The sequence below is a fragment of the Hevea brasiliensis genome, chromosome 5, assembly GCF_030052815.1.
Source record: "Hevea brasiliensis isolate MT/VB/25A 57/8 chromosome 5, ASM3005281v1, whole genome shotgun sequence".
Taxonomy (NCBI): domain Eukaryota; kingdom Viridiplantae; phylum Streptophyta; class Magnoliopsida; order Malpighiales; family Euphorbiaceae; genus Hevea; species Hevea brasiliensis.
The window spans coordinates 7,946,308-8,018,396 of NC_079497.1; the positions used below are offsets into that span (position 1 = coordinate 7,946,308).

The 72,089-nt window shown below is 34.7% G+C and overlaps 4 protein-coding genes and 1 pseudogene across 4 annotated transcripts; 2 read left to right on the forward strand and 3 right to left on the reverse strand.

Annotated features, from left to right (window-relative positions):
* Positions 1-14,768: 14,768 nt before the first annotated feature.
* On the forward strand, positions 14,769-19,514 carry LOC110667472 (kinesin-like protein KIN-1; annotated as a pseudogene).
* A 3,256-nt stretch (positions 19,515-22,770) lies between these two features.
* Positions 22,771-24,847, reverse strand: LOC110667482 (UPF0603 protein At1g54780, chloroplastic). The gene is made up of 3 exons (XM_021828338.2): positions 24,270-24,847; positions 23,926-24,118; positions 22,771-23,168 (listed from the first exon to the last, which is right to left on the reverse strand). The coding sequence occupies exons 1-3, from the start codon at positions 24,714-24,716 to the stop codon at positions 22,921-22,923; spliced, it is 888 nt and encodes a 295-aa protein (XP_021684030.2). The 5' UTR covers positions 24,717-24,847; the 3' UTR covers positions 22,771-22,920.
* Positions 24,848-28,898: 4,051 nt separating this feature from the next.
* LOC110667492 (transcription factor bHLH94) lies at positions 28,899-30,520 on the reverse strand. The gene is made up of 3 exons (XM_021828360.2): positions 29,878-30,520; positions 29,351-29,761; positions 28,899-29,215 (listed from the first exon to the last, which is right to left on the reverse strand). The coding sequence occupies exons 1-3, from the start codon at positions 30,379-30,381 to the stop codon at positions 29,117-29,119; spliced, it is 1,014 nt and encodes a 337-aa protein (XP_021684052.2). The 5' UTR covers positions 30,382-30,520; the 3' UTR covers positions 28,899-29,116.
* A 17,136-nt stretch (positions 30,521-47,656) lies between these two features.
* On the forward strand, positions 47,657-49,032 carry LOC110667460 (E3 ubiquitin-protein ligase ATL6-like). The gene has a single exon (XM_021828312.2). The coding sequence runs from the start codon at positions 47,694-47,696 to the stop codon at positions 48,954-48,956; it is 1,263 nt and encodes a 420-aa protein (XP_021684004.2). The 5' UTR covers positions 47,657-47,693; the 3' UTR covers positions 48,957-49,032.
* Positions 49,033-50,489: 1,457 nt separating this feature from the next.
* LOC110667466 (probable serine/threonine-protein kinase PBL7) lies at positions 50,490-53,479 on the reverse strand. Its single transcript, XM_021828321.2, has 6 exons — positions 53,068-53,479; positions 52,516-52,763; positions 51,851-52,230; positions 51,362-51,494; positions 51,077-51,166; positions 50,490-50,978 (listed from the first exon to the last, which is right to left on the reverse strand). The coding sequence occupies exons 1-6, from the start codon at positions 53,453-53,455 to the stop codon at positions 50,817-50,819; spliced, it is 1,401 nt and encodes a 466-aa protein (XP_021684013.2). The 5' UTR covers positions 53,456-53,479; the 3' UTR covers positions 50,490-50,816.
* Between the last annotated feature and the right edge of the window lie 18,610 nt (positions 53,480-72,089).

Here is a 72,089-nt window from a genome sequence, read left to right on the forward strand (position 1 = left end):
TCTTAGGAAAAAGGAATTTAAAGAAGGTGATTCAGTTTTATTGTTCAACTCAAGATTGAAATTATTCTCAAGAAAACTTAAATGAAGGTGGATTGGTCCATATAGAGTTTCTAAGGTTTTCCCTTATGGAGCAATTGAAATTTGGAGTGAAAAATCTGGGAATTTTAAGGTCAATGGGCATAGATTGAAACATTACATAACTGGAGACCCAATAAAGGGAGCAAGCTGTTACAAGCTCTCTGATCCCACACCTCCTTTTTAGTGAAATGCATGAAGAGTCCAGCTAAGGACTATAAATTAGCGCTCTTAGGAGGCACCCCAAGTTCTTTTATTTTGCTTTTGTTGATTTACTTTTATTTGCATTACTTTTGTTTTTGTCTTAAATCTCCCCAAATTCAATTTTTGACATTGTTGAATTTTGTCTTTTGTAGATGTATTTCAGTGGATGAAGGTTGTGGCACTGCTGGGGAGTTACTCTTAATATGATATTTTATCCATTAACTCTTGCTTTCTGTGCAGGACACCTTCTTGGCTTATGCATAAAATTTTTCAGCAAAAAGGGTCTGTAGCATATGGTATTTGCTTCTTTGTTGAGGTTGGGTGTGTATCTTTTATGTATTTGTACTTATCATGTTAATATGATGGTAAGTGGGTCATTTTAATAGTTGTGAACTTATTTGGGTTGTGTGATTCAATGTGCACATGCTGCATTTTCTTGGTATAACTTGGAGAGTCTATTTTTTTTTATGGATAAGTGCAACTTTGTGCAGATTTTTATTGAGCTTTAATGTGCTAGAATATTGATTTACAGGGTTTGAGTTGAAATGACATAATGCACATATGTCTCTTATGCAGGACTTACTTCTACAAGCTTGTATGGTGCAATTGTGATGGATTCTGCATATATTGATGTGTTTTTTATGATAATTTCTCATGATTTATGCTTCACAGGATTACATTTCTTCATTCTTGTGTATTTTTCAAACTTGCAAAGCATTTTTATTATAATCTGAATCTTGTTGAAATGTGCATAAGTAACTGCATAACTTATGCAGCTTTCAGGTCTCATTTTTTGCCATTTTTCATTTCTGCCGAAACCTGCATAAGCTCTTGCATAACTTATGCAATCCTGCATAACCAAATTTTTGCCATTTCATTTCTTACCGAAATCAGCATAAGGGTGTGCATAACTTATGCAATTATGCACCACCAAATTTTTGCCAATTTTCATTTTTGCCGAAACTTGCATAAGTGTGTGCATAACTTATATACTCTTATATAACTTCAAATCCTGCATTTTCATTTCTGCCGAAATCTGCATAACCAAGTGTACAACTTATGCACTTTTGCATAACCAAGTTTTCTGGGATTTCCATTTCAGCCAAAACTTGCATAAGAGAGTGCATAAGTTATGCACTTTTGCATGACCAACTTTTCAGACTCCCAATTTCTGCTGAAACTTGCATAAGAGAGTGCATAAGTCATGCACGACCAACTTTTTAGACTTCCCATTTTCTGCCAAAACTTGCATAAGAACTTGCATAACTTATGCACACCCATTCTCCCCTTATGCAGAAAATCGCAAGTCCTGTGCAAATCAAAATTTTCGGCACCCCACTTTCCATCCTCCCACTTCTCGTCGTTTCTGTTCACAACCTCCCTCCTGTTCATTTTTTTTCGGCATTAATCCTTCTCCCCATACCCCTTTTTCATCGACCGAAACCCTAACTTCCCCTTTATCTCTTTTACTTTCTTCTTTCCTCCTCCATTCCCACCATCGTCGACCACCACCATGGAAACACCTCCCCCTTCCCCTCAAGGCTCTCCTCTCCAAGTCACGCCCGTAGCAATGCAAGCCCCCAATCCCGATTCTCCTCCACAATAAATCCCTCCACCTCCTCCTACATCCACCTATAAGAGGAGAATTCGATCGAAATCAACCTAACCCATGACCTCTGCACCACCTCTCACAAAACGAAAAGACCCACCTGCTACTCCACTTTCAGAACCTACACCCAAAAACCCCAAAACTTCAGCTTCCACACGACAGGGGGTTAGCGTTTCTACCTCTACCCCACAAGCCAAATCACCCTCCTCTAGCAAGAAGCAACCTTTAGCAGCGGCAACACAGGTATCCAAACTACCTTGGCCCCTTCCTAATGCCACCCATAAGGCAACTTTTAATAGGCTAAAGGATAGAAAAGTGCAACCCACTAGGTACATTTCTGCAGATGCCCTCCAATTAGTTGGTTTATTTGATAATGTTGTTGCCTACCTTGATGGTCTATGTTGGATGGAATTTGTGCATAAACAAGAATTAGTTTATCCAGCCCTTGTTTTGGAATTTATTTCTTCATTTTTTGCTATTCTGAAATTGCATGAGATAGATTACAAGCCAACTATGAAATTTAGGTGCTTAGGGCAAAATAGAGAGCTATCATTAGACCAATTTCACAGTATCTTTGGGTTTGCTATTGATGGATTGTTTAGGGTACCATATACAGGCATAGAGGTAGCAAATAAAGGTATTTGGAATGTTGTTCAGTTTTGGAGAAGTATTACAAACCAATCTCAGGTTTTTTATGCTGGCAGATCCAAGACATCCCAAATAATAGACCCAGCACTTAGATTTATCCATAGGCTTATTACTAGCACTATCTTGGGCCGAGGGACTAATTCCGGTGCTGTTGGAAAATCTGACTTGTTCATGCTATGGTGTGCTTTTCACAAAGTCAAAATATCTCCTGGTTACTTCTTCTGTGAGCATGTGTTACATATTGCTACGAAATCTGTAGGTGATATAGTCATGGGTGGGGTCATAACTGTTATAGCTAAACATTTTGGTTTTGATCTGGAAGAGCATCCTCTACCAGCACTTTCAAACACTCTATATTTTGATGCTACTCACTTATCCAAAATTGGATTTAGTTTGCCACCATCTGACACTGCACAACCAGTAGCAGATACAGGACCATCTGCATAACTAAAGGCACAATCTGTACCACCAGTCCAATAGCATTCTGCTGAACCTGTACCACCTACTTAGTCTGCACAGGATACCCCAGCAGAATCTATACAGCCAACACCATTTGCAGCTGGACCCTCTTCATCCACAGCACCTCCTCCTTTCAACACTAAAGCCTTATTCACTTATCTTGAAAGGCTTAGTGATGATGTGTATTTTGTGGATAGGAAGCTTGAATCTGGTCTAGATATCCTTAAGGATCGTCATGATCAACTCTTTGATCTTGTTATGGAAACCAAAGACAAGCAGAAAGAGTTAAAAGAGATGATGAAGCAGCTCATGGCTTTTCTGGGAATGCCACCTCCACCTCCATCACCTCCTCCAGAATCACGCCTTCAGCAGTAACCAGCTCCATCCAGTCCTCTAGCAGCACCTTTGGACAAGGGCAAAACCATAGAATTAGATTAGTTTTTATCTTGCTTTTGTTCAATTTCTAGGAGCTTTTCTTTTTAGATGTGCTAAAACAATTTTAGTCTGTCTTGAATTCTATTTTCTTGAAATACAGTTGGATGGCTATTCCATTGGTTCATCATTGCTTTTCATTGCCTTTGCTGCCATTTTGTGCATACTTGTCAATACACTGTATATATTTACATACTTCTGCTGGTGTTTGCAAATTTTTCCTTGATATATCATCATGCTGCAGCTTTTTAGTATACTGCACAGGCTGTGAAACTCCTTAAGAATTTATTCTGCATCACCTGTGCAGTCATGCCATACTACACAGCTTATGTACTCTCCTTATGCACCTGTTCTGCAAAGCATTTATTCTGCATAACTTGTGCAGCTTTCTTATGCATCACCATCATCTCTTGAATTCACATTTTAGATGCTAAAACACTACTCTATACCAGGTAACTCTTTCTTTTTGCTTTTAAATTTAAGTATTCCTGGTTATTCCTCTTTGCTTTGAGTTTTTATGCTGCACTGCTTTAGACATTGAGGACAATGTTCAATTTTGAGTTTGGGGGTGTGCATTTTGATTTTTGCTACATTTTTCACATTTTGAGTATAGGAACATCTCATCCCATTCCATTTACATATATATTATAAATATTTTACATACACATCCATACATACATATACATAACACATTTACACACACATTATACATCACTTAGAAATTGTACACATTGCACACAAATAGATTTTCTCCATTTAGTTAATGCATTGCTCATTTTTAGGAATCATGCATTATGAAATAAAATCTTTTGCCAAATCCCTTGAGTATTGAAAAGTTGCCTATGAGAGTGATTTGACTTACCTTAAGTTGGGTTTGTGGATTGAAAGTTTCTTAAGAGGTGCAAAGTTTTGAAGTGTTTATCCCTTGCGTATATCTTCTTAGCCAAAAAGCCACCCAACTAGTCCTTTAGAGATTGGAGTATTTAGAGGGAGTTATTAGATATAAGGTAGTCAAGTGATATCTCACCAATCCTAGAACAAATTTTGTAAACCTTTAAAGGCGAAATATCAGCTTGTACTTGAAAAGAGAGATAATTAGGCATTCTTTGATTTAAACTTTCTCATTTTAAACCTTTAACCTTTTTCCTAATTAAAATTAACCCTTGCAAACCCCTTTGAGCCTTTTTATTCCTAATTTTTCTTGAAACCCTTATTGCTACCTAGCTAATGAACCAAACACTCCAACCATTTTCATGAGAATAATTATTTATAATATTAGGTACACTTTATATTCAAAAAAAAAAGAGAAAAATATATAATAATGAAAGGGAGAAGAAATGCTTGTCATCTTGTAAAAGTGCTAGTATATATGCTTTTCACTATTGTCATTCAAATTGAAAGAAATCCACCCAAAGTAATTAAAGGAAATGAGTTTGGGGGTGGCATTTTTAGGGACAATCATCAAGAGAAAATACAAGATACAAGTTTAAAGTATCAAGGTGTCCCTCCATTTTATGTATTTTGTAAAATATGCTAGCACTTGAAAATTCTCATTGTGTATTTCTCTCCTATATATATATATATATAAAAAAAAAGAAAAAAATAAAAAAAGAAGTGTACCTTATGTTTTCAAGATTGAAAATATTCTCATGCTTTGAATCCTTTTTACCCTTTTTCTTCTTAGCCTCATTTTGAACCCCATAGCCCCATTACATTCCTAAAAAGACCTTTGATCTCTTGATAGTACTTGCTACATTAGTGGAGATAGGAGTAGGGAATTTGCCTATGGAATTGGAAAATTATCCATTCATTCATTCAATTCCATCATTCTATATAGAGACACTTTGACTATTGATTGTTCTAGAATTCCTTTTGAGCATGACTCTCTCTTTTGATTGGTTGGTTTGGGAATTTTGGATGATAATTGACTTGATGGCTAAGCGGTGAAAGCTTGGATAAGCATTAAATTCTTTGCATCTTGAAGGATGGGTATATGGATTGTTGGTATGGCTAAAGGTATGTTAAGTTACTTTAATAAGTGATTTTCATAGCTCTTTGGACAAGGCACCCCTAAAAATTGCATTATATTTTAAAGTTTGCTTGAGGACAAGCAAAGATTTGAGTTTGGGGGTATTTGATACATGCATTTTGCATAGTCATTTAGGTTTAATTTTATGGCCAATTTATTTGATTGTTAGTCACTTTTAGCTATTTTCATTAGTTATTTAGATAGTTTTTCATGATTACCTATTTTTGGATTAATTAGTAATTTTACTTTGTTTTGTAGGAAAAATGGTATTTTTGAGGAACTAAGAAAGAAATTATGCCAATGAGGAGTGATTCCTACAGGCAAAGATATCAAAAACAAGTTTGAAAGTTGAATTATGCAGTGGCCAAATTGCACATAACTTGTCACATAAGTTGTGCAGTTCTGCACAGGAAGAAGAAACAATTTTTCCATTCTTGTCAAAACCTGCATAAGTCACTGCATGACTTATGTAGACTTACTCCTTGCTTATGCAGCTTCACATCGAAGGCCCAAAAACCTGCCGAAAACTGCATAAGGGACTGCATAACTTATGTAGACCACTTATGCAATTTTATAGAGTTTTCATAATGAGCTTACAGAAGATTCCCACATGAAAAACACACCTCAAACACACCATTTTAGGGCTACTTGTCAAAATAAGATATAAATAAGCCCTTATCTCATTTTAGAAGAGAGGAGGAGACATAAAAGGGAGCAGCAGCAGGGGAAGAGTCAAAAATAGAGAGCAAAACGTCACCTCTCCATTTCTAGACCAGATTTGGAGTTTTCTTTCCTTTCTTGCATATTTTCTACCTTTCTTGTATTGGGTTTCTTAGTTCTTAGCTTAGATTAAAGATTTATTTCCATATTAACTCAGAATTTCTTGTAAATATTATGGATAGTGAGTAGTTTTCATTAGATTCTGGAGTTGGGATGTAATATTTGAGATATTTTATGGATTTTGATTGGGTAATTCATATTTTGTGGTTTTAATGAAGTTTTATTCATTTCTTGTGTGCTCAGTGACATGCTTGGTGTAGGATCCCATTAAGCATTATTTTTAATCCATGGTTGAAGCACCGAAAGGAGAAAACTTTGTGATAGATAATCAAGAAATTGGACTTAATTAACTTAGATCTAGAAATAGACTAAGGATTAAGAGGATTTACAGATTAATTAAGGAACTTAATGGGTCTTGATTAATTTTAACTTCACGAAAGTATGATTAGATTGATTAAGGCACTCTTTATCTCACTCGAAAGGGTATTCAAAGGATTTAAGAATTAATCTTCTTAAAACCCGTAAATTCCATAAGATTGGGTAACAAATTTAAAAATCCCAAAATAGCTTGAATATGAACTCCCGAACTCCGAAATCGCCTCTTTTATTATTGTTAATTTCTAATCGAATTTAATTACTTGTCATTTCAAATCTTGCCATATTTTAATTTGCTTATTTTAATTTGATACAAATTTAGTTAAATCATTACATTGTTGAATAGATTATTAATTTTGCACATATAGATTTCATACTTCAATATCTATCAATTTATTGCTTTAATTTTAAAAATAGTTCAAATTAATCAAATTTTTATATAAAAAATTCAATCATTAACACAACTCCTCGTGGGAACGATATCTTTTCTATATTACTTGTATGACCTGTGCACTTGCGATTGGGCCACATCAGAAATCACTTCTTACTTGTACAATTACTTTTTAGTCCCTCAAAAACACTTTTTATCTACAAAAAAAATTATAAATTAGTCCAAAAATTAATAATTATACAAAAGTAACTAAATAACTACTAAAATGAACTAAAAAATCAATAAAATGACTATAAAATTTAACATAAATAACTATATAAAACGCATATATCAGAATACGCGATGTGAAGAATTGACGATATTAACTATTTCAGGATTTTACTCTCTTTTTTCCTTGATTAAACTCTTGATTTTATGAGTTCAGTATTTCTTTTAACTTTGATGAATTAATTTTTAGTTTTTTTTTTATTTTTTGACTTGAATATTTATTGGAACCCAGCAAATTTCAATTATGGTAAAAAAAATTGAATTGAATTATTTTAATTTAGTATTTTAGTTTAAATTATGCCATTCAATTCAATTATTTTTTAAAAAAATTTAATTTTTTATTTTAACTTAAATCAAGAAATTTAGCTCACAAATCAAAAAATTAAAATTCTTATTTTTTATTTAAATCAAGAAATTTATCTCAAATTTTAATTTTTAAGCTAAATTAAATTTAAATTATAACTTTTAAATTAATTGAGATAAAAAAAAATTAAAAGTGAGCTAAATTAAACTTTTACAATAAATATAGGCATAGAATTGAATATTTTGCTAGTTTAAAAATACATCGATGATAATAAAAATAATTAAAAATTATTATTTGTTAAAATCTTTAGAACTCATTAATTTATAGTGTTTAGAAAGGGAAGGTTTTAAACCTTTAAAAATCTCAGAAATCTTGATATTTTAAATAAGTAATTGTTATTTTAAAAGTCTCTGTCTTATCTTTAAAAACTTCCCCAAATTAAGTGTTAAGCAATTCTTAATTATTGAGAGTATTTCTTGCTGCTAACACGAAAACTTACACAAATAATAATAAGTTTGATGACCCGATTAGTAAAATGATCCAAGTAATATACTTGATCGCATTCATTGAAAATATACAAGTGTACAGTACGACCCGAACTTAACCCCACCCAACTGGTTGTTATCAATTTGTCACATCGAAAGAAAAATGGTGGCACAGATGCCGTCCAAGCTCATGTCACGAAGGCATTTGTAAATTTGTCTGGACATGGGCATTATGTGTCACGGGGCCACTTCCTAGCTCGGACAGTAGTCCCGTGCGGCGCCTAGACTTCCACCCAATCTAGGCCAGCCTACTCGTTTTCAAGGGTCTTTCATGTATCTAACCCAGTAATTGAGCATTGATATTCCTTGTAGCACAATGTCGCCCTTCATTGTGTACATCCTCAAGCATCCACCGAAAGCCTAGCAACAAGCATCGTCCGACCGTATGGCTGAACCCAAAGCCGATGTAGAATATTTGTTCCCCTATACCGAGTAGCATCATTGGCCCGTATACCGAGCAGCATCGTCGGCCTTATATAAAAACCTCGGGCCTAGGAGAGACTCGCACTACAAGCCCCTCGGCCTTGTAGTGTCCATGAAGCTCCTTTTTCATGGAGACACCGAGCTCCTATCTCTCGAGAGCCCGATGCCCGCCGCCTAGTACATTAGTACGTAGGGAGCTAACTTAGAGTCATGCCCTTATGCCAGTGACCTCGGGGATGGTAGAGAGCTTGACACCAAATTCAGCAACTAGTTGGGCCCGACCGTGCTCACCAGTGGCTAACTAGTCACACCCCCCTAAAGAGCATTAGGAACATAGTGACCTCTGGCAGGAGGACACATTAGTATGTCTCAGTGGTCACACCCCCCTACACTTTTCTATATTTATAAAAGTGTCCGCCAAACTTCTCATTCTCATCAATTGTGCCCTTACACCATCTCATTGGCCTACGACTTGGCTAGGTTTGGCCAATCCTCACGGGGTAACCGGCTGTCCCCCTTATATTCTCCCCCACTTAAACAATCGATGTCCTCATCGATTTGCCCCGAACACCTCCTATTGAACAAAGCTCTCCTGAACATCAAGTGCTTCTCTGTGTTATTCACCATGTTGAACAAAGCTCTCCCAAACATCTTGTGCCTCTTCAAATTCTTCAACATGTCTGGTTCTCACATATTGATCCCACGATTCCCTTATGTATCTTCATATGAACTTGTGTGTATTTTCTTACACCTTCTTCATATCATCCTCATGTTAGGATTGTGGAATGGTTGCCCCACTCGATCAATGATTGAGTGTCATATTCTTCCTTATGACCTTCTCCCCCATGTAGATACTCGATAACCCTATCGACTACCGCTGTTGTTGCCATGGCATCGCATTCCAGCGAGTTCTCTCTTTGATGGATCTGTTCAATTCTCTGCATACTCCCCCACTTAATTCTTTAAAGCTCATTTTGTGATGGTTCCTCCCGTGCTTCATTTCTCTATATTGTGATGAACACGCCTCTGCATGAATATCCTCGGCCTTCCCTAAGTTATTCTCGTGGCTCTGCCTTATGGTCACGCCACTATAAGTACCTCGCAAAATAATTACAATACGAAACAGTAGTGTTATACATGAACTCAAGCATAAGGAAGTAACAGTATTCCATTTCGAAGCTATGCTATAATATTATAGCTGCCAATAATGAACAACATAGTCATCATGTAAATGAGTAGAGAAACTTACACATTAGCAATTTTGTGTATCACCACGTTCCTCTCTAGAACTTGCATTATGCTACGGAGACTCATTGCTCAAGTTACGCTTGCCCTTATTTCCTACTGCACACTCATTGTTCGTATACTCATCTCTTGATGCTCCCGCCTATCGATGATAAACATTTCTCAGCTACCAATCACTTATGCTCACTTCGTTCTCTTCTTGTTTGGTCTTAATTTATCTTGTGCACCACAAAGTGAGTTTTGCATTTAGGTTCTCTTGAGGTCACCACCTTTTTGCTACTTCACATCTTCCACTTGGAATGTGGTTGACATCTCGAAGGGATACCATATTGCTTATGATTGCACTCTCCACCTGCAAAATTTCCACAAGATTGCCTCGAGGGACTTCTTCTATCCCACATGCTTCTCAGTTTAGTTTCTTCGGTGAAAAACACATATACACGACTGCCACAGTCATCAAGCTCATCTCGTTATCACAATCTAAATGCTTGGCCATCACAATTGCTTAGATTTCCCACGGATGTCTATAACTCTATTTGACACCACTATCATCACAATTGTGATCCCAAGATCATTCGTTTGCCCATAACTCAATTTCACTTGATAAGTGCTCCATCATCTCTATGTATTCTCACTTCATAGGTATTCAAGGTGGCCTCAAGCTCTATTGGCACACCCAATTCATCAGGGAGTCATTACCCTCTCTCAAAAGACTATATCTAATGAGGCGTGCAGCCCTCCCACACATGGTATCGCCACTTTTATCACAATGTGGCTCTCAACAGCACCATCTTGCATTTTAACATTGTTTTGGCAAGCTTTTCTCATGTAAGCTACCACCATCAGCATTATGACCTAGTTACTAGTACTAGGCATCCGAAACTTTGAGTTTTGTATGAATGTTCGGGCTACCGTTTGCCAAAGCAACTTCATAGTGCTTGCATGCACAATTGGGCCTCTGCCCTTTCTTGTGTTACCACAAGCCAACTCGATACCTCCGAAATTGGACCTGGGGTTTTATACCCTTTCTAGGCTTATCGTAAGCCAATTCAATTTTTATGCAACATGATTTGGGATCCACCTGTCCCTTTTCTGAATTTATCTCATTGTTGATTTTACTTCAGCCGCTCTTAGCATCTATCGCCTCGTAATTAAGTGGGATTCAATAGAATCCACACATAAGCCGAACTTGCCATCAATGGCATGCAATGACCGTCCCGTCTCAAGTTGCACTCTCGCAACAGTTTCACTTTCTATGTTATCCATAGAATAGCAACATTCTTATCTCGAGGGACTCTATACATGTTTCATCCTTCATTTGAATGTTATAGCAGCCAATCGCAGTGGGCATTCTCCAAGGAGAAAATAATCGTCTCCATACCAATTAGGGTATTTCAACCTATCATTCCGAAGGTTCTCATAACCATTAAGCTATCTCGAATTTCCCATCTCTTTATCCGCACAAAATATGTTAATGTATTTTGAAGGCTTTCATAGCCAATAAGTAGCTCCCAAAATTCTGGCTCTTAACCCAATTAGGGTAAGACACCATCTCAATGAGATACGCCAACAATTTCACAACTCCTGGGGATAACACACCCCATATGTCGAAAGACTTCCACAATCTATTAATAATTCGCAATCGTCTCATTAATCCTTGGGGCTTACTCGTCCCCACACATCTCGAAGACTTTCACAGTCTTTTAAGCAATCCCAAGTATTATATCTCATCACCCGACAAGGGTCATTCACCATCTCAATGGCTTTAGGGCTACCATTTGCCCCATATTTCCTAATGTTTTCTCAATATTGATCATCTCATTTTTGTCCGACCAAAGTCTCAAATGTTGTTGCTTGCTTGGCAAATGTCATTTGCCAATTTCACACCCTATTTTGCCCACATTAGCATCCTTTGTATTGATGATCCCCAATTGGTGTACTCCACTCGCATACCACCTCTTCAGGACTCACCAACATCAAGAATACTCATTTGCCCAACATATCACTTATACGTTATGTATGCCACAATATGTTTCTGATAAGGACATCATGCCCTTTCCCCATTTTGGGGTTGTATACTCCGCTCACCCTTTCTCAAGGTGAACACACGGTTAGCTTCCATCGCTTTCCATTGTTTCTCATTATTTTTGTATCTCGTGTGCATCACATAATCGATGGTTTCTTAAGGAAGGTATGGATTATTATCCATCATGAGCACTGACCTTGCTCTGATACCAACTATCACGGGGCCACTTCCTAGCTCGGATAGTAGTCCTGTGCGGCGCCTAGACTTCCACCTAATCTAGGCCAGCCTACTCGTTTTCAAGGGTCTTTCATGTATCTAACCCAATAATTGAGCATTGATATTTCTTGTAGCACGATGTCTCCCTTCATTGTGTACATCCTCAAGCATCCACCGAAAGCCTAGCAACAAGCATCGTTTGACCGCATGGCTGAACCCAAAGCCAATGTAGAATATTTGTTCCCCTATACCGAGTAGCATCATTGGCCTGTATACCGAGCAGCATCGTCGGCCTTATATAGAAACCTCGGGCCTAGGAGAGACGTGCACTACAAGTCCCTCGGCCTTGTAGTGTCCATGAAGCTCCTTCTTCATGGAGACACCGAGCTCCTATCTCTCGAGAGCCTGATGCCCACCGCCTAGTACATGAGTACGTAAGGAGCTCACTTAGAGTCACGCCCTTACGCCAGTGACCCCGAGGATGGTGGAGAGCTTGACACCAAATTCGACAACTAGTTGGGCCCGACCGTGCTCACCAGTGGCCAACTAGTCACACCCCCCTAAAGAGCATTAGAAACATAGTGACCTCTGGCAGGAGGAGACATCAGTATGTCTCAGTGGTCACACCCCCCTACACTTTTCCATATTTATAAAGTGTCCGCCAAGCTTCTCATTCTCATCAATTGTGCCCTTACACCATCTCATTAGCCTACGACTTGGCTAGGTTTGGCCAATCCTCACGGGGTAACGGGCTGTCCCCCTTACATTATGGACCCTTCTGGTGTCGCCATGGAGGGTGATGTCCCCTCGGTGGGTCTCCCACCAATCTCTTATAATGAAGCGAAAAAATCTGGTTATGAGAGAATAACCCACTTGCAAGCCGATTTCACTACATTAACCTATGAGCCAACCAACGATGACGATTGATTCATGCTTTACCTGCCATAAATCATTCTTACATGCCCTTTTCCAATTAAAAGGTTAATGGACTTACTTGGGAGCCCCTACACTTGTCCTATTATGGGGTAGGTCCTTGTGCTTAATTGATGGCTTTGATTTCATTCCAAAATCTAAGCTTTCTTTAAAGCTTGTGACACAATGAGACACCAATCTCTGTAGTTTTCTGATATAGGCCATTTGTGGTCGATCTTTTATCTGAAAATCTTTCTATTTTCACACCATATAAGTTTTTTTATAAAAACAAACAAGCCCTAGACTTCAGTTAATGTTCCATAAGGTCTAACATAATTTGGTAGAGCAAACATATATACTTAGATTCCGATAGCGAAATGGAAAAACCTTCATCACCTCATTGTTACATTCTTTCCATAAGTGTTGTATGCATTGGATCATTTAATATTAGGTAAAGTGATAACTAGTCATGTCACACATTATTTTAAAATAATAATAATAATACTAAAAGAAAGGAAAAGATTTTGGGCTATTGGGGAATGCTCTAGAAATCTGCAAAGAAGAAAAGTACTAGGAAAAGGAATTAAAAAAAAAATGGAAAAAGGGAGATAGGAAGAGGAATCGATAATTGGAAACAGAGGAGAGGTAATTGCTGCAGCTGCCCAACCCTTCAATTTCTAGCCAAATCCCATCCTTACCAACATCTTTTCATCTCTAACAGTAGCCCAATGATGGAAGAAACCAGTCACCATTTTCTCTTCTTTGCAGAACGCAAGAGAAGAGCGAGAGAAGCCACAACTGTTCTCCAAATTCCAGTAATTTCTTGTGAGAATTTCACTCATTCTTAGTGATGTTGGTCTATTTGAGGCTGCAACAACCATTCCTAAACTCCCTTGTTGCTTCAATTAGAGTTGATTTCATCCATTCCAACCAAACAGCAAAATAGAAACAGGAAATAGAAGACCTGTTGTCGCTGTCGCTCTTGGATTTTGGCATTTTCAATGCCGTTAGAGCCAACCAGCAACATCCCTGGCCTCCTTCAATTGTTATTGAATCCTCCCATAACCCTAATCAAAGCTAGCAGTTGAATAAAAGGGTAGTTGATTGAGATTTTCTTCCTTGATTAAGTTTTTAGTCCACCCAAGACCAATAATCAAATCCACTTCATTTCCTAGTCCCGATAAGTTCTAACTTGAAATTGATTAAGATGAAATTGTGTAAGCTAAGTATGAAAGAAGGAAAAGGGAGAGGGAAAATATTGGTACATGAGTGACATAGGGTGGTAGTAAGAAGGCAGCATGTGATGGCCATCCCAAATTCTTCTATTCTTCTGTGTTCAGTATTCTTCGGCTACAATTGATATTGGGAAATCCTGCGCCAGATGTAGGTTCTAGGGACATCTTTGTCTGTTAGATCGTTCCCTTTCAATTTATCTTTATCTCCAATACCAATACCAGGTAAGTGGATAAATATTTAGTACCGATAATTTTTATTCAATATATATATTTATGTATATTATTTTTTTATGCAAAAATGAAAATGAATAATAATAATTATGTGTATATTTATTAAGTAAAATGAGATTTAGAAGCACAGTTGAATAAATCATCGATTACACTTAATATATGCACAGAATAAATATTACTTTGATAACGAGTGATATAATTTCAGCTCGGCATATATTTATACTGTTTTTTGGATAGCGCTTGATATACACATAGCTTTTGGAGCGTATATCAGGTGATCGCTCTTTGGAGGTAGCTCTGTACATGTGTATAACCGGTATTTTTATTGCTCTTAGGCCGGTAGTGTCATCATAGCGCCTAAGATGTCAACATTGCTCTTAAGCTGCCAGAGTTTGTTATATGCGATTGAGATGTCAGCATTATTTACAGAAATCATATTGCGAGTGTATGAGGATGTTACAGATTTTATGCTATTCCAAAAACTTTAATTCAACAATATTTTTACAGTATAAATTTTTATTTTAGCTTAGTACATAATTTGAATTAAATAATATTTATTCAGGTGACTTATTTAAGCATAGTAGAACTGGTACTATTAAGTACCAAAACCTTATTTGTTCCCCCTTTGTGATTCATTTATCCGCATATTGAGTTCATGCTCATAGTTTTATTTTTAACATTTCATATTCTTTTGGTGATCCCAGCTCTAGCAATACTTGTTTTCATAGCTTGTCTTCTCCTCACTTTACTAAGTCTATTGGAGGTCAAGCCAACCTACTTCATGGGTGGATTGTGAATTTTTTTTTTTTTTAGGACTACTTTGTATATTTATGTTTAGGGTGAGTCAGGATTGATTATTGGGTTGTGTATATGTGTGTGTGTGTGTATATATATATATATATATATTTTTTTTTTTTTCTTGATATTCTTTGTAGGTTGATGACCATTCTTGATAAATTTGATAATCTTGATAAACTTGATAGTTACGTTAGATACATACTGCTCACAACTATATTTCTAGTAGGTTATCTTGGGTTTAATGAGTCATGTTTTAAGTGGAAATTTTATTAGTTTCTCGAGTTTCATCTGTATCTATAGTTTAGGGATGGGTGTTACAAGTCATGTGGAATTGTGGATAGCCGGTATTTAGGTCAGACCTCCTTTTACAAGATTATGAGGACAACAAGTGAAGCAACTGCGCATTTATAATTGTGAGTTTTAATGTTGGTCTAAGACACCAAAACAAAACAATACAAACATATGGAGAGTCTTTGTTATGGAACACTCTTTAGTGAGGAAAGGTGCATGAAGTCCTGAGGAAGACGAGCTTCTGAGGAAGTGCATTCAGAAATAGGAGAAGGCAGATGGCATCTAGTTCTTTAAAGAGCAGGTAATTAAATTGTAAATGTACATGCATGTGGCCTGTGGGTGGTCGATGAAGAGAGACATAATTAATTTATTGGATTAATTTAATCGAAAATAAGAATTTCATTGAAGAAAAGGAAATACATGGAGTTAGCCCACTTTTACAAATAAGCCTAACTAAAACCATAAACAAACAAAACCAAAGCCCTAAAGCCGGTTTGACACCCAAACAGAAGACCCAGCACCAGCTCGCGAATTTGCCCTCGTCACCATCAGAGAGTTCGATCGGCTGCCAAGAAAAACTGTAAATCATACATGGAAACACCAAAGAGAAGCAAGGGCTTGCAAGACAAAGCAGCCATCCTAAATCCAGAAGAGCTTCCCATACAAACTTAGCAATTTCAGGATCACAGGCGCGCTAGGCATCGAACTATGACCGAAAAGAAGAGCTGGGAAGTACGGTGCTGGCAGAATAGGGAGAGGCATGGTAGAGCTCTAAAGTCTCATTCTCATCTAGCCCAGGAATTAGTGACTAAACTTAATCGATATTAAACGGCCCTTGAATTACCAGCCAGCAAGGATATCCTCTAAATCCACAACTATAGAACAAATAACAAACTACGCGCAGGTACCCAAGAGAGACTAAATAGCCACAAAGAGACCCATCAATAGAAGAAAACTTAATCTCCAAATTTAGAGACTAGATAAACAAACACAAGAGAAAACACAAAACTAAAGAATGTAAAATACGAGAAAAGAAGAGGTAAAAGGCTGGACCTCCCCCAAGACTTTAATTTGGTTTAGGGAATGTGAGATAATTTTGATATCTATGTTGATACTATAACGTATCTATCATAGTAAAAAATAATCATCAAAATATGAGAGTTCTTGTATTTATAAATTTTTTTTTTTATAAGCAATAATAAGTTTTATTAATTAAAATCCATGAAAAACTTAATTTGTTGTATCCAATTAATCTGGTCAGACTCTCCAATACACTCAATTTAGAACAGAACAAGCTAAGGGAAAAAACCTGGCAATCCCTAAAAGCAAATACAGGCACTGAACACATAACCAACCCAATATAACAAACAGAAAATGACCCGAAGAAAGCAAAGAAAACAAGCATGAGGCACTCAAAAAACAAAGCAAAGCAGAAACAGTATCTCAGCATCTCCAGAGAGGGAGGATCATGAGAATTTCAAAAATCAACCTATCCCCCGAAGCGCATGAGCCATAGCAGCGTGGGCAGCAGGTTACAAAAGAAATAAATTTTCAAGGATATTGGAGATATAAATTATGAAATATGGTGGCTATGATGTATTTTAGAAGTGGATGTGTTGTGCTAATATATATATATATATATATATATATATATATATAAAGTTAAAAGTTGCATTTATGAATCCTAGTTGATTGAAGAAGTGATAAATATTAAAATTTTTAATTCTATACTAATTTGGAATGTATTGTGAGAATGTATACAAAAGTTATACAAAGATTTACCACGCATCTTTAAACTTACTCAAGTTTTAGTATAATCTGACTTAAAAAACGAGTCATGACATTAGACGTATTTATTCATATTTCAAACTCATTAAATATTTGCGTGTGGGAGTGTGTCTATAACACTAATATTGAAATTTTAGATTGGAGGTTTCTTAATAAGATTTAGTTATTAAAATACTCACAAATTAATAGATAAAAAATTATATGATTTTATTCAACTTTTCATTATTACTTAAACAATTATACTAATAGTTAAGTAATTTGATAAAATTAAACTCAAATTATCAAATTGATGCTGAGAAATTAAAATATGCATTTTTTTTATCATTGAATTGTATTTAATATTATTTTTTTTAATTAAAATCAACAATTTTATTATAACAACATTTTTTTTTATCAACAATAAATTTTATTAGTAACTGATACATATACCGTCATGAAACTCATATTAGAATTTGAAATCGAAATTCTGAAAATAAGCAAAAATATTGAACAAAAATTAATTGCTAATCATTTTAGTAAATATTTATCGTTATATTTTAATAATTTAGAGTATCAAATATGTTTTCCTTTTTGTCTTTATTTAGAGTATGTAATTGTTTACTTTTTATAAGCCTTATATATATATATATATATATATATATATATATATACAATTACTTCTATATTCTTTATCTTATCCCGATCTTCTGAAAACAACTGATGCTGACAGAAACAACCTTATTCATTTGGAGATATGGTACTCTTGTTTTGATCTTTTATACGTTCCAAGAAATAGCATCTCTTGACAGTAAACTGCGGCTGCTTGTCATATTGAAACATATATATTTGTGACTTGCTCGTTAAATGCTTCTTAATGGTATGCCTTCTTTTTCCTTTTCCACATTTTTATCTCAGATCCAGCAGAAGCCTTACAAAGCTTGTCTGTAAGATGCAAATTACCAGAGAAGTTTCTCTTCATTTTCAATGAATTGATCTCCAGAACTTTGGTGCTGTTGGCTGTGTAAAAAATGAAAAAGTAATTCTTATAGACTTAGCAGGGTCCGAGAAGGTAGCGAAAACTGGAGCTGAGGGAAAGTTCTTGAAGAAGCCAAGACTATCAACAAATCTTTGTCAGCGCTAGGAAATTTAATAAATGCTTTGATGTGTGGTCCATCAATTAAAGGAAGCTACATCCCCTATCGTGATTCCAAGCTTACTCGGATTCTACAAGATGTTCTTGTTAGTTTCCCTACTCAGTCCAGTTCACCATAATGTATAACAAGTTTCTATTGACAGGCTGCATTTTCTCATCTTGCAGGAAGGGAACTCAAGGACTGCATTACTGTGTTGTTGCTCGCCAAGCCCTTCAAATGCAGAAGAAACTCTATCCGCCCTTCGCTTTGGTGCAAGGTACGCAAATCAAAATCTTCCGCTGTTTTACCATATAAGAAAGACATATTAGAGGTGATTTAAAAGGTTAAAAAAAACGGATATGATTGAGCTCATTAGGATGTCTTCTATTTTCTTTTCGCTGTCCAAAGTAGAAAGATGCTATGCTGATTCTTTTAAATGAAAGGTAATGGATTTTAACCTTTTTTTGGGCACTTCATGACATATGCATTCCATTTTTGTATTTGGCATTGTGGCAGGGCAAAGCATATAAAGACATCACCTTTTGTTAATCGCAGCCAGGATAAACTTGCCAAAAAGCATGTTGATGTTGCTGCAACCAAAGATGAATCATGTGAGAGAATTCTAAGTAGGGTGAGACTCTAAGTTGTCACAATACTGTTCAAACTACTTGTTTAGTTATTGAAGTAGATTTAATTTATGTAGTTGAGGGAGAGACTAGATGTTGAAGATGTGGAGTTACTTGAGGAGTTATTCATACTTGAGGGGATATGATTTGATCCTAATTCAGTTGAAGATTTGGAATCAGCCTATGAAGATTTTACTCTACAAACAATTTCCTCATTGCAGCAGGCTGTAGAAGAGCTTGTGCTTACCATTGAGAAGGTAGGCAAAATACGTGAAGATCCCATAGGGCCAATTTCAATCAATGACGATTTCTAGTTGTGATCGCTATTCAAATCATAAATGGCTGCCAATACCATGTCTTCTAATTAAGATGTACAATTAAGAAAATAAATGGATAAGATGAAACTAGGACATATAATCTGATATATTTTGCACTTCTGCAAAATGCCTGCTGACAGTTCTTTTGTTTCCAAAAGAGTTCCTGATTGACTCTTTCAGGAATTGTTTCACGTATGGAATTAATTAGTCTATTTGAGCAGTTTGGTTCAAGCAAGAAGAGTTCATTCTTTCGTTAATGTTGTTGCTTCATGGCAATCAAACTCCATGTCTGAATTTACTGTTAAATAGTTCGAATATTATATGTGTGTGTGTGTGTTCATATATGAAGTGTTGTGAGATATAAGTGTTGTTGGAAAATGGAGGCTCATACTCCATGTTAGAAAAAACAGAGGAGCTAAAAATGATTGTACCCAAAATGAAACAAAATGCTTCACAATAACACAACAAAGAAAGATTGAAAATAAAAAGTAAAACACATATTTCACTACTTCAAATACAGAACATTTACAAAACAAGAGATTTTTTCTTCTTCTTCTTCATTTTTTCTCTCACAACTCACTCAATCTCTAGTTCTTACTTTCTCTGCACAGTCTCACTACACAGCAAACATACACACGACAAGCTCCAGCAAACTTCCTTTTTAAAGGCAAAGGAATGCCTTCTCCAAGTCAACAAATGCCATACTTTGCACCATGCCTAGGTATGGCTTCTATCATTTCTTGTACACACATATTTTCACCTGATTTTCACCAAAAACTCATCAACTCCAACATGCGTGAAGCTTAAAAGTGAGAACAAGTCTCTTAAGGCCGGAATAGAAGTTGCTGAAAAGCTTAGTTTTATGCACAAGGAAGCTTGAGAAAATGCAAGTGTGACGAGAAAGATTTCAGATATTATAAGCTTCTTCGTCTAATTGGTCGGATCATTCCCTCTTTTTAGGATGCTGAAATGAAACTACACTACTCTACAGTAGTTGCTTAGATATTAAAGGGTATGTTGCTTGATGCTGCTGGCGCGCGCAATTGTTTGGGATTGCCATTCAAGCATAGGAAGTGGTCATTACATAGCTTACAAATTCCGCTAATATCATCATGACCACCCTGCTCTCTGTCATGATTTTTTAAAAGTTCAGTTTGTGCTTGTTAGTGAAATAAGAGAAAGTTTTGGTCAATTTTGGAGATTTAGACCATGGAATAAAGAAATCTTGCCATCTGATTTTCTTTATTTGTGATTTATGGTTAAATTTTATAACATTTCTGTTGAAATTTCTTGGGTTGATATTTGATTATTGTGGATTTGGATGTGATTCGCATGATTTCTTTTTGCCATTTCGTTATGCTTGAGTTTCATATTTGCAAGACAATGAAGAGAGAAGGAGAAAGAGGCAGAATATGTAAGAGAAAGAGAAACACGAGTGAAAGAGAAATATACATGGAGAGAGAGAAATAAAAGGAGAGAGATATGGAGATGACGGGAGAGGAGAAGGTCAAAAAGAAATTAAAATAAGGAATAATGACTTTTATGTGATTGAAATTTTTTTTTTTTTAATATAAATTGAAATTGAGATGAAACTGGAATATTATATAACTTGAGGGAGGAAATTGAAATAATATATAAGTTGAGAGATAACATGTAAAAATTATTCCTTTTCATTCGTGGTTTCTGAAGGTGGTGTCATTTTCATGGAGGCTTTTGACTTTCTGCTTTCAATGGCGCAAGCCATTTGATTGGATAATAACAAAATTAAAGATCGAAAAAGCAAAATGGATAAGCTCTGCTTTGCCTTTCTATAATTCAAAGCAAATATTCAGTATGCACATGCCGTTTCTCTCATCATTTCATGTCTTATGAGTCTTCTTGAGCTATTGCCTATTTCAGCTTTCTTCTTAAGTTGGATTCCATAAAGCCCGATTTAGACCTGCTAACAAATTCCTGACTTTAGAAAAACACTTTTCTTAAAGCCTCATCCCATTTAATCCATCTGAATTAAGCATGTGTAGAGACAATTCATAACCAAACAGAAAGAAAACTGATGTTGCTTTCTCGCTTTTCCTTTGGCTCTTTCAAACAGTTTAAAGCAAAACTTGGATTGTACACTAATGACCAACCACCATTTCTTTTTCTTTCTGGTGGTTGGTAACTAACATCCTGCAGAAAGCAACACCTTCTTTCTTGTGAATGAAACTCTGCAGCTCTGACCTGTCCTTGGCAATCCAGGGCTGTTTGCTCTTGCTTGCTTGACTCAGATCCATCAATGCTTGATGAGTTTGGATGCGTCAGTGGGCATAATCAAGCAGCTAAACCTTTTATTCTGCAGCTTCATGCTTTCTGCAAAAAACTACAAGGGCCAATATGCTGATTGGAATGTCACATTTGTTGATATCTATGCTATAATATCTAACGTTATCGCATAATTCTTGATGTGGTTAGCATGCCTCTTCTCTGTTTTGTTTCCAGTGATGGTAATCCAAATGTTTCACAATGGAGAACATTCCACTTTCACGAAAAACTTCTTCTCCAACATCAAATATCTCAAATTTTGTCAGTCATGACATTAGCCTTGTTGCATTTCTCACTTAATTAAGATTTGGTGAAAATGAATAATACGCTCATTATGTAGCTGTTTACTGATACACTATTTTCCACTTGAATATATATATAGCTGTTTACTGATACACTATTTTCCACTTGAATATATATATATAAATATATATATTCTTCAAATTGTTGGTATCTCTGTTCTCAACCAACTCATAGGCATTTGGTTTTTATGATAAGATCAGTTTATTTGCAGTTATGTCTGGCATCCTGAATCAATCAATTTAAGAAGATAAACAAGATGAAGAAAATATAAGAAATTTGACATGGGTGGCTTTTAATTTGCGGAATTTGAGCCACCCATAATGGCCTCCTGTGGCTATGGAGACCACCATTAAACTATGACAAGCGGATTAATTGTGGTCAGACGAAAGTTTTGAAGGGGACTACAGTCTCTGTTAAAGCTTGCAATGATAGTATTTAGTATGTGACTTGAGATGGAATTCATTAAACAGAGCCTGCAAATCGGTATATTTCATCATAGACACTGGAAAATATTCTGATCCATCTTTCTCAGATAAAATGCCTTTCCTTCTCAATCTTAACTTCTGAAGAGCAAATTTGCTTATTCTGCTGTAATTATTCCTTTCATTTTTTTTCTCATTTGTTTGATGGCTGAAATTAATTGCAAGGCATTAATAATATTGTGTTCTGACAAATGATGTAATTTGTGATTGGAAGTTAATTCAGAGTGTAATTGTGACGTGGCTTGCATGATTCCCATGTAAGATTTATGCTTGATGAAGCAAAAGCTCCATGTTGCAGAAATGCAACAACTGTAACCCAATTTTCATGGTTTTTATCTAATACACATTTTATCAACACAAACAGAAAATTTGATCTTATCCCCCGATTGCAAGGTTCTCATTGACCAGTTCAAGATTAACATTTGTACAAAAAGTCGCCAAGTCTGAAACTTAAAACGAAATAATTTGAGAGGCAAGTTAACAAACTAAGTATTACCTATTTCTTGGAAACATAAGCATAGTATTGTGCCATAGGAACCACAAAAGCAATCACCAAAAGACCTCCAACCACCAGAGAGAACTGCCCCCTCTTCTCTTCTGTTTCTTCCCTGGTTTTGAAGTTGGATTCTCTCTTATTGTCCTTGAACTTGGGTCCCCCAGGATCAGGAAGCCCATCAATGGCAGCTACAAGCCTCTTGGCACTGCTAAACACTGCTTCATTGTACTTCTCTTCTGTAGCCAATACTGCAATAACAAGCCACATTTAATCGGCATGAATCCCATTCTTAACTAATGCTATCACTGCTGCTCATGAATAAACAAATAATTGGACATTTCAACCATATTGATTTTTCAATTGTATCCTTATCTCGAGGAATGATGAGATTTGAACCAATGGAAGAGTTGCAGCATGAGAAAAGAAAAGCAATGTATGCATTCTCATCTATAAGAGAAATAACATCTGAACTAGTACATAATTGCAGCTTGCAAAAGGGCAATTGATGAAAATTCACTAACATACAACCCCACTGAGATAAAATTTTAATTAAGCTAAATAAGATTGAATATCGTATAGTAGTGGTGGCTGACCTGAATTATAAGTTTATAACCAAGGATGAATCTGGCACTCTATGGCTTATGTAAGATTGAGTCATGTACAACTATAGCAATCTCAAATATGGATTAGGCCTCTACGATCGAGATTGCCTAAAAATTCCTAAAAGGATGGAATGGAAGATAGCATGCAGCACACTGAAAGATATCTCATTAGGCCTAAAACCTCTGAATCAGCAGAAATTTCCAAAGCTACACACTAGATTGCGTGGAATTGGCTGTTTCCACCCCCATCTATTGAGAACTATTCAGCATCAGCATCAACATTGTTTCAGTAAACACCTATTTTGTTGAAATTGTGTGTAAGTATTATGGAACAACCAAAGACGGCTACATAGGAGAAGCACAATGTCCAACTTAAAAAATGGAAAATCAAGTGCAGAGTTACCAGGAAGGTTTTCTGAGACTGTGGAATCAAGAACACTTTCTCCCACTGCTTGGACAAATCCAGGGCCCCCTGTTACTGCTCCTTCCTTTTGGCTGGTTACAAGCACAACAATTCCCTTATTGTTGCCCTCTTCAACAGTGGGATACCATTTCTCCAGAATTTGGTCAGCATACTCAAAAGCGTCAGCTTTGCTCTGAAGACCAAAAATAATCTCTTCACTACAAATAACAAAACATTCCCAAGGCACATGAATTCATAATTTATCACAATTAGGCTATAGATCAAACCCAAAATTTGCATAGGAGAAATTTAATTACTTCCCACAAGACTATAAAAAGACTTACAGTTAGCTTTCTAACAGTGATGAAATTAATCTTGAAGTTCTTCCTAGCCTCCAAGTCTGATAATAGCTGCCTCAGATCAGATTTGGTCACTCGACTAAGCACACTAGCATCATCAACAACATAAGAGTCCTTTGGTGGGCCTTCATTGATAACATCAAATTCAGATGCTAGTGCATTGCCAGTGTACAAAAGTGGACTAAAGTTGAGTACCAAAGAGAGAGCTAGAGCTGCCAGGCCTTGTTGGGCATGAGAGACCCAGCTTGTGGGTATCAGAAAAAATGGTTTAAAACACCGTGGAGTGTGGTTCTTGAGGCTACAAGTAATGGTTTTACTGAGAGAGGGTGAGTTTGATCTAGCCTGGAGTGAAGGTAGGAAGTGGATTTTTGGAGAGGAAGGTTTCAGGTTGAGGAGAGGGGATAGAGAGTCAGAGAAAAGTAAGGCTTCCATGGGAGAGAGAGCAACAGATCAGTAAAGGTGGACAAAGGGAGAGATATTACAGTACGGTTTTCCAAATCATTTTCTGGTTTCTCTTTGGTTGAGGGTTCGGGTGGCTTGGATTTTGTTTTGCGTTGGATTGGCTGGCAAAATTTTCAAAGAGGATAACGTATCTCGGCCATTGAAAACCATGAGGACAATTAGGTCAATTCGGGATTGCCAATTTTGGGGGAAAAATAAAAATATATATATATATATTTTTTTTTTTTTTGGTAAAATAGGTTTTGCGACTTGGATTTTGGCAAATTTATACAGTAATGCACGAGATTAAATTTATGAATAAAAACCTAAATATTTTAACAAATTGAATAACCAACCTAGTAGATGGGTGGCACCCAGCCAGCAAAACCCCAACTTCCCAAAACCCACCTCTCTGACGTCTACCCTCCTCAACAATGTCTCCAAAGAGACAGTTTATCTTTAAAACCACTACACTTGGTTTTGTGTGTGCAATGTGCCCTTGCCCCTGACTTTGGTATATAACGGATTTATCACACATATACGAGATTGAATTTTCAGCACATAATGGAAGCATTCTACCCAATCAACTAAATCTTACCTGTCCGTAAGTGATGATCGTCCCATTTATTGCACCTGCTTGATACACGTAAAGCAATGCATAAGAACAGTGATTCAGGAACTCAAGGGAATGAAATTAGACAGCATCAAAATTCTAGTTATGATTCCAGTTAATAAAGATAATGAAACGTAAAGTGTAAAATAAGATCCAAAATTCTAGGCCCTTCATCATAGTGGAAAGAAAAATGTAAACAGGTTCCGAATTATTATACCTCAAACAATGGGGAGAGCTCGAAATTCATAGATATCAGCTAGCAGAGATTCCTCATTGTACACCCCACCCCATACCTCAAAAATTGTCAGGCTTAGGCTAAGTTTCTGTCCCTTGGATCACCCAGCCCGTCCTGCTCTCAAAATGGGCTGACCTTGGTATCAACACTTCTTTGAGGCTCGCTTCAAAAAAAAAAAGTACTAATATTTTTAAATTTAATTATGTTTACTCAATTGGGGTGGGCTTGGACAATTATGGGTTGAGGCCATTGGCTTAGCCTGAACAAGTGAGTGGGCGTGGTTTAAGTGAATTGAGTGCCACTGATCATCGTCTCTAAGAAAAGGTTCAATCCCCATCAAATAATATAATAACCAAAGTTCTGTACCATACATCCCTTGTAGGAGTTGCCATTGCCATTCTCCGTAGGAAACATGGGAACTTAGGAATGTGGCGAAGAATGAAGGCATTGCAAGAATGGCAAGCTAGTTTTTTTTTTTTTTTTTTTTGCTAATAAATTTAGCAGCAAATGCATTTTCATTTTCCCACTCTCGAAGCTTCAATCTTTGTTCAGCTAAACAGGTAGTCCCTTCCCGTATTTTTCCTTGGAAAACAGAACAGCCAATGCTGGTGGCATCTGGTCTGGATATTTCAGGAGCTATCTGTAATGCTTGCGGGTGCCTGCATGTGAAAGTTCAATTTTTTTAAGGATTTAGCAGACTCGGATCTTTGGGTTGGAACTTGACCAAAGGAAAGCTGCCAATCATCAACTCAGAGGAACGTTGGTGGAAGGCTTCAAGAAGTAGTGGGATTAAAAAATTGAAGGCATCATATGATGATGCATTACTCAAGAAACGGTTCTTTCTCAATATATTTGGCAGTGGCAAGAACCTTCACAGCCCTGCAACTTTGCCAAAACGATCATTTATTTGGCAAATTGCTTCAAAACCCTCATCAAACATAGTAGTTTTCCCATGAATTCTCGAAGTCAAATTCTTAAAAATTTTCCATTGATTAATTAGCATAGAAAATTGAGCACATTAATGATTTCATCTTTAGTTTTTAATATCTGCACATTCCATGATTGACAGGTGGATGGAGAGGCTTGTATATAAAATCGTTTCAAGAACTAGGTTTTTGTATACCCTGTTTATATATATTTCAAGAAGATTTGTATTCAGATTCAAAATTTTCTTCAATGAACTTGTCATTTTATTTTCTTCAGGGTAATTGTCCAGGACTTCCTTTTACATCTTTACTACTTCCCTGCATTATTATTCTATCAGATAAAAACAAGATTATCACTTGTGCTGTATATAATTTTGTAATCTTGCATCTCTTTTTATATTTTCCTTCCTTTTGGATGCATTAAGCTCATCCCTAGTAGTACTTTGAGTTACTAAAAGATTTCAGTGTTTTTCACAAGGCAAGGCAATTTTCTATTAGTAAACAGTACAAATGTGTCTGTCTGATAGAAAGAGAGAGAATTGGATTGGAATCTTTAAAGCCCATTTTTCACTAGAAAACAAATAAGATAAAAACAGATATGAACAACAGAGGGGCCTACAGTTATACAACTTAGAATCTTCTAAAAATCCTTTTAAGTATAATATTATGCATATACATGGAGGCTTAATTAATTAGACTTGTACTCTGTCTTTTGAAATGTGATATAATATAAAAACATTGCTCATCTACAATTATAGCCCCACATATAAAGTTAAACAGTAAGAAACATCCTCCCTTGTTCATTTTACATTCATTCAGTTGGCGCATGCTTGCCAAGAGATGGCCCTTTTTTTCAGCCCTGTTTGCAAAAGAGGCTTAAAGTAATAAGTTGATTTCTTTGGCAATATTTCTATTAGTGATATATATGATTGTTAATTATACTCATTGTTTTAGTATCACCATTTGAATCTGTCTTTGTCTTCATGTTAAAGTTGGACCCTGCAAGTTCAAACTGCTAACATTTAATGGTTGCTGCCCAAATAATTTGTTTTATATAAAAAGAAGGAAATATATATAAATAAAGATTGCTTAATATTAATCCAAACTGGAAAAAGTTTAAATTTACTCAATGCCTAATGCTTATTACCATGCATTAACCAAACATGAGACATAATTGTCAATTGTCCCTTTTAACAATTCTCAATCATCAACTTTATTCTCTTTTATTCTGTTCTCTTAAAGACGATAATCCCCACCACCCCCATCAACTTTTTGCCTCGGGATTCTACCATGAACTTTGTACGTCTTCATGGGCCTATAATGATCTCCAATGCACAAATGATTTTGATTTGATGCCACATATATATAAAGTTAATCTAGCTAGACATATATATAATATATATACAAAATTTAAAAAAAAAATTATCATTTTTTGGTTTCCATATGCTCTTCTGATTCAAGATATCGATACATATCTTTCAACTATGTTAAAAGAATGTAATGATTCAGAGAAAGGTTAGCTCTTCCAAAGCTGTAAGTCTACATGTATATATATAGCAGCCTTCTCTGGTACTTCACCTTCACGAAGCTTTTGATAGATTTTCCTGAAGCTTTTCTCAGATGAAAATCTTCATTCTCATAGTATGCTTCTTACTCATTAAACAATGATGATATATAGACTATGCCTGTGAATTCTAGTACTCTCTCCACCACACAGATCTATGCGTCTTTCTAGAGATGAGTCATAAACTGAATTGTACAAATTTTTATAGTGAAATTTTTTTTTAATAATCAGAATTTTTTATTAATGATAAAAACAGGAAAAACTTAGCATAAAACCCTCAACTAAAATCGCAGCTGATAGACCTTCCCGAAACAACCAACTTAAAGAGTAACCAACTCAATAACAAATTATAATATAATTTTCTTTTTTATATACTTCTTAATTAAGGAGGACGTTGGAAATATAATTGGGATTGAATATTTGATGTTCTACAATATTGCAAGACATGCACTCAACTAAATTGCTATCTCAACAGTGTGTAGTTAATACTAAATGAGAACTGAAAATAAAAATCTTTATAATCTTATATTAATTAAATTAAGGAACTAAAACCATATAGAGGGGGAACATATATTATCCAGAGGATTGACAGATTTGAAAGGTTCAATTGGCATAAAGTTTCACATCCATGGCCCATTTGAGAACATACTCCATTATAAATTGTTGATATATGTGGGTGTATATATATAGTACAAGAAGATTATAATTTAATATAAATAAAAAATATTATTGGCAAAACATGAAAGAAGGTTTGAATTGACCAAGCATTTATGTGTGGCTCATACACAAGATGCTCATCTATGGTAAACCAGAAAAAGGCAAAAGGTGAAAACAGTTGCAAGCAAAGAAACAGGAACCTCCAAATTAGAGCAGTAGCTGAACAAGCTAACACTAAGATGAAATGGAAGAGAGACATTAGTTGCAGTGAGCCTTTCAAAGGCCAGCAGCCTAAAAATCAAGAAATTAAATGCCCACATATGATCATCTACTAAGGCAAAGCCAGAAAAGAAAGATAACCAAATTACAAAATAAAAATAGAACTTAATAATTTTATCATTTCATCGTAGAACACTCTTCTTGAATCCTACCTAGCATCTCATACACTGCTGTGGCAATTTCATCCACTGAACTCAGCTTACAGTCATCTTCCACCTGCATTCAAATTCCACCATAAAAAATTCTTCCAACTATTATTTCTATTTTTTTCCCAAACCAACTATTATTACTTGGGTTCTTTTTTTTTAATTTTTATTAACTAATTTTAAAAAAATTAATTAATGAACTAACCTTCACACTTAGAGAATAAAGTACGATTTGGTGAAGTGTTGTGACATTTAGGTGAAGGATGGTCAGACGCATAGTAAGCAACCCAGAAACAACCTTCAGCAGCTGCTTTGGTCTCCTTTTCGATCTTATTTTGAGGTTTGCATGACTCTCCACCATGGTCACTTCTATATCAACTACGCTAGTAGACTGTTTCGCACTCATTGTTTCATTCATTGCTGCCACCGAGTTTTCGCACCGAGTTGAACTCGTAGAGTACTGTGGGAATGTAAAGAATTCAGAGAAAGGCAGCGAAGAGGCTTGAACACCATCAGATTTTTCACTTGTTTCTTTCTGGGCACCAAGTAATTGCAATCGCTGCTCCAGCTCCTTCACAAAATTAATGGCTCCTCCAATAATTGATGCTTGGTCACCCTAGTAAGATAATCCCAGTACAATTCAGTGACCATCCGTGTATTCGATAACAAGAAATTAAAAAGAAGAAGGAACTCTGTAAACTATAGTAGGAGATGAAAGAGAGAGAGAGATACCCTTTGAACGTAAGACTCAGGCATTAAAGATCGAAGAACGGAGAGATACTCGTTCATTTGCTTTCTTCGATTGCGCTCCACTGCAATGTGAGTCATTCTCTGATTCTCGATCTCTTCTTTGTTTTTTCTAGTCCTAGATCGACGTCTCTTGGCACGAGCAGGGATGGTTGATGAGGAGTGACCCAATAAGTGATGATCAGGCAATAAGTCAGTAGCAGCTGGAGTCGAAGTAAGTCCATTATTAGCATTGTTAGCATCTGGGGATGGGTTGATTTGAAGCATTTCACTAAAATGAGGGAACATGGGAGGTGGTGAGGAAGAGTTCCAACCCCCATGAAGGAAATTTTCATTTTGGTTGTGGAGAAAATTATCAAAAGAGCACGCTTTGGCATCTTCCTTTTCCAGGCTATGGTCATAGCTCCAATTCCCTCCTAGCAAGTTGTAGAGTTCTTTGCTATTGTGACCAAACAGGTCTTGTTGATAGACCACAGCCTCTAGTGCCATCCCTTTCTCTCTTTCTTTCTCTCTTTTTTCCCTGGTAGAAAAAAAATAAACTTTTGTTCTTTAAAATGTACAGAAACCCCAAAAAAGAGAGGTGTTTGCTTTTTGAGTGTTGTATGGATGGAGAAACTCAGCTTTTAAAGACCTTATTACTGAATCAAAATCTACAGGATATATTGCACGTGAAATAGTATTGAATTTTAATCAAAATTAGATGCCCATATCATCAAAAATATATATTAATTTCATTTTCTTTAGTACAAGAAATATATATATATATTAAGAGAGAGTATCGGCTTTTTCTCCTCTTTATGTATTCTGAATAATTATACGTTTGTGTACATATGGGGCTGTGCTCCAGCTTCGTGGACAGTAGTATTTTGTAATACTTGCACCAATGATACACTTACCTTTTTTATAAAAAGAAAAATAAACCGTATAATTGACTGAAAATGATGTTCAAAATATGAGGAAATAACTCAATTGAGACAAATTTTGATTTGAACATCATTCATGTTTCCTATGATAGAGATATAAAATCTGCTAATTTTTTCCATGTTTTCCATTAATTCTCGCTGAAATTGACATGATGGAGCATATATAGTTAGTAAATTAATTGTATTTCAAATGCTTGCTAGCTACTTCATCATCAACCACCGTCTCTTGCACAATAATAAACAAAACAAATTGTAAAGATCAGCTTGTCCAATCATTGAAAATATATTATTCATTTAATATACTCATATTCAAGTCCCTACTCTACCAACTCTCAATAAAAAATAAATAAAATAAATTAAATTTTAAACATAAAATTTAATTAATATTGAAAATTTGAGAAAGTTAATTTTATATATTAAAAAATAAAATTAGCATGTGTGAATGTAAAATTTGCGTTACTTAATATTACTTTCGTCACTTTTATTTGTTATTTAAAAATTTTATATAATAATTAAAAGAAGTAATTAAATCACTTAAATTATAATAAAATTATTCATAATTTAATTAAATTATCTTTCTTCTTGCTTAATTAAGAGAAAATAATGATAAAATAAATTATTATAATTATAATTATTTATTTAATAAAAATAAGGGTATTAATATATGTTAATCTTTTAAACTGGTAAATAATTTTAAATAAAATAATTTTTAAAAAATGAGAAATAAAGATAGATAAAGGTAATAATTAATTGAATAATTAAGAATTTTAATTTTTAGAAAGTAACTAAGAAAAGAAAAATAAAGAAGCTAGCTTTGGTGATTGGATAATAATGGGTTGGGAAGTAGGATAGGAGTCATCGAGATTTGTGAAAATAAAAGTCTGCCAGAGCAGAGATTCCAACAGTGTCATCACACAAACATAAAAGTTGTATAGCTTTGGTTTGGTGTGTCAGAGACACATGTACATTGGGAATCCATGTGGCCTTGCAATTACATACACACATCTTCTGCTTTTCTTTTTTTTTTTTTTTCTCTTTCTTTCTTGTCCAACATTTTTTATAGGGCCAATTATTATTATTGATTGACATTTACACTTTGTTTGTGAAATTAAAAAATAAATAAATAAAGAATAAAAAATAAAAAATATTTTTTTTATTATTTGTTTTACCTTTTTTTAAATAAAAAAAGAGAAAAATAAAAAAATATAATAATTTTATAATTTTATTTTATGTATTTTAAAAAAAAAATTTTAAAAAGAATAATATTATAATTTTAATGTATAATCTCATACTTTTATTATTTTCTCTTTAAATTAAAAAAAATAATAAAAAAATAAGAGTTATTTTCTCTCTTCCCTTTATTTTCTCTTAATTTCCAAATAAAAAAAAATACTTCATTTCCAATTAATACTTTTAAAACTCCAAAATTTAAAACTGTCTTTTATTATCTAAGTCTCCAATGGCTAGTTTTCAAATGGCACTATAAATAAATGGATTTTACACATTTTGAAGCATTGAAAACCATTTATTTCGTGAGAATTATTGAAGTTGTTTTGAAAGCTTTGTGCATATTTTTAGAAACCCATTTTTTCTATTTTTATTAGCCTTCTGAATATATATTTGTGAGTGGAGAGTATTCAAAGGCGTTGTAAAAATTATCAAGCACTTTAACGAAACTTGACTTAAAAGTTGGTATAAGAGCCCTTGTACTTGGTTGAAGGCACCAAGTGAATATTTTTGGCATAAATTGACTTGACTCTTACTCTTAAAAAGAGTTACTTAGTGAAGAAAAAAAACCCAAAGAGAAACTTTGAGAAGTGAATATAGACATCAAAGATTGAACGCTACAAATCTTTATATTATACTTTCTCAACCCTATTTTTTTATATTAACACTTTACTTTAATTACATTGATACATTTTATGCTAAGTTACTTGAACATTTGGTTGATTATCTTGAAGGGTTATGAGCTTAAAATAGTACTAAAATTAAATTATATTATTGTTATATGTGCTTGTACATGTTGGTGTCTGTTCATCCCTGTTTTTAAGTTACAAAATAGAGTACTTTTGCACTCATCTTTTAACTTTTTGATTCTTAGCATAATCTATATGTGTAAATTCAAGGACATATTGTTCTTACACATTGATGTGCTTATCATTTCTTTTCATTAACTTTGAGTAACAGTAAAAATAAATAATAATTATTGTCCATATCACTCTTTTTTAACATATTTTTAGAATTACAATCTTAAAAGTTAGTACCATACTAGTAATCTAAGATTCCGTTTATTTTGAAAAAATAACTTGCATATAAATAATATTTTTTATGAAATAGTTTACACATCTGGGTATAGACGAGAATACCTACCATGGAAACATCATGTATGCCAAAGATTAGCCTACAATAAATAATCCAGCAAGCTTGCCATATACAATCCAGATCCAGCATGAAAGATATGTCTGATTGAAAAAATCCAAGCCTTTGAAACTAGAGGAGGTGCCATCAGGTATTATTAGCTCTAAATTAAATGAAAGAGTGACTTTTTTTTTTTTTTTGGTATTTCTGTAATTTTTAAGAAAATAAGAGTTGTTAGAATTTTATTTTTTTATTTATTTAACTTAAATCGAAATTTAAACTTGAAATTTCACAGTTTTGAAGATAATTGCAATATTTCTAAGCTGAAATTTATTAGTTAAAATTTCTAACTTTTATAAACACTCAATTACTGAATTATTAACCTATTGATAATTAATCATGAAGTTATATTTTTCTTATCGGCATTTGAAATTATATATTTAAACAAAATATAAATAATTGTTTAACTTGATTTGGTCTAATAATTAAAATCATATTACTTATCTGTCAAAATCAGGTTCAGGTCCGCACTCCTCCAACTCCTACTAAAAATACTAATAATCAATCAATACTATTTCTATATTATGTTAACATTAGAACAAGTTAGAATACGTCAAACCCAAAACTCAAAATGGGTGGATAGTCAACTCCTCTAATTTTTAACTCAATCTAATTAAAGAAAAAAAAATCTTTAGTAATTTCCTTTGAAAAAAAAATCTCTCCAGATTGAATGTATCAATCTAAAACTAATAAATAAATTAGATTAGACCCAACTGGCTCTAGTTTGAATGTATCAAGATTATGGTTGTTTAAAAGATTCGATGATATTGAGTTTTCTCATTAATTATACAAAGAGTTCAAATCAATTTGGATTGACCCCATTTTAATTTTTTCTATTATTTTTCAATTTTGATTTTTTTCAAAGTTTATTAGAGACCTATGGCAATCTTGTCCCTCATATATATTATTAACCAATTAATCAAATCATTAACGTACTTCTTTTTATTTATTTATTATTAGTTAGCTAATGACATGTAATGCTAACGTTTTATTTATAATCTTTTTCGATTATTGAATACCTACTTTTTTTTTTTTCAAAATTACATCCATAAAATTGGAAAATTGACCAATGAGTGCCTCTTAATTGGTGTTAGAGGATAACTTGGCAGTCGCCTATTGCAGGCAAGAGACCCATACCAACCCATATCCCTTTGCTTCCCAATAATGTTCATGTTGCTTATTTTTTTATGATAGATTCGATTCATAGGAACCATACGTGAATCTGTAATATAAGGTTACAATATCGTAACATATTATCCCATATATCAAAATTTTATTCTTTTATTAATCAGCTTAAATTCAATTATGTTGGAGTCGTTTTCAGAACTGTAAATTAAAATAAAATCAAGCAAAGCAATTTGATTTTAATAGCAACATAATCTATGACCATAAACATTGATTAGGTAAATTAATCCTTTGCATTCACTATATCATCGAAGTGACCATAATTGAGACTAGGCCGATTATGGTAGGCATTAGGCCGGTAAATACTTTAGACAATTACCATATTTATTTTTTCTTAATTAGAAAAATTCCAAGGATATAGCATATGCTTAACCACTAATGGAAATTAATAAATTTCGAGTAAAATATTATAATAGATTGAAAATGATATTTTAAGTAATTTAAGTAACAGAAATATTATTGTCGATGGTTAATTTAAAACCGTACGTATGATGAACGCGCATAGATTAATTACTTATAGTTTTGAAAGTCAACTGAATTTATTTCTAGAAGGGTCTTATTTAATTTAAAGTAATGTTTAAGTAGCAAATTAACCTGTGAAGCAGGGTTTATGGTGAGGTTCAGAGAATGGAGAGAAACAATTGCCGCATCATAGAGGGAGTCGGTGTGAGTCATTAAAAGCAATGGGGGCCAATATTAACCAAAAACCAGAGAATGGAAGGCATAGCTAGGGTTTGATGTTGAAGTTAATGAGATAAAATCCTGCTAGGGTTACCAGATATTTTGTCAGTATCAATCCAAGGTGTGAAAGAAAACAAACAGATTTCAAGGATTTAGATTTTGTTGTTGCTGGTGGGAGGTGAAAGTTGCTAATCCCTTTCCTGGTCTAATTTTAGGCTTTGTCTTTTGTGTATCACAGCTAGCATAATATACTTATGTATCTTTATACACCTCCTATAATTAATTATTAATTAGTTACCTTACCTAACAATTTAAGATTAATAAAATGAGTAACATATGTAAATTTATACTACTATTTAAGTCAAGGCTTTAACCATTTCATAACATAATTATATATTACATCTTCCCATAACTATTGGATTCCAATATTCTTTGAAAGGAAGATAACACAAGTAGGATCTAATGAGAGGTGAATCTGATTGGCATTGTAATAGGAGGGTTAAAACTTTTTTTTTTAAATTAAATGATATTAAAAAAAGTAATTTAATTTTAACAATAATGTCAAACAGATCTTAATACTAGACAGTAACTAAATATTTTTGCTTATTATTTAAAAAATTGGCCTGGTGTGAGTTGATTATAAGTGAGAGAGATTTCTTCCTGATGTATATGATTAATTCATTGGCGCCTTTATATAAGGCTGTGATAAAGGAAATCAGAAGCTTAGTTGGTTGTTTAGTTCTTGAATGAATCCATTAATGGCCAATGAGCTTGATAGCATATGGTAAGAGGAAAACACATAAAAAAGTATGACAACTTTAATGAGTTAAGAAGAAACTGATAAGACAATGGATACGACTAACAAGACAAAGTGGGAATAGATGTATGATAATTGCGGAGATAAAATCAACAATTTCTCCTTCTGGCTTATCCTTAAAGCATACAGCATACAGCTAACTCAACTAATTAATACTCCCAAAAAAGGAAAAATAATAATGCAATATATAACCAAAATGAAACTCAAAATTAAAAGAAATTGTCCAATTAAAATAATATATATTTATATAAAGCTGAGTGTGTTGTGTGCCTCCATATCATTCATGGATATTATATTTCATGGAATTGTGGTGATGAGGCAGCATATCTTAGCTCAAGGTAATGGGCTAAAATCATTAATGGTTACCTTTATCTTTTTCTTTATTCTCTATAAAAATATTCTTTTGTTCTCTGGCATGTCAATTTTTCTAGTAGGCACAATGGTCGACAAAGCTGAATTTTCCAAAACCATGAAAATGCCATTTTCAAGTGCGTCTACTGTTGAAGACAAAGGCTGAATATACATAAGACACGAAAAGTTCACTACATATACCACCTGGTCTCTCAGCATCTTCCACAGTGATCATTAAGACAAGAATATAAGTATATAGGAGATGAGGCTGAGATCACAGTTATATACGATGAACATTTAGTTTGATCAGTAGAAGACTATGTCCTGCTATACCAAACAAAATTAATGATTATATGATCCACCCATATAGAGGCTCATCAAGTTTTTCTTGTGGCCTGGTTTTGTTTTTCTTTTTTGCTTATGATGATCATGCATCTTCTTGATGATCATGCATGTGAAACTAATGAACAAACAAAAGGGTTTGGAAGATTGGTAAGAATGACAAAGACCCATTACTTTTAATCCTTTGATGATCATGTGAAAGCAGCAAGCTATTAGCTCTGTGGTGGGGTCTGGATGATCTATAATATATTCCCTTCATCTCTCATTCTTCTGTGTTAAAGTTTCATGTGTTCTTTTCGAGTAGCTTGTTTTGGACCAAAAAGAAAGCAAACAACAGCAGCATTTCAAGAAACATGGTTCCATTAATTGAACCAGACCTTCATACGTCTCTATATATTAGTAGAAAGCCCACTCAAAATTCAACAAGAAAATCAACTGCAAAAGGCAAACATTTTCTTCTTTTATTTTCAAGATTTTATCCCAACAAACAAGCAAAATCATTGTCGTCTAAAAGCTCAATCAAATCCATCTATATTGCCCTACCAACCCTAGCTATATTATTCACACATTCACACACAATCACATGTATATGTATACCTTTGATTCATTATTACGAATGATGAATCTAAGAGCAAAAAGTTCATACATCCACATCTATTGAAATTCTTCTCAAGGTTTGGGTATCCCTAGTGGTGGAGATATACCCTCTTTTCTAAAGCATAATAATAATTTTCTTTGGATTGCCCAAGTGTCCAAATTAAAATGGCTCTCTTTCTCTGTCTATAGAGTTACTTTACACCAAGGAAATGTGACCACCCAATGCTACTATTGTTTGGTCGGCTTGTTTGATCCCCCCCTCAAATTTTTCTAAGGACAAAAAGGAATTTGGATAATAATTAAAGTGATTTTGGATTTATGGTTTTACCTTCCACCATTGATTAATTTACAAAATTATTCTACATTGGTTTTCTTTAAAATAAATTATTTATAAGAAAATAATTTGATCATTAAACTAATTTAATTACTTTTAAATTTATTTTCATAAAATAAATATTTTGAATTATAAAAACATTAATTACAGTTGAACAATTTAGATGAAGTGGGGCAAGAATAAATAAGAAAGTTAAGCAAATTAATATATTTTCTTTTATCGATAAATAAAATATATATACATATAAATTAATAATAAAAATAGATCGTTATGAAATTAATATGAAAATGAGACATTTGTGCATGCCACATCCCATGTTAAAATCAAATGAGTTTTGCTTTTTAGGGTGAGATACAGTCAAGTGATTTTTAATTGTGGATTATTTTAAATTATTTAAATAAAATAAAATTATGTGTTGTTTTTATTTGATTAAATTAAAATTAAAATTAAAATTGTAACGAATAAAAATGGGGCAAATGTGGAGGAAGAAATGGGACCCATCATTGAGTGATGAAGGAATAGTAGAAAAGACATAAAGAAATTTTGTCATGATGCATTTGGAGGAGCACAAAAAATGTTCCGTTAAGAGCCGTACACGTGGACGACATATGATGTGGCCTTGATGTATTGTTCATGGACTGTCAGTCTACAATTCCCTCTCTTCCAGGGCAAATCTCAAATGCTACATTCATTGTTTTCTTCAAACAACGGCGCTTCAGAAAACCGCTTCTTCCCAACAGCTTGTTTTGAGCTTTCTTAAATTAAAAAATAAATAAATAAATAAATAAAAATAAAAAAATTATCCAAATTTCGTCCGTTTTATGATGGTGATGGATGTTGACATACATGACATACTACGAGAGGACATAACATAACATGTGTAGGTCTTCTCCTAATTTTTACTCTTCTTTTCTTTCCCTTGTTTACATTTTTCCTCAATTTCACTTTATAATCTTGATTCAACTTAATTATAAACTTATTCCAGTTTTTTAATTTTAAAAATAATAAATAAATACATATAAATATAAACTCAACCTTATAATGAAAATAAATTTCATAATCGTTAAATTAAATATTTATATTAAAATTTATATAAATTAATTAAAAAATACATATAATGAATAAATTTAAATATAAATATTTAATATAATAATTATAAAATTTTTTCTAATATGGGATCAAACTTATAATAATCGCATCTTAAATAAATGGGATATATATAAAATTAAAAAATCTCAATTTTACATCTTTAAATATCATAAAAAGAAACAATAACTGCAATAATAAATAAATAATTGTGACATTCTCTCCCTACTGAAACTCTCTCAATTTACAACTAGATATAAAGGAGGGTACAGTCACTCCTTTCTTCTTGTAGATCTTTTTCTTTTCTTTTCTTTTCTTGTTTTTGTGTTTTTGTTTTTTTAGTTTTTCTTTTAATAATTCTCAAATTTGTATTCATTTAAAAAAAATTTATTCTCAAATTAAATCTATTTTTCTTTATTGATATTGAATTTATTCCTCTCAATTTTTATAATTATTCTTTTTATTATAAGGATTTAGTTTTTAATTATTACAAATAAAAATATGATTATTAATTTGATTTGGTTGAAGATTTTACTTGATTTACATATATGGATCTCCTACCAATGAAAACTTATAGTACGGTTTGTTTCTTCATTAACATATAATTACTTAAACTTATTTGTGTAGAAAATATGCATCAAGTTCCTAGAAAAATAATCCTGATTTGAAAGAGTAAAGGGGAAGTAGGGTTTAAAATTAAATATCAAATTACTTTGTTTACGAATAAAGATGAAAACTTTAATATAAAATTTTATACAAATTAAGAGATATATTAATTTATCATATTATTCGTACATATATATTCAGGTAAGAATTATTAAATTATGATTTGAGATCTGAACTTGTTGTGCCATACCCATGAGGGAAAATGTGTTGGCACAAACACTGACTAGAAATGTGAAGAGCAGAGAATAGGTTTTGTATTGATCGACGAAGCCAATTTTGCAACTTATACAAAACTATATATATACACACACACACTCAGACCTTTATTTGTTTGATTTGCTTTTTATTTTTATTTTTATTTTCTTGACGGTTGACACCTCTTATTTTGTTTCCCTTCCTTACTAGTTCCTTAAACAAGACTACATTGTCTTCTTCCAGTCAACTGACAATATTGATCATACATATTTAGGGTTACAATTATGAGATACAATCTAGCTGTGGCATGCTCTGATATTGTATGAAATTTTTTGATTCAAAGAGTGCTAAAAATTGTTGACAAGGTTCAATTGTTGAGTTTGGGATTGCTTACATCAAAATTGCTTAACGAATTGATGAGGGTCTCCAACTTGTAATATAATTGGATATAGTTTTATAAGTTTTAAATTATTCAGAAATAGAACATCTTATTCCATTTTTGGGTGGAATTAATCATGAATTGGGGACTCTAAAACAAGCTTAATATAGAAGAAGAAGAAGAAGAAGAAGAGGTGGAGATGAAAATGGTGGAATAAAAGAGTGTAGTAGTAGTAGTAGTAATGGTGGTTTGGGTAAGGAAGGGAAAAGGATAAAATTCAACAAATACTAATGATTAATCATCATGATTAGGACAGTAATGATGTTGCTTTGAACCTAAACAAAATTCCAAATATCACATTAGACCTACATAGAGAGGAAGCTAGAAAGAGCAGTGTGCTTTGATATCCAGGCTGTTAAATTCTATATATGGACCCCAATTTTGAAGTTGACATTGCAGCAAGGGAGAAATTATTCTATTTCCTCTCATAATTTCATAAAGAAAGGGAGAAACAAACTTAATTGATTTGTTAAGCTTTTTCTCTAGACCCTCCATATTTTTTTGCACTCTGATCATTTCATCATATATAATGACAAGTTTTTGGACCTGAAATTTATTGGACTTCAATTTTTAGATCAACACTTTCTCTTCTCCAATTAGATTGCTAGCATATGCCTTTTCACTTTTGGAGGCTCATGTGGGATGCTTGGATAAGTCTCTCTCTCTCTCTATATCTATATATATATATATATATATATATATATATATATATATATGCAACTAATAGCAAATGCTTGGATAAGTCTCTCTATATCTATATATATATATTTCACAAGGGAAGTACCTGAACATCCAAAACAAGGTAAAAATGTCTTGTGGAATCAACTTTAGTGCAACTGTGAGTGAGTTTGAATGGTTAAAATCTGTGATAAGTTGATAGATGCCATACATGCCCTGAAAGTGGTCCATAGGGGTGAGCACTCTACGGTTTGAATCGAATAAATCAAACCGAATCTCCTAAATTCAGTAATTTAATTCAGTTTTTAAGATAATTCATTTCGGTTCGGTTCGGTTCGGTTTTACATTCTCAAAATTTTGGTTACTTCGATTTGGTTTAATTTTGAAGAGAAAAAATCAGTTAAATCAAATCGAACTGAATTACTTCATTAATTTTTAAATTAATTTATTTTTATAGGAAATTTATGAATTATATATAATTTTATATATATAAATTATTTAATTTCATTGATTAATGGTTATTAAGTTCAAATCAAGGTCAAATCATATCAAATAACTTAAAAATTAAGTCCATATTAAAAACTCATTAAAAATCAAGACCGATCGATTCAAACCGAAATAAAATGATTCGATTCGATTAATGTATAAAATACAGTAATTCAATTAATTTAATTTTAATAGTTCGATTCGATTTGAGCCGAATGGTCAATCTTAGTGGTCCATGAGCAAGTAGAATGAATCTGACTGTTTTTGATGATACAATAAAACAAGTAATTAGATGATGAAATCTAGGATTTGAGTGGTGGTGGGATACCACACCCATTTGAGTGAGATTTTGCAGAGACCCTCAAAAGAGGAGTTGGTGCATTCCTTGCTTCCAAAAAGGAGAAAATGAAAAATGATATAATGGGCCATACTCCATGTGGTCCATGGACCCGTAATTTTCACCTATCTTTTGATGAACCACTGAGCCGTTTTGGGTGGACAATTGTAACATTTTGGTCTGTGAGAGTTGGACCAAGGTTTCACTTTTCTCTGCTATAACCGCATAGATTTTGAAGGCAAAAACATGGGACCCAAGTTGAGTTGCAAAATGGGTACCCATTTCATTATTGAATTTGGACGGTAAATTGGCTAAAAAAGATTGCAAAATTTTAATGTTTTTGGTATACAAATTGACATCCCAAGTCCTAATTTTGGACCCAAGTTGAGTTGTAAAATGGGTACCCACCATTAGTGGATTGGCTGTCAGAAAAGTTATGGCAAGCTTTGCATTATCACTAGATGTGACTTAATGATCTATTTATAACAAATAGATGGACATAGACGTATCTCCTTTATTTATTTTTTTTTTTTTTTCATTAGCAAAATTCCAATCTTGATGGTCCATTTATAAAAAAATTTTACCATTCACCAAACCCACATGAACATTTGTTTCTTTCTTTTCTTATTGTTCAATAGAAGATGTGTTAAGGCCCAGGGACATGAAGATCAAAAAAATAGCCTTATTTTTGGAAGCAGGAAGCTCATTTTAATAGGATAAATGGGCAATTATGATTATGGGCCATTGGCCCTTCAAGTTTTCCATGAAAATTTAAGCTTCAAATCTGAGAAAAATAGTCCTTCATTTAAGTTTCAAGAGATTGACTTTAAAATGCAGGTTATCATAGAAAAATTATCATTTTAATTTTTTTTTTGTTAAAAATTGAATTATTTAAACTTAAATAAAAAGCTATGAATTAATTAAGATAAACACTTAAAAATTGATTTATTTGAACATGAATAAAAAGAAAAATTCTGAATCAAAATTGAGCTTTCCTCTATAAAACAATAGATATAAAACAATAGATAGATGATTTGTTTCATGAAAAATTATACAATAAAATCGATGTAAGTATAATGATTTTATTTATTATAATTATTGATTATAGTAAATTTTATGTGAATCTATATATAATCAATAATTATAATAAAATTATTGTATTTACACCGATTTTACTAAATAAAAATTTAAGTTTCACGGTCAACTGTCAATAATTAGTGGCTAATGGTCAACTATATATATATATATATATATATATATATATAGTCAATGGTTGGAATTAATCGGCATTTGATAATTTAATCGTTGATGTAGCCAACAAACTATAAAATTAAGTTATTTTTTTTAGTAATAGAGAAATATGTATGTATAAAATTGTTATTTAATATTCTTAATTATAATTAAATATTTTCATAATTTTAATGAATAAGTATATATTCGGTCATATAAACATATGTCTATACTAAAATTATAAAATATAAATAAATATCGTATCATAGTGTTAACTTATTAATATGCATTTTTAAATTTAATAATATATGTTTATTTTAATAATTTTAATTTTTAATTATAATTTATATTTTATTATAAATTAGTTTAATTGTAATAAAAAAAGAAAAAGATGATTATTTGGATAAAATAAAATAAAAGTTGATATTTTTAGTTTTTAATAAAAAGATAATTAGCTTTTAGTGTAAAAACTTTTTATCAAAATTTTACAAGTTAATGGTTGAAAATTTAAAAATTTATTTTTACATCTATTTTACTAAAAATTTAATTTTATGATAAATTTTTATCTAAATCTAATTTATTATAAATTTAAAATATAAATATATGATATCGATCCATATATTTAATAAGTGATATATTGTGCTTAAATTAATAATAGATTGAATTTTTACGATAGATATCAACAATGAATTCTCAAAGAGTAAAAATTCAATAAGATAGTCATTAAATTATAAATCTATAGAACTAACAATTCTTTTCACTTTTTGTTTCTTTTTTTTAATAATAAATAGGAATCACATATAGATAAAATCTTTTTAATTTTATCAAATAAAAAAAATATTTTAACAATTTTATTCCAAAAATCTTGCACTTCAAAAAGCACTTGAAGTTAAAAGCTTAAAAACTTTACAATATTCTAAGAGACTATTATGAAAATAGACTCTTGCCTTAACATAGAGTTGTGTTTTTGTGGTGAGTGTAACCCCAAGTCAAGCAGTGGCCAAATTCTTGGAAGTTGAAAATCAGTTGTATTCTCAAAAGTCAATTTCTCTTGGACAACTTCACTCAAACATGGAGAACTTTGAATATTATCATGCATGATGCAATTAACAATTAATTTGCTTTCAATTTTCTATTGTTTCTTAATTAATTACTCTAGAAAGTAGCATAGGTGGCTTCCACTAATATCCCCTTAATTGGCATTGATAAGTTTGGAATATCCAAGCTATCCCAAATTAATATTTTCCCTTTATCACCTAACCAAACATATCAATCTATTTGACACCTAATGCAACATCAAAGAAACCCTTCATGAGAATTAATATGGTCCCACCTCCCTCCACTTCTTGGCCATTTCCTAGTTTTTCCACTTTTGGAATCTTATTCTTCTGCAAGACTATTCTACCATTTATCTCATAGGCTTATATTCTATTTGTAGAGAAAATAAATCCAGCTCAACTCTATATATATAGACCAAAAATTAATTCAAGAAGTTAAATTTTGCCTAAATTTTATATTTATCATAAAATTTTTATTCTAAACCAAAGTGTAACAACTATGATCATGGATTATATTAGATATTCAGAGCATAAAGTGCCAGAAAATAATTATTTTTTATGAATCTTATGAAAAAACATATTCATAGACTTGACACCACATTTAATATAAAACCACCTTAAGGCAACAGGAATCATTAATCACTGTCTCCATACTCGTCTCTTACCGAATCATAGGCTCTAAAATCACTTGCTAGATATCTGAAGCCTAAAGGGCTTAGAGAGAATATTTCTTGATGAGTTTTATAAAAGAAGACACTCATAAGTTTAACACTTCATCTAATCTAAAACTTTATTACGAGTCTATGAGTTATTTCTACTTATACGTCTCTCACTCATTTAATATTTTTTATACGTCTCTCACTCATTTAATTTTTTTTTTTCCAATGTAAGAAATCCACACACTAATGTATTTCCAATGGATCAATTCCTACTATCCTCATTTTAGTTGGTTTTGATTAATTGTTAACCATAAATTTCATGATACCATGAGAATTAACTCATAAAATTACATTAAAAAAGAAAAATAAATAAAATGTAAAGGTAAAAAATTTAAACCTTAAAAGGAAATTGTATATTTTATCTATTTAATTTGCCTGTTTTTCGGCTGGTGCGAAGTCTGTGAATTTTTAATTATTCTATGTAATAATAATAATTAATTGACAACATAAGTTAAAGCAGAAGTATACTACTGTCGTTTGTTAATGTCACATTTTGCCTACGAGGTCAATTCTGATGTAATTGAATTTTCTTTTATTTAAAATCAATTAATAAATTAAGTAATAATTAACGAATTATATAATAATAATTATTTTTAACATAAAATTCCATTATGAAGCAATAAATCTCGTAAATTGCAAGGGAAATATTCAAAATAATAATAATAATAATAATAATAATAATAATAATAATAATAATAATAATAATAATGGTTGGAATATTACTTTAATAGAATGAAATTAATTAAATATTATATTTATTATTTTATTTGTAAATTTAGAATATTATATTATAAAAAATAAATTAAATATTTTTATAGGATTACTATTTTTTTAATACAAATTAGTGATTTTAATTAAATATATAAATATTAAATAAGTTCAGACAATATTTTAATAATTATCGATATTATTTTATTAAATTAAATTAGATATAATTTTTAATTAATTTCTATATATATATATATTAAATTAGATATAGTTTTTAATTAATTTCTATATATATATATATATATATATAGGAGACATCGAGATTTATATATTTGTTTAAAATTAAAATTATTTTAACAGAGAATTAGTAATAAAAAAAATTTATTTGACAAGAATATTAATTAACTACTCTTTCACCCGTTTTGAAAATTATGATTTTGCACGAATTTAATTTAATTTCTTATTAATTTTTATGTTTAAAATTAAAAAATTTAATTTTTTTAACTTAAAAAATTCTTCTTAAATAAATAAAATTCATATATAATTGTCTAAGGATTCTTTTGAATTCTTTTATGATAAGTGATTTATTTTAAAAGAATTCTTAAAATTTAATCATTAATTAACTATTACTAAAAGCTTCTATACATATATATTCAAATAATATCATACCAATTATAAATTTTAAATTTATCTTTAAAAAATCGTAAGTTATATCTAAAATTAAAGACGTACACAAGAAATAAGATATGCATTATTTGGTTATAATCAAACTAAATTAATAAAATTTAATTATTTTAATAAAAATAAATTTAATTTAATATTTTTTAATAATTTTAAAAATTTTTTTATTTTCTATTTAATTATTTTTTACTTTCAAATGAATTAATCAAAATAAGTGATTCACATGTAAAATAAGTAAAATAAAAATATAATAAAATTTAAATAAACTTTTTACGGGAAATTAAAATCTTTGATTAAATAAACTGATTATGATTGCACTTTGGAAATAATAATAGAAACAAAATTTTTCTGACGTTAAATTTGTATTGATTTTAAGGCGCATTTGGTCACTTTATTTCTATTTATTTATTAATAAAATAAATGAAGCTCTCTATTTTAAATCTAATAGGCAAAGGCACCGGCAGATTTTTTTTTTTTTTTTTTCTCTTACATTTTTTTCAAGGGAATTTTTTCTTACATAAACTCCAATTAACATAGGGAACAAATTTTTTATTTTTTTTTTTTAATATTTTGTTAGGCTGTTTTCCAATCAATAAGTATAGTGCCACGTGGCTCACTTTATTTGACCAAAATCCTCACTTAGCGACACGAAATGCCAGAGAAAGTCACGCCTCCAAAGTCTTCTTTTGATTCCCACGGCGCTGGACTGCCCCTGCCTTTCGGCCATTTGCCCACCTCTTTCCTTCATTTATAAACCCAAACCATTCTCTCTCCTTCATATATATTTATTATTTCATTTGAAAATTTAGAATATTATATTATAAAAAATAAATTAAATATTTTTATAGGATTACTATTTTTTTAATACAAATTAGTGATTTTAATTAAATATATAAATATTAAATAAATTCAGATTATTGATATTATTTTATTAAATTAAATTAGATGTAATTTTTAATTAATTTCTATATATATATATATTAAATTAGATATAATTTTTAATTAATTTCTATATATATATATATATATATATATATAGGAGACATCGAGATTTATATATTTGTTTAAAATTAAAATTATTTTAATAGAGAATTAGTAATAAAAAAAATTTATTTGACAAGAATATGAAAAAGATGATAATTAAGTAAACATAACCATTAGAGTTTCTTCTACTTTATCAAGATTTATAAGCTTTAAAATGCAATTGTAAACATTTTTTTTTCATAAACAAGTTGGTATTTCCAAAAATAAATTAAACAATGAACCTAGAAAAAAAAAATCACTAATTTAGCACATGTGCTTATTATTATTATTATTATTATTATTATTATTATTATTATTATTATTATAAGTCAAAAATAGTTATTAAATATTGAAAATTGATAGCTACATCCATTTGAACAATTAACAGTAACTCTCGTATTTATTGAGAGTTAACAACAGCTATTAATCTTAAAAAAAAATTAATATTAATAAAATTAATATTTATTAATAAAATAAAAGAAGCTCTCTATTTTAAATCTAATAGGCAAAAGCACCGGCAGAAAATTTTTTTTTTTCTCTTACATTTTTTTCGAAGGAATTTTTTCTTACATAAACTCCAATTAACGTAGGGAACAATTTTTTTTTTTTTAATATTTTGTTAAAGCTGTTTTCCAATCAATAGTATAGTGCCACGTGGCTCACCTTATTTGACCAAAATCCTCACTTAGCGACACGAAATGCCAGAGAAAGTCACGCCTCCAAAGTCTTCTTTTGATTCCCACGGCGCTGGACTGCCCCTGCCTTTCGGCCATTTGCCCACCTCTTTCCTTCATTTATAAACCCAAGCCATTCTCTCTCCCTGCTTCACTCATTTCTTCTCAATACCATGCCCCCTCCGCCTGACGCTACCACCCACCAGACACAGAAGCCGCCACCGGAAAACCAACATAAAGGGTATTCAATTCACTCTTCAAGATCCCTTATGCTTGGTTTTTGCAGCTCCAGCATGAGTTTTTTCGCTCATAAATATGGGATTTTTTCTCTCTCCATCTTCTTCCTTCTTTCATCTTCGTTCGCCGTCGCTCAATCACCCAACGGCACGCAGGTACCTTACAGCTATGCTCGTGTTAGTCCTACGATGGCTGTAATCATCGCCATCTTAATTACCGCTCTCTTCTTCATGGCGTTTTTTACTATTTACATGCGCCACTGCTCCGACAGCCGAGGCGGAGGGAGCGTGCGGGCACTAACCAACTTGGGTCGCTCCATACGAGCCGCTGCATCGCGTGGGCTTGATCATGCCGTCATCCAGACATTCCCTACTTTGGTGTACTCTGAGGTGAAGGATCTCAAGATAGGGAAAGGAGCGCTAGAATGCGCTGTTTGCTTGTGTGAATTCGAAGATGATGAAACGCTGCGTTTAATTCCTAAATGCGATCATGTGTTTCACGCTGATTGTATCGACGTTTGGCTAGCTTCTCACACCACTTGTCCTGTTTGTCGAGCTAATTTGACACCGCAACCAGGTGAACCGTCGCTGCAACTTAACGATTCACCGCCACAGTCGGACCTCGAAGCTCAAAACCATGCTGAAGTAGTATTAGAACCAGAAGTCTGCGATCATAACGACGGAAATGTTGAAGTGACAGCGCCGGAGCCTGAGGTTATGAGCGCGAACCAAACTTTGAACAGGAACCGCACGCGTGGATCGAGATCCGGTAGGCCACGTAGGTTCCCGCGTTCACACTCCACTGGGCATTCTCTGGTCCAACCGGGCGAGAACACGGAGCGGTTCACTCTGAGGTTACCGGCTGATGTTAGGAAGCAAATAATGAACCGGGAATTGAACCGGACTATGAGCATGGTGGTGTTTTCAAGAGAACGGAGTTCAAGGAGGGGCTATAAGGGCGAAGGCGAAGGAAGCAATAGAGGGAAGTATAAACGGCTTGAGCGTTTGGACCAGGGAGCTAAGTCGGACCGGTGGGTTTTTGGTGCGGCCCCACCATTTTTAGTAAGAGCCTCATCAATTTTGACGAGAGCATCATCCACAGTAAAGTCGCCAAAAGTAGCAGCCAATGACGAAGAAGGGACTTCGGCTCAACCGGTTGGGTCGTATAATGTGGCTGAACCAAATCGACCTCCAGTTTAATAGTAAATTTTGGTTGATTTTTCCTTTTGAATATGTGAAAAACGTTAATAGTATTTAGTCTCCCTTTTTAAAATAATTGATTTATTTTTATTAGAATTAAGAAAAGGATAATAGAAGAGGTGAAGTCAAATTGAAAAATGAAATTTTAAAAATATAAATATATAAATTTTACTTATTTAATATACAAATCTGGCTATATAAATTATATTTTAAATTTATAATTAATAAGATTTAGAAAAAAAAAAGTCTTAATTATATATATATATATATATATATATATATATATATTAATGGCCTGCCAACACTGAAATTACTGGAATCAAACATTAATATTACTAAAATTTGAATATTTATATTTGGTATGCACTCTATTAAGATGGAATTTAATCACTTACACGTAATTTGATTAATTTTAATTTTAATTTTAATTTCATAACTTTAACCATTTTGAATTGTATTGTGCATATCCTAAATGCATAATATGCAATTTGCTGTAGAATCCCCAAATTTTACCATCTTAATCAGTCAACTCATTTGATGCAGTCTTCGGTATCATCTGCTGCATCCTCCATTGCGTTGAGTTCTCCATTTCTACTTCAATAGGTGACGGGGACGTGAATTGAAAAGGAAATCCAGCTCCTTTTTTTCCAGTTTTGTAAGGATTGCTTTGATTTCTTAATTTTTCTATGTAATTTTATTTGTTATTTCTATTTCAAGTCTTTTTTAATTTATTTCTATTTTAATTAGGATTTCGTTTTTAATAATTTTTCTATTTTGTTCAATATTTTATTTTTTTTTCTATTTTAGCTGGATTTTTTTATTATATTTTAATTTAATAATTAATAAATTATACAGTAATAAATAATTTTCTCCCTTAAATACATTTTATCATAAAATTAATATAATTTATAGTTAAAAAATTTACATTTTGAATTTTTTTTAAAAATAAAATAAAAAAACAAATCAATAAATTCTCTTCTCAATAAGAAAAATAAAGAAAAAAAGTTAATTTAAAAAAAATATTGAGTTCTACTATTTTATTCTTTTAAATTTTTTTTTTAGTTTAACAATAACTATAATTATAATGATATATGAATCAGAAATTCAAATTCATGTTTCATGTTTTTATAATATTAATTATCACTAAAAAATGCATATATGTTATTATTACTATTAATACATTATTAAAAAAATTAATTTATAATTAATTTTTTTAATATTATTTAAAATACAATTTTAAAAATAAATTTTTTTTTAACCTCTAAACTTTAATGACAAATGCGACTTTAATAATAAAACAATAAATTTTTATTATTTAATGTATTATAATAAATAAATATATTATTAATATTTGTTGGTTATTTTAGTTGAATTCACTAATGATTTTAATAATTATTAATAAATAATAATATTTATTTATAAGATGTCTGTACAATATATTATCTAATTATAAAACAAAATTAGATATATTTATATTATAATTATTTTTCTATTGATTAAATCACATCAACATCTATTGCCTTTATTCACGAATAGTCACATAAACACCTTTGTTTCAATTCTAAATTGTAGAAAATGAGTTCAATCAAATCATTAAGATGAACGCCATAAATCTATAATCAGACTCTCCCTCTGCATTCCAAGAAGGCCCTTTGCTCATTTTCAGAGGAAGTGAAACAATGGATGTCAGAGGTAGTGTCACCATTTGCCAATACAGGATGGCCGGTCCCAGGGAAAACAAAATATCGCATGGTGGCTCACTTTATTCTTCAAAAGCCTTCGTTTTTTTAATTTCTTCAACCTGACAATGTACGATGAAGCAGCAGAGAGTAGTACAATTTTACAATTTCTCAACTGTCCCTAGGACCTGGGACTAACTATTTGATTCTGAACTCTAGAGGAAGCAGAGGAAGATATTGAAGAGAGGTTCTTGACCAGAGGGATTAGTGACTGCACCACATCTGTCATTAAAGGCCGGTAATCTGCTTCTGGTTGCACACACATGGCTGCAATGGCTGCTACCTGTGAAGGAATCCATGTTTTTCAGGAAGTTATTTGGGATTTTTAGCTACTGAAATAATTTAATACCAGGATTGTTGATCATAGCGAACTGAGGAAACCTGAATTAAATCTTTCTTTGAGTAAAGGCCTCGCAGAGCTGGGTCAACCATTTCCACTGCCTTCTCTCTATTAGTTAACCTTGGAAGAGCCTGCATAAGTTATTCAACAGAAATTTTACTTGTACAGTTTCTCATTGTTGGTTAATTCCAGGGAATTCTACTCCAATTTAAATAACAGGACTAAAGGCTTGAAATTGATAAAATTGCGAAGTTCTTAATACCATATTCTAGTTTCTAGTTAGTACATTTCAGAAGGGGGAAGTGATGGATATTAAGTTCACTAACCCAGGAGACAAGGACATGTTCACCAGGAGGCCGCTTGGTGTCCACCGGTATCCGGCCAGTTAACAGCTGTAAAAGAACCACGCCATAGCTGTATACATCTGATTTTGTCGTAAGCTTACCTGTTGAGGCATACCTACGTTCATGACCAGAAAATGCTCTCATAAGATAAGCTCAATTTAATATCAATTACAGTTAGTGCAGGAAACTAGTAAACTAACTTTTTATTATACAAAATGTAAAGAAAATGCTACTAGTTAGCTAGGAATGTGCAGTGATAGACATTGAAACTGAAGATTGTATATCAGGCTCCCTGTCAATTATCAAATCGTCTTTGAGCTTGACTTATTGCTTCCCTTGAGAAAATGACTTGCCAACTAGTAATGGCGACTTTACCATGCCCATGTGCAATCTTCTGTGACAATTGACATTGCATTGCTATTTTGATATGCTTATTAAAATGAAATCCATGATAGATGATGGATCACTCACTCTGGAGCTAGATAACCTGTGGTTCCCAGCACCCGTGTCAACGTCTGACCATTGATCTTTTCTGAACCCATCTTGGCAAATCCAAAATCTGAAACTTTGGCATGGAAATTTTGATCAAGCAAAATGTTGCTGCACTTAAAATCACGGTGGATAACTGCTGGGAATGTATGCTCATGAAGGAACTCTAGGGCCCTAGCACAATCAAGGGCTATCTGCAATCGGGTTCCCCAATCCAATGGCTGAAATCGCTTGTGATGGAGATGGTTTTGAAGAGTACCATTAGACATGAATTCAAATATTAGGAGCCTATGGTGCTGGTCAGCACAGTAGCCAAGTAGTTCCACCAAGTAAGGGGAGTGCAACCTGCTTAGAAGGTCTACCTGCAAGTATGGAGAAAGAAAATGACACTTTGAGCCATACCCATGTGCAGGATTGAATAGCATTCAATAAGTTATCTCCATGAACAGAATATTCAAAAATTCCAATTTGCCAACCTAAAATTGTTGACTTTAGAGCCTCTTAAGTCATTAAACTTAAGTTACTAAGGCAATTAATATGTGCATTAAAGACTAGAGTTAGAGAACAAGGTAGAGATAATAAAACAAAGGAACAAACCAAAAGCAGAGGGCTAATGGGAACAAAAGATAATTAATGAAGCCACTTGCCTCTATCCTGAAGGCACGCTCCCCTTGCTTTCCTTGCCTACGCAGCATCTTAATGGCAGCCACAGTACCATCCGCTAGGATACCTCTATACACCACTCCGTATTCTCCACTTCCGATCACATTTGCTTCATTGAATCTGTCTGTGGCCACTTCAAGATCCTTGTATGTGAAAACTTGGGCTCCTCCATACTTTCTTGGAGATTTATGACCCAAATTGCTTCCATATAGACACCCTCCTCCCTTCACATCTGCCGCATATATTGCTATATCAAAATTGGCCAACACTTTGCAAAACGAAATTCAATGAAAGAAATTGAAACGGTAAAGGGGGTGGTTTTAGTTATTGAAAGCACAGTTCTTTTCCATTCTTGATTTAGTAAAAACAGAGAATTCATCCAAAACTAGCTTAGTCAAATTAGTTGGTCCAAAATGAAACAGTTTTTAGTAAGAAATGAAAATTTTCCAATTTTTTTAAAAATCAAGCACCCTATTCTCTTACAAATGTTAGATACAATAACATATGAAATGAGAAAATGGGCAGTTAATGTATACCTGGGCTAGAAGTGAATGTTATGTTGGTATGAGCAATGAACCTGCAACTATTGTTGTTCATACAAACATTGTCTTTAAAACTTCTGCTTCTATTTTTAGCAGATTTGAGTCTTCGAAGCATGACTATAATTAGAAAGATGAGGAAAAGTACAATAACGGAGATGCCTGATATGATAATGATAAGGAAGGAGGTGGAGGAAAGTATGGTATGGTGTTGGCTAGGAATATGAGAAAGAGAATGATTCTGTTTAAGGGTACGGTTGCCCAGTGGCCCTGCAGGTGCTGCAGCAGCAGCAGCAACATTAGTGGTGCTAGTTTCCATGAGCACAAAGTGCAAGAACAAAGAAGAGAAAAGAATCAAGAGAGAGAGAGAGAGAGAGAGAGGCATGCAAGTTTATGTATTTGGAGGGTGGAGTTTCCTTTCCTAGGAGGTTACATTACCTGTATGGCTAAAAAATTCCTCTCTCTCTCTCTCTCTCTCTCTCTCTCTCTCTCTAGGGAATAATGAAGGTGTCGTGTGTACTTCTTTCGTCCCTTGTTTTGTATTTTCCAAGGAGTGGTCTCTGTCTTTGTTTCGGAAAAGTTGGCAACCATTTCCACTATTTTCACACATCTCCGTTCATCCATGTCATTAGGTGATAATCACTTTCTAGTTTTTCTAATTTTTTTTTTTTTATAAACAGCTAAATTTTATTAATAAAATAAAAACTAGAAAAAACTTAGCATGATCTCTTAAATCCATTATTAATAGACCAACTCAATCACACCCAACTTCAGCTACAGCATATTAAATGAAAAAAATCTAACAACCTATAAAAGATCCAACAAGAAAAACCAACCAAAGAACCAATAGTAGATTAAAACAGAACCAAAGAAAGACAAAACAAAATCCAATCAAAACGACACAGCAGCAAGAACCAAACAACACCAAGAGAAAGAAACATGCAAAGCACCAATACTTTTCTAGTGTTGAAGAATTTTTATGTGGGCATTTATGGTTTGTGGAAAATGTCTTCTTATCCTTGTTTATATAGGCTAGCTTAGATACTTTAGTTGGCTAAAGTAGCTGAAATTTATTACAGACACATAAGTTATCGCTATCATTCATCTTCATGCTTTCAACTAATTTTTATCCTATTCCCTCAACGCCAAAAACTAATTTCCCATACAAGCCGAAAAAACTAATGGCTTCAGAGAAAGTTTAATTTGATCATAAAGTTGTTTATCAAATTGTTTGTATTGATAAAATTAAGAAAACTCAGAATCCATGTTTTTCCAGGCATGACAAACTTCACTAGAATTCATATCCCATTAACTTTCCAGGCTCCAGTCCCGACATTTCAGGTCAATGCCTATGCCTTCTTATTCTTCTTATGGTCCCAAGACCAGCTTCTTTTTTCCTTTGGCATTGCTGTAGTGGGCCTATCCTTCACCTTCATTTACTTGCAATACATGCTAATTTTATGATTCCATTTTACATTAAAAAATTTAACCATATGACAATGACTATAGAAACCTGACCCCTCTTCTTTTACCATAGAAGAGAAGAATATCACTATCTACCTAAGCTAGGATTTTGTCTCATATTTCTTATTTGTCCCTCTCCCACCAGGGAATTGGGGACACTTCAATCCATGCGACAATGAGTGATATTGAGCAGCAGATGCCCATCTGCATGTCACAAGGGTCTTGCCATTCTCACTATTTTGTAAAAAAGCTATTGCCTACAACGCGGAGAAGAATTAAATTCAAGTAGGACCAAGGACAAACTAATGATAGAAGACACTTTTTTTTTAATAGGAGGATAAAAGACAGTGTTAAATGCCCTGTATTATTTGCATCTAATATCATGTGATGGTCACCTATCTAAGCAATCAGGGCTTATGGCTTATCAATTGATGATATCAATCATAGCATCAAATGTTTTTACTAAAATATACTAGAGTATTTTGAACAGTAGAAAGTTTTTTTTTTTACCATTATTTTCGATTAAATTTGAACTCTTTATGTCTTACAGCTATGAAAACCATTTCGATACTAATTAAAATTCTATCAAGTTCATCAATAGAACTGCTAAAAAAAATTCATCAGTAGAAGCTTCAATTTTGATACATTTGATTTGCCAAATAACTACAATAACTGCATCATGGGTTGAAAATAAATGAACAAGGAACAAGAACAGAAAGGAGAGGAATAAGAATGGAGTAGACATAATCATAGACAGGACATTGAAAGATGCTATAATAGCTGTGAAGATAGTAAGAGATAGAATTATACTAGTAAAACTAGTACTAGAAAGAGAAACAATAAATGTAGTTAGTGCTTGTGCCTCACAAATAGGACTAGATAGTGAGAGTAAATAAAGGTTTTAGGAAGATATGAATGATCTAATGCAAAGCATAACGAATGAAGAAAATATTTTTATCGGTGGAGATTTGAATGGATATATAGGAAATGATAGGCAAGGTTATGAGAATATTCATGGAGTTTTTGGTTTTGGTAGCTGAAATGAGGAGGGAAAAAGCATCCTAAATTTTACTATGGCATACGACCTAATACTAGAAAATACCTACTTTATAAAAAGATAGTCACATTTAGTGACTTTCAAAAGTGGGCAACATAGAAGCTAAATTAACCAGGAAAACAAATAGAGCTCTATACAAGGATTGCAATGTCATTCCGGGAGAGGCTTTAACAAGTCAACATCGGTTAGTGGTCTTGGATGTCAAGTTTAGGAATAATTTAAGTAAGGTTAGAAGAAATAGTGTAGCTCGAACAAAATGGTGGGAGTTCAAAGGAGTAAAGCAAGTGAAATTCAAAAATAAGCCTCTCGAGTCCGAAATATGAAAGCTGGATATGGAAGCCAATGGTATGTGAATACAGATGACATCAAAGATTAGAGAAGTAGCTAGAAAAGTACTTAGAGAGACTAGAGGACATGGACCACCCTCAAAAGAGAGATAGTGGTAGAATGAGAAAAGCAGTGAAGAGAAAAAAGGAATGGTATAAAAAATTACCTAAGTGTGATAATAATGAGACATATGAACAGTACAAGATAGCAAAGAAAGATGCAAAAAATGCAGTTAGTGAAACAAGAGCGCAGGCCTTTGAAAAGTTATATGAGAAATTTGGAATTAAAGAAGGGGAGAAAGATATTTATAGATTAGCAAGGAGGAGAGAAAAAAAATGTCAAGATCTCAATCAAGTTAGGTGCATTAAGGATAAAGATGGAAAAATGTTGGTGAAAGATAAGAACATTAAAGAAAGATGGAGAAATTATTTTGATGATCTCTTTAATAATAGTCAAAGTGGTAATAGCGTGAATATAGACTGCAGAGCAATAGAAAAGAATGTGAATTATACTAGAAGGATTAGATCTTTAGAAGTAAAAGAAGCACTTAAGAGAATGAAAGTGGCTAAAATCTGTGGACCCAATGGAATACCAAATTGAGTGTGAAAGTATTTGGGAGATATGGGAGTGGTATGGTTAACTAAATTATTTAATAAGATTCTAAACTCAAAGAAAATGCTTGATGAATAAAGGAGGAGTATTTTAGTACCTATTTTTAAAAATAATGGAGACATACAGAGTTGCTCAAACTATAGAAAAATTAAACTCATGAGCTATACTATGAAGTTATGGGAGAGAGTTGTGAAACATCGACTACGTCATGATACTTCTATCTTCAATCAATTTGGCTTCATGTCCGGTCTTTCAACTATAGAAGCGATCTTTCTCATTAGAAGCTTGATGGAGAAATATAGAAATATGAAGAAAGATCTACATATGGTTTTTATCAATTTGGAGAAGGCTTATACTAGTGTTCGAGGGTGTCTATTAGGTACATACAAGTGTTGAAAGATATGTGTCGCAAGGTGTTTTGCGGTTGCCTGGACGAATACTCACCGAAGTGGAAAAGAGTGAGGAGTCGCCACTTTAATTTTAAGGGAAATTAAAGAAAGCCATTTGCGAAAATAAATTAAAATGAAACCACTTCAAAAAACAGAGATTCTAGGTTCGGGGTCCGTAAACGGGTGGGGAAGCTGTTAGGCACCCCACCTCGTCCCTCAATGAGGGTGAGCAGATTTAACCTTACGCTCTTTATTAAAATCGATAGTTAGGGGGGGGGGGGGGGGGTTAGAATGAAGATGTTAATCCCTTTGATAAAAGGGAATATTTGATTTTTCACTAATTCAGGTTATCCAGATACATAAATAAATGAGACGACTCTTAGTGAGTTGGCGTTGCGTATCAGTTTTATTTAGGGGGTTACTTTGCGTATTGTGCTGTCTTAGTTTGAATTTGAGGAGATCCGGGTAAAAGCTTTTCCGATCTCTAGGGGTACTCTATTTTAAGTTTGAATGATGAATCTCGGATAAGAACTCTCCTCCGATCTCCACATATTTATCAAAATTTCAGTTGAGAATAGGATAAGAACTCTCCTCCGATCTTTTTTAATATTTATTAAAATTTTTAATTGAGATTCGAATAAGAACTCTTCTCCGATCTCTCTAAATGATTATTAAAAATTTTGATTAAAGATCGGATAAGAACTCTCCTCCGGTCTTATATTAAATATTTATTAAAACTTTTAATTGAGAATCGGATAAGAACTCTCCTCCGATCTCTCTAATATTTATTAAAACTTTTAATTGAGAATCGGATAAGAACTCTCCTCCGATCTCTTTTAATATGCAATTTTAGAGTTTTGATAAAGGATTTCGGATAAGAACTCTCCTCCGATCTCCTATTTGGTTTGGATGAGGATCAGGTAAGAACTCTCCCCCGACCTCTTGAACTTTAATTATGTTCGTATCGCGCAAGGACCTTAGGCTAAGTGTTCTGGCATCCGAAGACACTGGAAACCCGGATTAAGCTTCTTTTAACTCATCGGTACCTTGTGACTAGATAGGGGAAACCAGATTTAATTTTTACCGATCTCCTATGTGGTCGCCTTACCAGTACCTTTCGGCAAGCAATATTTGCTCTATTTCATTTGCTAGTCTGAAATTCGATTTCACTCCGACTCCCCACCTTACCCAGTCACCTTCTTGAGCTAGTCTAGTGGCTCGTCTTTATAATTTCCTCTGATTTATTATCCGAACTTTTATTTAAAGAAATTCTTGTGTTAAGATACAGTTACCAACATTTTATCAAACTACCTATACACTACCCGTAACCAGAACACCTACATTAAGAGATAATAAAAAGACCAAGAACAAATAAATAACATGAACTGATGTATCAAAAGATAAACTCAAGAGAATAACCACCTACGTGGGACCTTCTAACATAAGACAAACATTAACGAAAATTATGAGCATAAAAAAAAGAAAATAAAGACAAACACTGAATAGGGCAACGGTTCAGACACTCAACTGTAGAAAGTTGAACCTATTGAACTAACTATGGAGTCACGAATGTTGCAGAGTTGAGTGCTAATAATCTGGGGACTAATGTTCGCCTTGGAATGAAGAGTACCAAGTTAGAATGTAATCGAACCGGAATGACAATGAATGAGATTGGGCTCGGAAAATAAAAGTGGATATAAAGGTGATGAAAACAGAACTAGAACTAAGAAAGGGTATCACAAAGTAATGAACGAACTGAAAATGGAGAGTTCCAGTATTCAATACTTCTTCAAAGAAAATACTTTAGAAAACTAGTTTCTGAAGTTTTTCCTATTTTTGAAAGCTTAAAAATAGCAGAGTAGCAAAACTGAATTAAGTTTCAGAGCCTCTCCACTATAGTCACCACCCTTTTCTTCTTTTTTCCTTCTTTCCAATAATTTTCATGCAGGTATTTATAGGGACCGGGTGCTCCCAATGAAGGGTCAGGATTTTCTTTGAGGGAGATGGAAGGTTTGGATTTTAAAGGACATGATTTGATGCTTGGGAATTAAAGAGAATCAGAATGAACGACTGAGATCCTTTTCAGAATATTTGTCCTTTCTCTTTTCTAATCTGACGGCTCAAAATTTTCTTATCAAGGGAGATCCGAGGGTTAGGAATAAAAAGCGCCAGTCTTGTCGCCTTCTTCTTTGATCCAAGGGCTCCGAGCTTGTCCTTACAAGTAAGATCAACGGTGGAGATTGAGATATACAGGACTGTCATGACATACTCTGGCACCTATCAGTAATGTGGGTGATTCTGCAAATGAGGCGTGCGGTGGAGATTTGATCTCGTCTGCAACGCTTTAACTACCTCGGCTCTGATTATGACGACAGTTATTGAAAGTTGTCTTATTCTCTTTGCTTTCCGATCTCTCCTCCCTTCCGATCTTTCTAATATGATCCTTTTCCGATCTCTCATGCTGGGCCCCTCTCCGATCTTTCCCGCTCCAGAGTCTTCTCCTTTGTCCGGGCTTATTCAGTCAAGGCATTTATTCCTTCAGTTTTCGAAGCGTCCGCTTCGTTTTCTGCTAGCAATAAATGCTCAGACCTTCTCTATATATACCTTCAACGGGAAATCCTTCTGCATTTCATTTTCTCCTCTTTCTTTCTCACTTTTCCTGTTCTAGCTGCTCCGGCAACAATCCCGGCCATGATAGCTGCTTTTGATCTTTTTCCAGTTGTTTACCTTGTTCACCGACTGAAAATTTTCGACCCTGGTGATCAGAGAATCAATATGGCCATATTTGATGACAGTGAGAGAACCAGACTAATTTATCGATCCAGATCAAGAATATCGATCGTGTCAATCTTGAGTCGGTCGACCGATATAATCAGCGAACTGATTTCTAGCGAGAAGACTGCTAATTTCCCTCCTATTATTGGTGACTGCCCTTCAAAGTTCATTTGGCTTCTCACAACAATGGGTGTCCCGACAGCGGCTCTGTTCGGAGCGATAACATTGACGATGACCTCTCTTATCCTCATGAGAGTCATAGTCCCCCCATCTGAGCTTTACATCTATCCGATGTCGATGGTCGATCTCTTGATCAAACACATCTTTTAATTCAGCCACGAGACTAAGCTTTGACATAGGCCTTTACTAGATAGGATGTACTGCCGATCTCTATAGATCGCCCAAATGATGTAATCTGACCTCTGATGTAATCCGATCTATAGAGATTGCCCAAATGATGTAATCTGACCTCTAATGTAATCCGATCTATAAAGATCGCCCAAATGATGTAATCTGACCCTTTTGGAAATGAAATTTTATTTTGACAATTATCATTTTATTATTATTGCATTGGTTATTTTTAGATCTCTGATATGTTTATCCGATCCGATTCCCAACTGAATAGCCCTTAACCGATCTGTAAAACATCTACCTGAATCTGTCGGTCTTTAATTAGCCGATCCCCCCCCCCCTCATTTAATTATGGAGTTTTCGGAATATTCGTGAGACGTGTCAGAAAAAGCTGGCGAATCCCGCTAACCGATGCGCTGCTTGGGACACTGTGAGCATTAAATGCCCAAATGGGTATAAATAAGGGATGGGTCAGCCAGTTGCCCCCCTTATGTCATTTTCAGTATCTCACGAGTGATTCCAAAATTCTCTCCATTTTTTAAATTCTTTTGACACCGATCACACTCCGATAAGGGTTTTGATCTTTCTTTTAGTTTAAATTTTCTCTTTTCTTTGAAAATGAGCTGTGCCGAGGGTCAGAGAGCGGCGAGCCCCCCTTCCGTTCTCATCTTGTGGTCTTCAGATGAAGTTGAGGTGGTCGGACCAAGTGAGCGATCTGAACCTCCAACATCCTCCGTTCCATCCCGTGGTCTAGTGGGACCCTTGAGGCAAATGCATTCTTCAGGGAGAGATAGCCTTCCTGTGGACGAGCTGCCGTCAATCCTTCAAGAAATCGATCTGCAGTCGTTTAGCCAAGAATATAACCTTCGGCCCGATTCATACGAACTTATTAGGTGTCATGGCGATCTCTGAGCCGATCACTTCTTCGAGGAAAATGATATGATCATGGTATACGAAGAGCAATTAAAAGCTGGGCTGCGATTTCCTCTTGATGACTTCTTCAAGAAAGTTCTGAAATTCCACCAAGTCTGCATAGCTCAAGTTCACCCGAACTCATGGCGGATCCTGGTAGCCTTCAGAGGTCTCTGCCGAGCTAAGAGACTTAATCCTACAGCGAAGGTGTTCGCCGAGCTACATAGGCTGACTCGTTGAAAGGATGATGAATATTGGTTCTTTCAGGCGAAACCACATTGTGGGCTTTTTACCGACCTGCCCTCCTCCCTGAAGAATTGGAAGAATCGATTTTTTATTCTGAGGAGTAAGGTTCCGAGCGGTTTTGAGGGTTTCCCGTGTAGCTGGCTGCATCAGGGCCCATTACTTCCGAAGCGCATCACCTTGAATAGGGAAGAGGGCATAATGGTGATGGAGTTGAAAGATAAGGCGGCCACTCAGAAATTCTCCTGTTTAGATGCGGTGACGGCCGAACTGCATCATTGGACAATGCAGCTGATTACCCGCAAAGAACACGGGCTTCAGCTCTCTGACCTCGGCCTCGATACTTTCTATATCTCTGACCTTTGGGCCTTAGCGAACTCACTGAATTATTCTTTGTGCAGGCATGGCGGGCAGCAAGGGTTCCAAAGAGAGCCGAAAGTAGAAGAGAGAGGTCTCCAGAAAGGTGCGGGAGATGAAACGCGGCGAGGCTTCTCAGATGCCCAGGCATGACTCAGTAAATATCCAGGGAGGCTCATCCTGACCCTCGGGACCCTCGATCCCTGAAGTAGAAGTGATCCGGTCTCCTCCTCGTCAAGAAGAGCCGCCACCACCCCCTCCAGTTGCTTCGAGTGCGGAAGGGGGTCCTTCCCAACCTACCTCGAGGACCCTCTCCCGCGGTGCTCAAGTACTGATCCATTCCCTGGAGAAGAACCGAACTATTCGGGAGAATCCGGGTTTGGCTAAGGTTTTGGGGGCCTCCATCTGCCTTCGGGAGGATCGGGATAGGCTAACCCCGAACAGTCTCGATGATATCCTGACCCAGACTATGAGCCTGAGTGTGGAGAGTTTGGTGAACCAACACATTGTCTGGGAGAAGGCTCACCGCTTGAGGCAGGAGATCGAGAAGGTGGGTCAGGAAGCCGCTTCCCTCCGATCCCAACTTTCATCCGCCCAAAACTACATAGCTGAAATTGAGGGGCGGATGAAATTCTATGAGGATAAACTGGCCGAGCAAGCTCATGTTCTTGAAGAGGTTCGGGTGCTCCGAGCCGCTGATGTCGCTCGCCTCACTGAGGAACTCAAAGCAAAAGAAGAAGAGGCAGTGACAAGGGAGGCCGGTGCTTATGTGAATGCCCATGGGGATCTCTTGGCCGAGCTCAGGAAGCGTTATCCCGAGGAAGACTTTTCCTGGATGGTGGGCCTGGCTCCCCAAGACGAAGAGGATAGCGAGGAGGAGGCTGAAGGTGATAGAGGGGGTGAACAAAATATAGAACAGGCTGGGGGTGATCCTCGAGCCGAATGACTTGTATATATTTTAATTTGAAATGAAATGAAGTTCCTTTTTGTTCCATGACTGGATGAGATCGGAAAGTATCTAAGTTGCATAAGCACCTGATTGTCTGAACATATTAGAATAACTTGAATGCAATTATTAATCTATGTATGAGAGATCGGTAAAACGTTGTAAACATGAGATCGGCCTAAACCGAGAACAAACACTGAACAGAACTTTAGATAATTAAAATTGGAAACCTAATCTGAACACTTAAGATCGGAAGCACCATTAAGCCGGATTAAAACCTGAACTTTATTGAACAACTATCTACAATATTTATGAAAGGAGGATCGGATGGCATGAAGACCTAATGTTGGTTCAATTTCGTTTGACAAGAGATCGGATGTGTAATTGACTGGCCAGGAAACTTGGTAATTGATTTGAGAGATTGGTAAGGATGGAGACCTGGTACTGGTTTGATTTCTTATAAAGGGAGATCGAAAATGTGATTAGTTGGCAAAGAGACTTGACTTTGGTTTGATCCCAAGGAAGAGAGATCGGAAATGAATTGAATGACAAGGAGGCTCGGTGCTGGGGGTCGATTTCAAGGTCTATTGATTTCGGGGATCGGCAAAAATATGGTGTCGACAGCTGCCCCTCTTTACATAATTTATATTGAAGGGAAAAAATTTCCCATGTAGGAATTATGTAAAGATTCAGGCCCATATTTTGGGCGATTGGGTATTAAAATGTTGAGACTCAAAATCAAGGTTAGGAAACTAAAATCAACTTAGGTCAGCGATCCCAGGGTTGGTAACAGGAATTCAAATGCTGAAAAACTAAAATCAACCCAGATCAAAGAACCAGAAATTTAAAATCAACTTAGATCAAGGAACCAGAGGTTGATGACAGAAACTTAAATGCTGGAAAATTAAAAATCAACTTAGATTAAGGAACCAGTGGTTGATAACAGAAATTTAAATGCTGGAAAATTAAAAATCAACTTAGATCAAGGAACCAGAGGTTGATAACAGAAATTTAAATGCGGGAAAATTAAAATTAACTTGGATCAAGGAACCAGAGGTTGATAACAGAAATTTAAATGCTGGAAAATTAAAAATCAACTTAGATCAAGAAACCAGAGGTTGATAACAGAAATTTAAATGCGGGAAAATTAAAAATCAACTTAGATCAATGAACCAAAGGTTGATAACAGAATTTAAATGCTGGAAAATTAAAATCAACTTAGATCAAGGAACCAGAGGTTGATTAATAGGAATTTAAATGCTGGATAATTAAAATCAACTTAGATCAAAGAACCAGAAATTTAAAATCAACTTGGATCAAGGAACCAGAGGTTGATAACAGAAATTTAAATGCGGGAAAATTAAAATCAACTTGGATCAAGGAACCAGAGGTTGATAACAGAAATTTAAATGCTGGAAAATTAAAAATCAACTTAGATCAAAGAAAAATCAACTTAGATCAAGGAATCAGATGTTGATAACAGGAATTTAAATGCTGAAAAATTAAAATCAACTTAGATCAAGGAACCAGAGGTTGATAACAGAAATTTAAATGCTGGAAAATTAAAATCAACTTAGATCAAAGAACCAGAGGTTGATAATAGAAATTTAAATGCGGGAAAATTAAAATCAACTTGGATCAAGGAACCAGAGGTTGATAACAGAAATTTAAATGCTGGAAAATTAAAATCAACTTAGATCAAGGAACCAGAGGTTGATTAACAGGAAATTTAAATGCTGGAAAATTAAAATCAACTCAGATCAAGGAACCAGAGGTTGATAACAGAAATTTAAATGCTGGAAAATTAAAATCAACTCAAATCAAGGAACCAGAGGTTGATTAACAGGAAATTTAAATGCTGGAAAATTAAAATCAACTCAGATCAAGGAACCAGAGGTTGATAACAGAAATTTAAATGCTGAAAAATTAAAATCAACTCAGATCAAGGAACCAGAGGTTGATTAACAGGAAATTTAAATGCTGGAAAATTAAAATCAACTTAGATCAAGAAACCAGAGGTTGATTAACAGGAAATTTAAATGCTGAAAAATTAAAATCAACTTAGATCAAGGAACCAGAGGTTGATAACAGAAATTTAAATGCTGAAAAATTAAAATCAACTTAGATCAAAGAACCAGAGGTTGATAACAGACATTTAAATGCTGAAAAATTAAAAATGCTCACAAAGTAAGCCTAACCTGACACAAGAAGTTCTTCCGCGATAAAGTGTACTTAATAGGCTCTCGAAGGTCAACGATTAATGGAGGACGAGTTACAAGACTTGTCTTACAACTTCCCTTTCCTTACTCACTTCCCTGGATGCCCTTTTCTATTTTCGACTTTCTTCTTGTTTTGCGAAAAGCGTCCTTGCGAGTTTTCACTTTCCCTTCCGTCCATTCAGCTAGAAGCGCCCTTCCCCTAGTTTTTTTTTTTTTTCATTCCCTACAAGTTTCTTAGCAAAGTATGCGAGGTTATCAACATCCAAATCCTAATCTTATAATAAAATTTTAACAAATTAATAGCGCATAGAAAACAGCATCAGAGTGTGAGTGTATAAGAAAGATAAAGCAAAAGATAAATTAAAATGCAAAGAAGATAGATCAAAGTGAAAGGATGACTTTATTATGGCTAAGGAATAAAAGGCACAGTTTCAAAGAAAAACAGGATACAAGGATAGATCTCACAAATTTCTCGTAGTTAACTTTGAAGTCTCTTAACTGCCATTATTTCAAGTATTCTACTGATAGGGATTCATGTCGTGATGATTTATTTTTCCTTCCTCGGTCCCATATCTTCTTCCTTATTTCTCCATTTTCGGGTTCTAAAGGCGCCCTTTCGGGTTTTCACCCTTAGATTTTTTTTTTTTTGCTCGCTCTTTCAGGGTGCCCTTTCGGATTTTCATCCCTCACTCATTTTACAGAAAGCGCCCTTCTGGGTTTTCGCCTCCTTTCGCACGTTTTGCTAGGAGCGCCCTTTCGGATTTTCACCCCTACCTTTTTTTTTTTTTTTACTAGGCATAATATCTCCGGACAATGTCGGCATTCACGGGTCTTGGGAATTCTTCACCATCCATATGGGACAAGATTAGGGCCCCACCAAAAAATGCCCTTTTGACCACATAGGGTCCTTCATATGTTGGTGTCTATTTACCCCGGGCATCATTTTGATTCGGAAGCACCTTTTTCAGGACTAGATCCCCAGGTTGAAATTCACGTGGGCGAACGCCTTTGTTAAATGCCTGAGCTATTCTTCTCTGGTATAATTGCCCATGACATGCTGCCGCTAGCCTTTTCTCGTCTAGCAAATTTAATTGGTCGAACCTTGACTGGATCCACTCCGACTCATGAATCCCTGATTCCTTCAGAATTCTTAAGGAAGGAATTTCCACTTCAATAGGTAATACCGCTTCCATCCCGTAAACTAGTGAGGATGGGTTGCCCCAGTTGACGTCCTTACGGAAGTCCGGTATGCGTGAAGGGCATAGGGAAGCATATCATACCAATCTCTATAGGTGACTGTCATTTTCCGAATTATTCTCTTGAGATTTTTGTTTGCAGCTTCCACTGCTCCATTCATCTGGGGGCGATAAGGTGAGGAATTGAGATATCAGATCTTGTATTGCTCACATAATCTTTGGACCTTCGGACCATTCAAATTCTTGGCGTTGTCAGTGACGATCTCATTGGGGGGGCCGTGTCGGCAGATAATATTATTTCACAGGAACTTGAGAAATGTGTTCTGTGTGATGTGGGCATATGATGTCGCTTCGACCCATTTAGAAAAATAGTCAATAGCTACCAAGATAAATCTATGCCCATTGGATGCCTTGGGGTTGATTGGACCAATCACATCAATTCCCCACATTGCGAAAGGCCATGGTGAGACGAGGTTGAACAATTGGTGAAGCGGAACATTTATCGGATCTGCGTAGATTTGACATTTATGACACTTCCGAAAGTACTCAATACAATCCTTCTCCATAGTAGTCCAGAAGTATCCTCGTCGCAAGATTTGCTTAGCCATCATATGTCCATTAGCATGGGTTGCACAATTCCCCTCATGAGTTTCGAAAAGGATCCTCTTTGCTTCTTTTGCATCCACGCATCTCAACAATTCACCGTTGGAGCTCCTTTTGTATAGAATTTCTCCACTGGGGAAGTACCCCAAAGCTAATCTCCGGATCATTCTTCTTTCATTTCTACTTGCCCCTGGAGGGAATTCTCTAGTTTTGATGTAGACCTGGATGTCATGATACCAAGGTTTACCATCAGTTTTTTCTTTGATCATAAAATAGTATGCTGGCTCACTCCTTGCTTTGATCTGCGGTTCCTGAGTCGTCTGCCCTTCTTCTATTTGAGCCATAACAGCCAGGGTGGCTAAGGCATCCGCGAATTGATTTTTGTCCCGAATGAGATGAGTGAAAGAAATTTCTTCAAATTTCTTGATCAATTCCAGTAGGTACTTCTGATATGGGATTAATTTCGGATCCTTGGTTTGCCATTCTCCCTTAACTTGATAAATGATCAAGGCTGAATCTCCATATACCTCTAACTTCCTGACTTTCATTTCGATGGCGGCCTGTAAACCCATTACACAAGCTTCGTATTTCGTGACATTATTGGTACATTCAAACCTTAGCTTGATGGCTATTGGGAAGTGTTTCCCATTGGGTGATACCAGTACTGCCCCAATTCCATTACCAGACAAATTAACAGCTCCGTCGAAATACATTTCCCACACATCAGCTGGCTCTTTTTCTTCGCTGTCGACTTCATTAACATGCTCATCAGGGAATTCAAAATCCAAGGCTTTATAATCCTGGATTGGGTTTTCTGCTAAAAGATCAGCGATTACGCTACCCTTTACTGCCTTCCGGGTCATGTAGATAATGTCATATTGAGAGAGTATGACTTGCCATTTGGCTATCATTCCCGGCACAAATGGGCTTTCGAATACATATTTAATAGGATCCATCCTAGAGATGAGCCATGTCTTATGATTCAACATGTAGTGTTTAAGTCGATTTGCCGCCCAGGCTAATGCGCAACAAGTTTTCTCTAGAAAAGAGTGCCTTGACTCACAATTATTGAACTTCTTACTCAAATAGTAGATGGCTCTTTCCTTTCGACCAGTGTCATCATGTTGCCCCAAAACACATCCCATTGAATTCTATTGGACAGCCATGTATAGAATCAACGGTCTTCCAGCCACTGGAGGAACCAATACTGGTGGGTTTGACAGGTACTGCTTAATTCTCTAGAAAGCCTCTTGGCAAACTGAATCCCATTGAGCGGTGTTGTGCTTTCGGAGTAGTCTAAAGATTGGCTCAGCCTTAGCAATGAGGTTGGAAATAAATCTCGAAATGTAGTTCAGCTTTCCCAAGAAACTGCGCACCTCCCTTTCTGTCTTTGGGGATGGCATCTCTTAAATAGCTCGAACTTTGTCTGGATCTACTTCTATTCCCTTCTCACTCACTATGAATGCCAACAGCTTCCCAGATTTAGCTCCGAACACACATTTGGCAGGGTTCAATTTTAGCTGATACTTCCTGAGTCTCTCGAATACTTTCCTCAGCACCTGCACATGGCTTTCTCTTCCCCTGGATTTGATGATCATATCATCCACGTACACCTCCACTTCTTTGTGCATCATGTCATGGAATAATGTGACCATAGCACGTTGGTACGTAGCGCCTGCATTCTTTAAGCCAAATGGCATGACCCGATAACAGAATACCCCCCACTGAGTGACAAAAGCGGTTTTCTCCTTATCCTGTTCATCCATGAGGATTTGATTGTACCCAAATGCTCCATCGATAAATGAACATCTGCCCAATCCTGCGGCATTGTCTACTAGCACGTCTATGTGCGGGAGAGGGAAATCATCCTTCAGGCTTGCTTTATTAAGATCCCTATAATCAACGCATACCCTGACTCTTCCGTCTTTCTTCATTACCGGGACAATGTTAGCTATCCATTGAGGATATTTGACTACTTCTAGAAACCCAGCATCATACTGCTTTTTGACTTCATCCCTGACTTTGAGCAGCGTGTCAGGGTTCATTCTTCTCAGCTTTTGCTTTACCGGGATCATTCCGGGAATTAGGGGAATCTTGTGTGTCACAATCTGGGGGTCTAAGCTAGTCATATCGTCATAGCTTCATGAAAATACGTCCAGGAATTCTTTGAGCAGACTGACCATATCTTCTAATTCTACACTCTCCACAACTTTAAGTTCTCTTTTTATTTCTTCTGTGCCAAAATTCACGGTGTGTGTTTCATCCTTATAAGGTACCAGGGAAGGTTCATCTCTTTCTTCTATGAGTTCCTCTTAAGAATCACTTGAAGTAATGGCAGTTATGGGGATTTCAAAATTAACCGGAGGAATTTCTGAGTCTATTGAATTATTAGGTATTAATTGATGAATGGTCCTGAAGAAACGAAAGCGGAATATATGATAAGAATGGACTTCAAAAGGAAAGGAAAAGAGAATTGGATATAAAATGCGCTATTAATTCATTAATATTCATATCATAAGAAAAAGGTCCATTTACAGTATTACACTTGTCACCATGGACAAAATATTCAAGTGTTGATAACCAAAAGTACTTTACTCGAAATTGAGTACAAGAATGTCCTCTGCCGTCCAATTGTCCAGTTCTTGCCCTTCAGCTATTGGCGAGACTAGAGCCTCATACAAGGAATCGAGATGGATGACATTAATGGATAGTTCATCGGGTGATTCTTCAGTTTCCGCCGGATTTTCAATAACCGACTTGGTGAAAACCTCTGCGATTTTTGGGACTACCTTCATTTTCCCAATCTTCTGTTCAAATCTCTGATCTCGAAGTATACTTTTCATCCAGAATCGTCCATCCATGAGGGCGTCTTCCTCATAACCCAAACCGCAACGACCAATCTTTTGGATAGCTGGTATAGGTTCGACAATCCCCTGCAATGTGGCGCCTAACCCCTTGTCCATCTCATACCCATTCTTCAGCATCACCTTTGCTACCATAGCCGTAGCCCCTTCATCCCTCAGGATAGTTTCTTGCAACTCTAGAGCTTCAAAAGAGCTTTCCAATGATTCCTCAGCTGCTTTTCACATAAGGAAGTGATTGCGGCTTGGTGACCAGCATGGCTTCCTCCCCTTTCATAGTGATGATTTTGCCATCCATAATGTATTTGATCTTCTGGTGTAAAGTCGAAGGAACAGCATTTGCTGAATGGATCCAAGGCCTCCCCAGCAACATAGTGTATGCAGGTTCAATGTTCATCACTTGGAACGTGACGTTGAAGGTGCATGCGCCGATTTGGAGTGGCAAGTCAATGTCTCCCAGTACCTCCCTCCTTGTGTCGTCAAAAGCTCTTACCACTATAGTACTTTGACGTATATTTGACCGATCGACCGGTAGCTTAGCCAAAGTGGATTAGGCAAGACGTTGAGTGCGAATCCATTGTCAATAAGGACCTTGGCAACTATGCAACCTTTACACTTTATTGTCACATGCAGAGCCTTAGTGTGCTTTAGGCCTGCCGGGTCTATCTCTTCTTCTGAAAAAGTGACAAAGCTAGATGCCTGAATTTGTCCCACTATTTTCTCAAATTGCCCCGGTGTGATGTCGGGGTTTACGAAGGCCTGATCCAGAATTTTCTGTAAGGCTTGACGGTGCACCCTTGAGCTCAGAATCAGTGACAATAGTGAAATTCAAGAAGGTGTCTTTCTTAACTGTTCAACAACGTCGTACTCACTTTGCTTCATTATTTGAAGCAACAGCTCATCCTCTTCGTTTGATCCGGTAGGTTCTCCTCTCTCCACTTTCTCAACCTCCTCTTCTGTATTCTCTTGGGGCTCTTCCATTTTTACTTTCCCTTTCTTCTTTTCTTTCTCTTCATCCCCGTAACATCTCCCACTTCGGGTTATAAATTCAACCTCTTGCTCAAGTGGGGAGGATTTTATGGTAGTGATGGACTGGGGGTTTGATTGGGGAGTAGCATTACCAGAAGGTTCGGTGTAAGTCATCTTGAAATGCTCATGAGGAGCGAAGCACGGTTTATGAGGTACTGAAGGTGAGGCAAGGCTAAGAGCCGGTGTACTGCTTGATGCTCCTTGGGTGAAGACTTGGAAATTATAGTTCCAAGGTACGGCATGGGTGTTTGTGACAGGGAGCTGAGGCGAGGTTCGGATGATTGTTACTGGTGGTGATGATGTTGGGATAGAGAAGGTCATTCTGTGATTAGAGGCATTTTGGCTGAATCGGGTTGCATTTATTCCGCCTTCCATTTTTGACCTTGCTTGGCATCTTAAGACCATGAGGGACAGTAGGTTATGGACCTTTTATTTGAATTCCTCACAATTTTGCAGCTCGTGGTCAGCTGCTCCTCCATGATAGGGGCATTCTGCATTATTTTTAGGCTCTGGTGTTTGAGGGTAGAGATAACCTTCCCTCACTGCCATTGTAAAGATTTCCTCAAAGTGAAGAGTCAGTTGATCTATCTCCAAAGTTGACCCTTCTGCTTCTGAATCTATCATATTCACACCACTGCTCGTACCGTGATTGGGTAACGGGTTTGAGGTGACATTGGGAAGAGAGCCATTCCCTTCGATTTTTAACCATCCGTTTCTGATTAGGGCATGTACTCTCCCTCTGAGTGCCCCACAATTATCAGTAGAGTGCCTCTATGCCCCTCCATGATACTCACACCGGGCACTGGCATCATACCACCTGGGGTATAGTGGCTAAATTGGGTCAAGAGGAATCGACACTATTTGATTTATACTGACGAGGTATCGGTATATTTCGCTAAGTGGCAGGGGAAGAGGTGGATCAGGATTTCATGGTGGCCTCGAGTTATTTTGAGGTGGTCTGGGTTGAGTAGGTTGAGGAGGTGGTCTGGGTTGGTAGCTTGTTGGTGGTGGATACTATGGGCGTGGGTGAGGATAATTTGGGAAAGGGGGTGGAATTTTTGCAATGGTTTGGCCATGAGGGGGAGGATATGACCGGTAGTTATTTGGAGGTAATGAAGATTGGGTGTTCTGTCGGGTGATGGAATGCACATCACCCTCTTTCTTCTTGCCAAAACTGGCAGTTTTCTGTACAGGATTCTCAGTCAACTCCTGCAGTCGTCCCATCCTTAAGTTGGCTTCTATCCTCTCACCAGCTTGGATGATGTCCGAGAAACTATTGGAAGTGTTTCCAATCATCAAATTGAAGTATGGAGCCTTCAATGTCTCGATGAACAGGGAGCAAAGCTCATTATCAGTAATCGGAGGATATACTTCTGCCGCTTTCTCTTTCCACCACTGGGCATATTCTTTGAAGCTTTCTCTTTTCCTCTGTATCAGGTTTTGAAGGTCTTTCCTTGTGGGGGCCACGTCATAATTGAACTTGTATTGTTTTAAAAAAGCGTCAGCCAAATCCTTCCAGGAGCATAATTTGCTCCTGTCCAACTGAATACACCATCTCAGGGCTACCCCGGAGAGACTCTCGTGAAAGAAGTGAACCAGGAGTCTATCGTCTTCCGTCAGGGTGGACATTTTGGCAATATAAGTAGCCAAGTGAATACGGGGGTCTGAGTTCCCAGTG

Excerpts from the sequence above, each read along its gene's own strand:
- LOC110667482 (XM_021828338.2), bottom strand. The coding sequence starts at position 24,716 with ATGGAAGCCTTACTTTTCTCTGACTCTCTATCCCCTCTCCTCAACCTG. Across the intron at positions 24,119-24,269 it reads TCACTGTTAGAAAGCTAACT|AGCAAAGCTGACGCTTTTGA; the intron begins GTAAGTCTTTTT and ends TTTGGTCTTCAG. Across the intron at positions 23,169-23,925 it reads AGTCTCAGAAAACCTTCCTG|TATTGGCTACAGAAGAGAAG; the intron begins GTAACTCTGCAC and ends TTGTTATTGCAG.
- LOC110667492 (XM_021828360.2), bottom strand. The coding sequence starts at position 30,381 with ATGGCACTAGAGGCTGTGGTCTATCAACAAGACCTGTTTGGTCACAAT. Across the intron at positions 29,762-29,877 it reads CTGAGTCTTACGTTCAAAGG|GGTGACCAAGCATCAATTAT; the intron begins GTATCTCTCTCT and ends TTATCTTACTAG. Across the intron at positions 29,216-29,350 it reads TTTATTCTCTAAGTGTGAAG|GTGGAAGATGACTGTAAGCT; the intron begins GTTAGTTCATTA and ends ATTTGAATGCAG.
- LOC110667460 (XM_021828312.2), top strand. The coding sequence starts at position 47,694 with ATGCCCCCTCCGCCTGACGCTACCACCCACCAGACACAGAAGCCGCCA.
- LOC110667466 (XM_021828321.2), bottom strand. The coding sequence starts at position 53,455 with ATGCCTCTCTCTCTCTCTCTCTCTCTCTTGATTCTTTTCTCTTCTTTG. Across the intron at positions 52,231-52,515 it reads AGCGTGCCTTCAGGATAGAG|GTAGACCTTCTAAGCAGGTT; the intron begins GCAAGTGGCTTC and ends CCATACTTGCAG. Across the intron at positions 51,167-51,361 it reads AACATGTCCTTGTCTCCTGG|GCTCTTCCAAGGTTAACTAA; the intron begins GTTAGTGAACTT and ends TAACTTATGCAG.